This window comes from Oncorhynchus mykiss, chromosome 5 (genome assembly GCF_013265735.2).
Source record: "Oncorhynchus mykiss isolate Arlee chromosome 5, USDA_OmykA_1.1, whole genome shotgun sequence".
NCBI classification, from domain to species: Eukaryota; Metazoa; Chordata; class Actinopteri; order Salmoniformes; family Salmonidae; genus Oncorhynchus; species Oncorhynchus mykiss.
In genome coordinates this window covers 54815200-54886798 of record NC_048569.1, presented here as the reverse complement: position 1 = coordinate 54886798, position 71599 = coordinate 54815200, and the positions used below count along the sequence as shown (strand labels likewise).

The 71599-nt window shown below is 42.7% G+C and overlaps 3 protein-coding genes across 10 annotated transcripts in view; all 3 read right to left on the bottom strand.

The window, feature by feature from the left end:
- Window positions 1–9936, bottom strand: part of LOC110522972 (zinc finger FYVE domain-containing protein 9) — an 11661-nt gene extending 1725 nt beyond the window's left edge. The window contains exons 1-13 of one of the 2 annotated variants that reach the window (XM_036977858.1): window positions 9786–9936; window positions 7571–8430; window positions 7347–7446; window positions 5137–5348; window positions 4524–4656; window positions 4088–4210; window positions 3750–3905; window positions 3315–3539; window positions 3000–3082; window positions 2717–2821; window positions 2338–2488; window positions 1789–1869; window positions 1273–1435 (exon numbers count right to left, since the gene is read on the bottom strand). In XM_036977858.1, coding sequence (XP_036833753.1) covers window positions 1273–1435; window positions 1789–1869; window positions 2338–2488; window positions 2717–2821; window positions 3000–3082; window positions 3315–3539; window positions 3750–3905; window positions 4088–4210; window positions 4524–4656; window positions 5137–5348; window positions 7347–7446; window positions 7571–8430; window positions 9786–9849 — 2456 coding nt within the window. In that variant the 5' untranslated portion in view covers window positions 9850–9936. Of the gene's footprint in view, window positions 1–832; window positions 1570–1788; window positions 1870–2337; window positions 2489–2716; window positions 2822–2999; window positions 3083–3314; window positions 3540–3749; window positions 3906–4087; window positions 4211–4523; window positions 4657–5136; window positions 5349–7346; window positions 7447–7570; window positions 8431–9785 lie in introns of those variants that run through there. The other variant, XM_036977859.1, reaches the window with a different exon arrangement.
- Window positions 9937–10458: 522 nt separating this feature from the next.
- Window positions 10459–18428, bottom strand: LOC110524063 (transcription factor BTF3 homolog 4). Of its 5 annotated transcripts, XM_021603374.2 has the most exons (7): window positions 18304–18428; window positions 17932–18050; window positions 15475–15536; window positions 14358–14471; window positions 12575–12776; window positions 10940–10999; window positions 10459–10835 (listed from the first exon to the last, which is right to left on the bottom strand). In XM_021603374.2, the coding sequence occupies exons 3-7, from the start codon at window positions 15526–15528 to the stop codon at window positions 10789–10791; spliced, it is 477 nt and encodes a 158-aa protein (XP_021459049.1). In that variant the 5' UTR covers window positions 15529–15536; window positions 17932–18050; window positions 18304–18428; the 3' UTR covers window positions 10459–10788. The 5 variants fall into 5 exon arrangements, with proteins under 5 accessions (XP_021459049.1, XP_021459047.1, XP_036833752.1 ...); XM_021603372.2 differs by lacking the exons at window positions 17932–18050; window positions 18304–18428 and adding an exon at window positions 16851–17114; XM_036977857.1 differs by lacking the exons at window positions 17932–18050; window positions 18304–18428 and adding an exon at window positions 16793–16813.
- Window positions 18429–52956: 34528 nt separating this feature from the next.
- LOC110524062 (alpha-N-acetylgalactosaminide alpha-2,6-sialyltransferase 5) lies at window positions 52957–68186 on the bottom strand. Of its 3 annotated transcripts, none has more exons than XM_021603368.2 (5): window positions 67971–68186; window positions 67036–67248; window positions 58480–58892; window positions 56591–56698; window positions 52957–54345 (listed from the first exon to the last, which is right to left on the bottom strand). In XM_021603368.2, exons 1-5 carry the CDS (start codon window positions 67983–67985, stop codon window positions 54105–54107), a joined length of 990 nt encoding a protein of 329 aa, XP_021459043.2. In that variant the 5' UTR covers window positions 67986–68186; the 3' UTR covers window positions 52957–54104. The 3 variants fall into 3 exon arrangements, with proteins under 3 accessions (XP_021459043.2, XP_021459044.2, XP_021459045.2); XM_021603369.2 differs by having other exon boundaries at window positions 67974–68186; XM_021603370.2 differs by lacking the exon at window positions 56591–56698.
- Window positions 68187–71599: the final 3413 nt, after the last annotated feature.

The window sequence follows — 71599 nt, the reverse complement described above, 5'->3', positions numbered from 1 at the left end:
ATAAAGGGTATTCTACAGCGATGGACAAGAGGGTCCGATAGTCTGGGGAAGACTTGAAAGGTGGATGAAGTGACAATGGGATGGGGTTAGTGAGAGAGGTTTAAGTAAGATATAAAACGCCAACGTTCTTTACGTTACCTTGGAAATAATTGCCGGTGTCTGGAGGATATATTGGCACGTCGAGGGCGGGAAAACCGTGCCAGTACAGTGCATTCGGGAAAATATTCAGACCCCTTGACTTTTTCCACATTTTGTTACATTACAGCCTTATTCTATAATGAATTTAATAGTTTTTTTCCCCAGTCATCAATCTACACATAATACCTCATAATGAAAAAGCAAAAACAGTTTTTTCAAAATTTTTGCAAATGTATTAAAAATAAAAAACTGAAATATTACATTTATATAAGTATTCAGACTCCTTACTTAGTACTTTGTTAAAGCACCTTTGGCAGAGATTACAGCGTCGAGTCTTCTTGGGTATGACGATTGGCACACCTGCATTTGGGGAGTTTCTCCCATTTTTCTCTGCAGATCCTCTCAAGCTCTGTCAGGTTGGATGGTGAGTGTCCAGTCAAGGACATTCAGAGACTTGTCACGACGCCACTCCTGTGTGGTCTTAGCTATGTGCTTAGGGTCGTTGTCCTGTTTGAAGGTGAACCTTCGCACCAGACTGAGGTCCTGAGCGCTCTGGAACAGGTGTTCATCAAGGAGTTCAATCTTGGTTCCATCAGACCAGAGAATTGTATTTTTCATGGTCTGAGAGTCCTTCAGGTGCCTTTTGGCAAACTCCAAGTGGGCTGTCATGTGATTTTTATTGAGGAGTGGCTCCCGTCTGGCCACTCTACCATAAAGGGCTGATTGGTGGAGTGCTGCAGAGATGGTTGTCCTTCTGAAAGGTTCTCCCATCTCCACAGAGGAACTCTGGAGCTCTGTCAGAGTGACCATCAGGTTCTCGTTGGACCTGCATTTACAATGTATCCAAGTTCAGTTTGTGTGGGGCTGGTTTAGTGTTCTGTAACTTTGTAGCAAGTACGGTCTGCATGTGTAGGTGCTTATTGAGTCATGATCGCACGGAGTTCTGATATCTATTCCAACGTCCCGATATCTTTTCCCACCGGCCCGTCATCTGGTTTTAATGTCTATTCTAGAATGCCCTTCTAGCCAATCAGAAACAAGCACCCAACAACGCTGTAGAATAAATGTAGGATAACGATAGGCAAAAAACAAATCATGGGACACTGATCAGAAGTTTAATGACCTAACACTCACCCCTTATTCAAAGTGCATTCCTTATCCAGCCATTGGACCTGGACATGCTCCTGGCTGTCTGACTGGTCAATCGACCCACAGGTGATGGTGTAGTCTTTCATCTCCCGTAGCGACCGGCGAAGCTCCACCATGGTCTCCACGGTGATCTGCACCATCAGCCCATCTGGAGAGGGGGACAGCAAAAGCAAAAAAAAAACACACACGCACACGCACACACACACACACAGAGAGAAAGAGAGAGACACCAACAAGGACACACACACACTCACATGCACATACATACAGCCACACACACAACTTTGAGTGCACATGGACACACACATACAGACAAACATTGACAGACTAAATAAGGAAATCTTATTTAGGAAATCTTATTTAGGAAATCTTATTTAGGAAATCTTATTTAGGATAAGTTAGTAGTAAAGCAATCATAATATGACTTTCTGTGTTTTAGTTAAATACGACTAGTAAGGCAACTTTCCAGTTTTAAGCGAAGATACACAAGTGTGAACCTACCTTCCACGATGCTGGATTTGGCAAGATATCCCGATGCTGCTTTCAGAGCTCCACTGAACACAAAAAAGCAGGAACCGGTGACTGAAACAAAACACAGCCCCATATATAACCACCTGACTTGTAGATAGAAACATCTAAATATTACAGTTGGACTAACCAAAACTAATGACAGAGGTAAGGTAAGCTTTCTACAGCAAGTAACTTTCTCAGGTTGGTTCACCCTCTCACGTGACGCGACACTGCCCTCCAGTGGTGAAAAAAAGTGACAGCAAAGGCACGGTTATTGCAAGTGAGCATATAAAAACATGGCAAATCACGCATACGATTTCCCCCTAGGCTGCCAAAAGCTAGATTACGTGGCAGTAAATATTACCTCTCTGTACTGTAATCTCTCTCCCTCCCTCTCCCTCTTCCTGATGGTAGGTGATGTGCTGCTTGCCCTTTGTGTAGCATTCCCCCTCTACTGGTATTTCTCTTTGTTTACAGGACAGGCAGTATGCAGTCTCCCATAGTCCCCATCACCGTCTGTTGATTCCAGGGGCTTCTCACCTTTGCGAGGCTGATTGTGGATGCTGATGGCCTGAGTCTGGTACTGGCCATCGTCCCCCTGAACACAGATAAGGTGGGAGTCTGCCGCCACGTTGAAGCATGCCCCCATGGCCAGCACATGCTCATTGGACTTATTCAAAGCCCTCATCAGCTGAGAGAGAGAGAGAGAGAGAGAGAGAGAGAGAGAGAGAGAGAGAGAGAAAGAGAGAGAGAAAGAGAGAGAGAAAGAGAGGGAGAATGTATTGATGTCAACCCTTGATCTATTGATGAAAGAGTTGTTTATAAAGGAGTGTTTTTATCATTTACAAAGTATTTATAAGCATTTATAGCAGCTTCTTGGTCACAGTTAACCAAGTGTTGTTTCGTGGTTTAGCTGTACCTCCTCATAGCCATTGGTGGGGATTTTAATGCAGGTCCTCTGAGCCTCCAGATCTACAGTGAGTCCAGGCACCACTGGCAGAGTGTACCGGTAATTCCTGAAGTCCTGGGAAGCAATGAGGGAAAAAATGTGTTATTCATTAGGCACCAAATGGAAACAACTGACTGAAACAGGCAGGGACTATCTGAATTTGTCCAGTAAGAATCGTTTTGGTACGGTGTGCCCCAATGAACACAACCTTGGTGTTGATTGCTGTTATTGTCATGAGAGGCAAGCTACTTACTACTAGCAGCCTCATGATGGTGTGGCCAGTTTCCCCAAAAAGAGCCTTTCTGAAGCGCACACTGTACAGAGGACAGGGGTAAACTGGAAAGGAAGGGAGAGGAATGCCTTAATGGGGATGACACTGGGTGGATGTGGCAGTGAAACGCATACAAAGAAGAGAAAAGCCGCGTCGCCAAAGCAACACATGTAACAGATACCACAACCCGACAGCTATCCTGCCTTCATGTGGGTATTGCTTGCATGCACATGCACGCGCACACACACACTCTCTCTCTCTCTACATCTCTCTCCCGCTTCCAGAGCCCTGACTCACATCTGTACTCAGCCCCCAGTCTGAGCATGAGGCGCAGGGGGAAGGCCTTGGCCCAGGGTACTTCAGCCCGGTGGACAAGTAGGCCAAAGAGGAAGGGCTGGTTGGGCATAGGCAGGCCCTGCAGGGACTGGAGAGTGGAGCGTACCCAGAGGAACCCTGCATGCTCCTCACTGCTCAGGAAACTACTGGAGAACTGGGAGAGACCCAGGTGGCTTAGCACCTTGCCTGTTGGATGGAGGGAAAGAGATGGAAGGAGAGAGAGTGAGATGGAGGGAGGGGGGGGGGGCGGAGGGAGATAATGAGAGATATATAGAGTGAGGGACCAGCACACCATTAAACAGACTTGGAAGTCTTTTCAAGACCTGCTTCAGAGCTTTGTCCAGTGCTGGTCAACGGTAGCTAAGTTGCCAGACCACGTCAGAGAGCCAGTCTCACCTGTGAGGGCGTCCCTGTAGAGCTGTATGAAGTGGCTGAAGATGTCCTTGGGGAAGCTCTTCTCCTCAGGCAGACACTGCAGAAGCACCACCACCTCCACCTGGCCTACCGCATGCATGCCCTTGGACGTCACACACCAGCACTTCCTGTTTACATCTGGGGAGAGCCAATGAGAGGCAGTGCTTCAATGTGAGGTCACTGCTGGTGACACGGTCTGACACTCTTATAAAATATACATGTGACTTGAGTCAATGGTGAGCTAGGAATACATGTAAACAGTGTATACACACGGTCAATGACTGAAAAAAGGTTGAAGGTTGAGAGGAAAGGTCACATACAGTTGACCAGCTTGACCATGGCCAGTAGGTTGGCGTTGAGGACAAAGACCAGGGAGTTGGGCCTGCCGCTCTCCAGCTCCTGGATGAGAACCATCTCAGAGGGCCTCTCCTCGACTGTGTAGTCTGGGCGAGACAGAGGAAACTGTGAGCTAGACACCGCTAGACGCAAATACCGCCTTTAAAAACAGTCAGCCATAGTTTAACCTCTGTGTCTAAATATGACTAAATAAGATGTGTAAGCTGGCCACTAGTGTTTACATTCTATTAAATTGCCCAACACGAAGACATAACGCCTGATAACGAACCAGAGTAACACCTCTAACACTGTCTACCTAACTGTACGACAGTCCCAGTACAGTAAGCCAGGGGTTTCCCCAAACGTGGCTTTGCAGTAAGCTAGCCGTTAGCATCTCCAGTGATAGCAGCCTGGTCGTACCTCCTTTGACTCCGGTGGAGGTGAGGATGGGAGGGAGGCCCTCCAGTGGGATGAGGTTGGCAGAGCTGCTGATGTGGCTGCTGACCAAGGCTGCCGTACCCCAGCCACAGGGCCCACACGCCTCCTGCAGAGGCTGTACGGAGAAGGGAGAAGAAGGAGGAGAACACTTGATTAAGGCAGAAATTGGTCCGCTCTGACACACACACACGGCGCCAGGTGAGCAGTTTAGGGGTTAAGTGCCTTGCTCAAAGCCCTAACGGCAGGTGATAGCATCGAGGACAGTCCCAGACAGATTTTCCCACCAGACATAGGATTCCAACCAGCAACCTTCCGGTTGCTGACCTGCTTCTCTAGCCTCTCGGCTACCTACTGCCCCTAGATGGAGGGAGGAGGGGAAGGAGGACTAGGAGGGAGATGAGTGAGGCAAACCATGAGTGAGGCAGAAAGATAGTCAAAAGGAGAGAGCTTGTGGAATACTGTGGGGTTATGGATATCAAAGATATCCAACAGAAAGCATGTTACCACATCCTTAGAACTTATATTTTATTTGAATTGTATAAATTGCAGCAAATCAGTCCGGTCTGATAAGTTTTTTAATTTTTTTTTTACATACATTGAGCAGGGGCATCTCCTGTGCTATTGGGGCCCTCCTGCTGGTCTGTGGAGAGCCAGTGGCGCTTCTGATTGTAGCAGCTATACTTCTCCTCAATAACAGCGGTGAAAAGGTGGGGCCTCTGATTGGGGTACAAGGTGCAGAGTCTGATTTCTCATTGGATAGGATCTCATCAGCAAACCACACCTTCCTCCTCCCCCTTGGAGGGGTTCCTAAAGAACAACATACATGAGAGAAAGTCAATAATATAGACGGGAACAAATGTCCACATATTGCACCAACTAACTTTATAAGACATTTATTGCCTCAATCACTTTTTGACAGCATCCCTTTTGATTTAAACAAAACGTCCCATACACGTTCGCCCATGGTAGAAGTGGTCAGAAAGTGACTTTTTGGACAATGAATGCCAAAACATTCAGGAGATAACGGTGCTCAAAGTTGACCCGTCTGGCATACCCCACCATGAGACATCCATGTCTTCATCACTGGAAAAGATTAACGGTTGAGTTTGATCAATTTAAAAGCTTACAGACAGTGTTGTCAAACAACGTTTTTTTTTAATTCTCGTCATTTTTTAACCCTTAACATCCATTATAGAACAACGTGTAAACTCATGTTTGCATATGTGGTAGCTTAGAACCTATTTAACATCATTTGAGGTTTTTGTGTCGTTGAGACACAACATGCTCTTGAATACAGGGCGGGTGTCATTTCAATCATAGAAATATAACTCATAGAATGGACCTATCCCTTCAGAAGACTGTAATTTAGCTGGTACACCACAAAAATTGGTGTACCATTGATCATCCTTGAGACGTTTCTACAACTTGATTGGAGTCCACCTGTGGTAAATTCAATTGATTGGACATGATTTGGAAAGGAACACATCTGCCTATATAAAGTCCCACAGTTGACAGTGCATGTCAGAGCAAAAACCAAGCCATGGGGTCGAAGGAATTGTCCATAGAGATCCGAAACCACTCCTCAATAAAAGGCACATAACAGCCACCATCCCTACGATGAAGCATGGTGATGGCAGAATTGTGCAGTGGGGATGTTTTTCAGAGGCAGGGACTGGGAGACTAGTCAGGATCGAGGGAAAGATGAATGGAGCAAAGTACAGAGAGAACCTTGATGAAAACCTGCTCCAGAGCTCTCAGGACCTCAGACTGGGGCGAAGGTTCACCTTCCAACAGGACAATGACCCTAAGCACACAGTCAAGACAACGCAGGAGTGGCTTCTGGACAAGTCTCTGAATGTCCTTGAGTGGCCCAGCCAGATCCCGGACTTGAACCCGATCGAACACCTCTGGAGAGACCTGGAAATAGGTTTGAAGCGACACTCCCTATCCAACCTGACAGAGCTTTAGAGGAACTGCAGAGAACAATGGGAGAAACTCCACCAAATACAGGTGTGCCAAGCTTATAGCATCACACTCAAGAAGACTCAAGGCTGTAATTGTATCGCATAAAGGGTCTGAATACTAATGTAAATGTGATATTTCTGTTTTTTCAAAAATTTCTAAAAACAATTTTTGCTTTGTCATTATGGAGAAATATGTGTAGATTGATGAAGGGAAAAAAACCATTTAATCAATTTTAGAATAAGGCTGTAATGTAACAAAATGTGGAAAAATTCAAGAGGTCTGAATACTTCCAAATGCACTGTAATTTCAAACAACAGATATTCCCATTCAAGTCAACATTCTCTGGGGTTTGTGGTACCATTTGAAAGTAGAAATCTGTATTTTATTTCCATTTTAGTGCATTCATCAGTCAAAACATGACATCTACCCTGTATTCAGGAACATGTTGTGTCTCAACCGATAGCAGGAACAAGACAAAAACCTCAGACAATGTAAAATAGGGTATAAGCAACAACATATGCAAATATGAAAAAAATCTGAGTTTAGTTTTTTTTTTATATAAGTCATTTACATTAAAGGTCAAAAAGGGACATATTATTATTTATTTTTTATTCACAGAAATTATGAAATAGTTTGACAACCCTGTTTGTAAGCTTTTAAATTTATATAAATCTCATGTTTTGGCATTCGACTCCAAATCACTTTATGAGCACTTCTACAATGGGCAAACATGTATGGAAGGTTTCGTTTAAATCAAAGGGGTTCCTGTCAAAAAGTGATTGAATTTAAATGGATTTACCCTGTAGTGTCATGGTAACAGTGTTGTCATGTGATACTCACGTTTCACTAGAGTTGAGTGACAGGAGACACAGACACGCCCCTCCTTCCCATCCAGGTGTGTTAGTCGAAACTTCAGACCGGAGCACACTGAACAGAATACCTGTAGCACAGACACACGATCACAAATGGTCAGCCTAATTTCTCAGGGATAACATCCAATCCCTTCTTACTTTAAATACAACCTACACACACACACACACAAAATAGTGGTGCAAGACCCTCACCTTGCCACAGGCGCGACAGTGGTGCCTTCTCTTGGTGAAGGTGAACCTGACTTCACACATCATACAGACCAGCGCCTGGGCGTCAGGGACCCACACGGGGGCCACCTCCCCGAGGATAGTGCCTCGCTCCCTGGACAGAATGCCCGCGGGGCCGGCCTGTAGCTCATTGTCTGGATCCACTATTGGAGACATAGGGGAAGGTGTGCAGTCCCCCACAGCTCCCTCTTCACTATCTGCTTGAACTCCGTTGGCGTTGGTCTCATCATTAGCTAGTCCGTTGGCTTTGGTCTGGCTCTGAAGCCCCAGTCTAGGCCCTTGGACCAGGGCATCATGGCCGCCTCCATAGGGCTCCTCCAAAGGGGGACCAGACGGGTCGTCAATGTAAGGGCCTAGGGCATCTGAGCCACTGGGGGGGTCCTGCAGCTCAAGTCCACTCTCCTCCAGCTCCTTTTCCTCAACCACAGAGTCCTCCTTGGAGGAGGATGGCTGGGGCTTGTTCTTCACTTCCTCTTCCACCTCCACCTCTGGCCCAGCAGCTTTGGAGGGGCTGAGCATTAGGGGGGTAGAAGCCTCCCCAAAATTCCTCTCTCCCCATGTTGAAAGAGTGGTCACAGTGCAGTTTCCCTCCTCCAGCTGTCTCATCAGTCTCTGAGCGGGGGTCTCCAGTTGGGAAACAGGAGCCACCCCTGGGCTCAAGACCCCCTCTGAATGGACTTTGGGTTTTGCAGGGGAATCTGATCCGATGTGTCCACAGCCCAGCTGTCCTGGCTTTGTGACATCCCCATCTTTGAGCATCAGCAGACAGGGTCTGTGGAGCCAGTGGTGCTTAGCATCCATCAGAGACGGAGCATCCGATTCATCTGTTCATACAAAGACGCGGGAACAGATCAAAACTATGTAAAGGTATATGTGACATGAACCTGACACAGACATTTTACTTCACTAAGAGAACAAACAGGCATATATACGAAGAACGTGACATTTAGTCCACAAGAGCACCTAAGCACTCACTCACGCCCATGATCCCAGATGGAACAGTCTGTGTTCCTAGGTGGTAATGGGTCCAATAAATGGGAGGCCATTTATCTCATTGCTTTGGATAAGTTAAATCGTCCACTGAGGCCAACATATGTGCACTGTCATCCTTGAGAGAGCTAGGATACGTCCCAAATGGTAGCCTTTTCCCTATGAAGTGCACTACTTTTGGAAACCTATTCCCTATGTAGTGCACTACAGGCCCATAGTGGTCTGGTCAAAAGTAATGCTCTATATAGGAAATAGGGTGCCATTTCAGAGGGAGACAGGTCCAGAGAGCCAGGTAAAGCTGACTCATTCTCTGGGGAATAGGGCTATAGTGAAACACCAGCATTAAAAAAATACAGGCTTCAGTGGCAAAACTGGATGTTAGATTATGTACATTACTATTATTATTATAAAAGTTACATTATTAATAAAGGTGCATACAATTAGTTTGGAATTTTCGAGAATGATCAATAACACAAATAAAGATATTTATACATTTCATTCTATATATATTTTTTTATATTATACTCCGCTATCGACTGAAATAAGACAAAATGTTACGACTGTGAGGAAGAAAAATTCATAATTCAGATTTGGGGTTGCATTATGCTGTGATTGAGCCTTGGTTGGTTATTGCCTATTGCACAATTTCAGATAGGCCTACCCTTTAGCGTTGGTGAATTCTTGTCGGGGTAAAACTGCATTGCAGCTTTACCCCCCCCCCCCCCCCCAACCACCCAACCATTCATGCTGACGATCACAGATTACTGGTAAATATATCATCTTTATTACGGCGCATATAAACTACAATAGGGCTCAACCAGTACAGCTGACTGAGCGTTTGCTTCGCGGGACGGTGACGCATCCAGCACACGTGCAACAGTTTAAATCCCCTCAACCAGTGAACACGGCAATGCGACATTTGCTCCCCATCCCGATTCATTAATCGTTGCAGGTTAATATCGCAGCATTATTCCCTTTATCGCGTTATTTCCATATAATTCAAGTCGTATTTTCCCATTAATTCATATAGGCTGAAGGAATATTCTCGTGTGCTTCTGCCTTTCTATGAATGTGTCGCACGCGGCAAGACGCATGATTGCACAGATCAGCTACAATTCCAACTACGATAGCGCCAGATGATGTAGTTCTATCTGTATGATTTTATTTTGGAATAGAATTACAAACGTACCTTCTGTCAATGAACCCAATAGGCTTTCATTCTCATCGTCCCGGGCACTGAAGAACTTCAACATATTGCAACATTAGTGGCGAAGAAGACAAGAAAAGCAGTCCTGCTCACTAGCAGAGGGACGATTTCCCTCCCACTTATTCCCCTCTCTCCTTCTGCGTCCCCTGCCCCCCCCCCCCCCCTCTCTCTCTCTCTCACTGCAGGTCTTAAGTAAACTCAAGGATGTCCTTAAACGTCCTTTTCGAAAGCAGTGTACACTGTATTAGAATATATGTTTACTTAATGAGATCATTCCATTACAGAAAATGTGCTCTTATTTCTAGCCAAAAATGTGGCTAGAACTGCACATATGACATTTTCATGTCTTTATGTGGTTTAAGTGTTATGACCTGTGTACATGAAACCACAGAAAACATATGGATCTAAAAAAATACCACAAAAGTCCTTACGACCATCTTTGATATCATCCATGTCAGTCTAATATCACATTGGATGTCATCATCGCTGCAAGGCCTTATTACTTTGAGCATGAGGCTACAGCAGCTTGAAATTATATAGTGACCAAATAGTTATGCATCTTGATACAATGATGGCCAGGGTGGCAGCTGTTGTGACAAGTCTTCAAAAACTAAATATCCCCTTTCAACAGCCAGAAAGACCACAGCACCATGTAGAAAATGTTAATCACCTTTATTTTGTTTCGTAAAAACAAAATTATTTTTAAGACTAGCTTTAATTAAAATGACCACCGCAATCCTGTTCGAGACTAACAATGTGGTGAAAAGTACTGAACCGTTGACCAATGTGTTGAGAGTTTAAGTGAGCAAGCAAGTCTGATAAGGACTGCATCCTTGGGACATTTCAAAATACACAAGTCTCTGGATGACGGGATAGTGTTTGAAATGATAGGTCTTCATAGCTAGAAGTTAAAACATCAGAGAAGTCGCCTTAGTTTCTTAATTGCAGTTCCAATCCTTGTATGGGGTCTCAAGGGGAAGATCAATCAGTTTGCCTCGTTCTTTGATGCTTCGTCAAAATTCTCCACCAGGTCTGAAGAGAAGAGGAAAACAAAGGATGGTTTTACAGGTTGAAATTACATAATGTTTCCTCTGAAGTGTCTGAAATACTTCCCTTGCAAATGGAATCATCCTTACCTGGGACATCGTCGTCTTCTTCTTCAATATCTTCTGCTTTAGGGGTTTTGCTGTCAAGCACTGCAATAAAAAAATATATACAGTTGAAGTCAGAAGTTTACATACACCTTGGCCAAATACATTTAAACTTAGTTTTTCACAACTCCTGACATTTAATCTTAGAAAACATCCCCTGTCTTAGGTTAGCTACAATCACTTTATTTTAAGAATGTGAAATGTCAGAATAATAGTAGAGAATGATTTATTTCAGCTTTTATTTCTTTCATCACATTCCCAGTGGGTCAGAAGTTCACATATACTCAATTAATATTTGGTAGCATTGTCTTTAAATTGTTTATCTTGGGTCAAACGTTTCAGGTAGCCTTCCACAAGCTTCCCACAATAAGTTGTGAATTTTGGCCCATTCCTCCTGATAGAGCTGGTGTAACTGAGTCAGGTTTGTAGGCCTCCTTGCTCACACATGCATTTTCAGTTCTGCCCACAAATTCTCTATAGGATTGAGGTCAGGACTTTGTGATTGCCACTCCAAAACCTTGTCTTTGTTGTCCTTAAGCCATTTTGCCACAACTTTGGAAGCATGCTTGGGGTCATTGTCCATTTGGAAGACCCATTTGCGACCAAGCTTTAACTTCCTGACTGATGTCTTGAGATGTTGCTTCAATATATCCACATAAATTTCATTCCTCATGATACCATCTATTTTGTGAAGTGCACCAGTCCCTCCTGCAGCAAAGCACCCCCACAACATGCTGACACCCCCATGCTTCACGGTTGGGATGGTGTTCTTCGGCATGCAAGCCTCCCCCTTTTTCCTCCAAACATAATGGTCATTTTTGTTTCATCAGACCAGAGGACATTTCTCCAAAAAGTACACTCTTGGACCCCATGTGCAGTTGCAAACCGTAGTCTGGCTTTTTAATGGAGGTTTTAGAGCAGTGACTTCTTCCTTGTTGAGCAGCCTTTCTGGTTATGTCGATATAGGACTCGTTTTACTGTGGATATAGATACTTTTTCCTGAGGTCTTGGCTGATTTCTTTTGATTTTCTCATGATGTCAAGCAAAGAGGCACTGAGTTTGAAGGTAGGCCTTGAAATACATCCACGGGTACACCTCCAATCGATCCAAATTATGTCAATTAGCCTAACAGAAGCTTCTAAAGTCATGACATCATGTTCTGGAATTTTCCAAGCTGTTTAAAGGCACAGTCAACTTAGTGTATGTAAACTTCTGACCCACTGGATTTGTAACAGTGAATTATAAGTGAAATAATCTGTCTGTAAGCAGTTGTTAGAAAAATTACTTGTGTCATGCACAAAGTAGATGTCCTAACTGACTTGCCAAAACCATAGTTTGTTAACAAGAAATTTGTGGAGTGGTTGAAAAGTGATATTTAATGACTCCAACCTAAGTGTATGTAAACTTCCGACTTCAATTGTATATATAGTAAGCATCAAGACACTCCTCAGGTCTCAAAATAATCCCCAGTGCGCGCCATAACAGAATTTCCTTTTGCAACAAAAATCGAGAGCTTCTATTTGACACATTTTGCTTGGTCCCTCCCCGTTTTGTCCCGGTTGGTTCCTTGTGAATATACTCCAGCCCTAACCTAATGATTTTACATGAGGGCCAACCCACCTTGTCGAGGGAACTGCTCTGCTAGTTTGCGCAGGCTGGTGAGGCTGTCGGCGCCCAGCTGGCTGAGGATGCCCGGCAGCATCTCCGTGAGCTGCTTGGTCTCGGCATGGCCGGTGATAGCGAAAGTGTTGGCCGACAGAGATGCCTGCACTTTGGGGTTGTTGAAGTGGATCACTGAGCCGTCATCCTTGATCATGTTTACCTGGTGACAGTAAGAGGGGGGGGGGGGTTGCTCACTTCAAAATTATACTCCAAGTTTGGTCACCAAAGCCATACTAAGCTGCAGTCCAAGCAAGAGACTTCAACATCTACAGTGCCTTCAAAAAGTATTCACACCCCTTGACCTTCTCCAGATTTTGGGGTGTTATAGTTTGAATTCAAAATGGATTCAATTGAGACTGCGTCACTGGTCTACACACTATACCGCATAATGTCAAAGTGGAACTGTGTTTTTAGAAACGTTTCCAACTGTATTAAAAATTAAAAGCTGAAATGTCTTGAGTCAATAAGTATTCGACCTTCGTTATAGCAAGCCTAAATAAGTTAAGGAGTAACGATTTGCTTAAAGTCACATAAGTTGCATGGACTCACTGTGTGCAATAAAAAGGTTAAACATGATTTCTGAATGACTCATCTCTGTACCCCACACATACAATTATCTGTAAGGTCCCTCAGTCAAGCTTCAAACAGATTCAACCACAAAGACATTGAATATCCCTTTGAGCATGGTAAAGTTCTTTGTATCAATACACCCAGTCACTACAAAGATACAGGCGTCCTTCCTAACTCAGTTGACGGTAAGGAAGAAAAGCGTTCAGGGATTTCACTATGAGGCTAATGGTGACTTTAAAACAGTTACAGAGTTTAGTGGCTGTGATAGGGGAGAACTGAGGATGGATAAAAGATTGTAGTCACTCCACAGTACTAACCTAATTGATAGAGTGAAAAGAAAGCCTGTACAGAGTTTTTATATATATTCCAAAACATGCATCCTGTTTGCAACAAGGCACTAAAGTAATACTTAAAAGAATATGGCAGAGCAAGTCACTTTTTATCCTGAATATAAACTATTCCAATACATTACTGAGTACCACTCTCCATATAGTGGTGGCTGCATCATGTGATGGGTATGATCGTTCAGGACGAAAAACCCCACAAAAAAACAGAATAGAGCTAAGCACAGGCAAAATCCTAGAGGAAAACCTGGTTCAGTCTGCTTTCCACCAGACACCTTTCAACAGGACAATAACCTAAATCACAAGGCCAAATCTACACTCTAGTTGCTTACCAAGAAGACAGTGAATGTTCATGAGTGGCCAAGTTACAGTTGACTTAACTCTACATGAAAATATATGGCAAGACCTGAAAATGTTTGTCTATCAATGATCAACAACCAATTTGACAGAGCTTGAAGAATTTTGAAAATAATAGTACGCAAATGTTGCTCAATCCAGGAGTGGAAAGCTCTTAGACTTACTGCAAAAGGTGCTTCTACAAAGTATTGACTCAGAGGTGTGAATACTTATGTATAGGAAATATTATTTCTTTCATTTTCAATATATTTCCAAAAGCATGGTTTTCACTTCGTCGTTATGGGCCATTTTGTGTAGATTGGTGAGAAAACCTAATTGAATCCATATTGAATTCAGATTGTAACAAAAAAAAAGTGGAATAAGGGGTATGAATACTTTCTTTAGGCACTGTATAAGGGAGGCATGAAACTAACAAAATACAACATTTAAGAACTTAAGATGACAAAATGTATAATGGTAGCAGTGTTTACCTCCTCAATACCAGCAATGTTGTTGACAGCTAATTTCTTTAACGAACTCTGAAGTTTTTTGTCGTCGGCTGTTGCCGTCCTGTGTACGACCTTCTTCTTCCTACGTGCAGAGCCCTGAAAACAACACAGGGAGATGTAAGAATGTACACCAATAGAGGTTAAATAAAGCAGTGGTGTGCCCAGTGCTCTACCAACCTATCAGGAGTATCGGAAACCATACGGCTGATGATTAAAAATAAAACATTTGCAAATATATAACAGAAGTAGGCCTATATTTCATTATAAACATGTCACCTTAAATGACTAAAATAATGTGCCATTTTAAACAACTTTTAGTCTATATTGTCATTTGATAAAAATGTATTATATAGGTCTAACTCATCAAGATTGACTTGATTTAATACACATTTCAGAGGCACGTTCAACAGGACACAATGTTTTTGGAATGTTCAGATAGACACGTTAATGTATAACAAACATGCCTCCAACATGTAGAAAAGGGATGTCCAACTTTGATGGGGTGGGGGATGGGACAAAAAAAAACACCCCATGAGGGGCCAGAGTGGCTCACGTGTCTGTGTACCCACATCCATACCCACACATGCAGACAGAGCCGGCCCTAGCCTTTTGGGGGCCCTAAGCTAAATTGAGTGACTGACAAGAGAAAGACTGCTGATGCATAACCAAACTTTGAATTTGAAGCCAAGAGTAGTTGAGACCATGACGGAATTGTGCAGCAAACCCCATAATCACAACGTTTTTCAACTTTTCATACAAAACAGTTTCTATTGAAATAGAGTTAGCAAAATGACGTTGCACAAGCAGCACCACAGATATTGCGATGAGCATGATGCAAGACTTCACTCTCAAACAGTATCTGCGCATGTACACGGGCTCTCTTCAAACTTCTATAGGTAGGCATGGGACCAAAACAGTGGATAAGTTTAGCCTTGCGCTCCAATGCACTTAGTTGTTGCGGAAATTGACCCACTATGCTTTTTACTTAGCGCATCTACGTCATATCACTGACTACCTTTAAACATTGCACACCATTCTGTCCTGCTGAACGCACCCCATGTACTTCCTGTTGAATCTCTAAATAGGGAAATTAGCTTACCTTTCCTCCTATCCGGACCTGGGCTTGAAGTTTTGCTAATTTTTCTTGGTTCATGTTTCTACCTGGAAAAAATGACAGATGAGTAGAAGTTAAACTAAAACATGTAAACTAGCAACTGAACTGTTTTCAAGTGGAGGCATATGGGTTGTTATCTTGTCAATTATCTACACTAGTATCAGAACAATTTGCTCCAGATGACCAGTTTCATCCATAATTTGACTGGAAGTATTATGGATTGCGTCAACATACATCTGCTGCCAAGCCAACTAGCCGAGAAACGCTCAGAGAATGGAGTTCAGCATTCCTCACTTAACTAGCTGCTAGCTATGATAGCCAGCTAACAACTGTACACGCCAGGGAACCTCAATATGCGAGCTAGTTAACCACATTTGTCAAGAGGGCGTTGTTACTAGCTATCTAACTTTAACTACCCAACGGAGAACAGTGAAACAAAGAACATAACTACAATTTCAATAACGAGCCTAATCCACATGCGACATCTTTCACAAAAGGGATGCTGTCTGTTGAAGACGCAAACAAATAGCCAGATATAGCCAGGCTAACCAGACAGACTAGCACGCTAACACGAGCCAGTTAACAAAATGAAAACAGTGGATTTGCTGGGTATCCTATGAAGTGTCATTGCCTCTTTTCATCTAAGGTACATCAATCCCAGTCAAATATCAAACACACACGTAATTGTTTACCATAAAACCACTCTAAAATGGACGTAAAAACAATATACCAGACCTGATCCACAAATATCCGAGGAAACATGCGGCAACGAAAGATAGGAGGATATGACGAAGATCTTCTTCTATGGTATATTGGCGATCGCACAACGTAATGTGCATTCCGCCACCTACTGTGCGGGATGGAAACAGTATTCCCAAAAATGTAACAAAATACAAAAATACACGACCAAACTAAAATAAATAAACTGAACTAAATCACAAAACTTTTCAGCTAAAAAAATCCCTACACAGGCTCAAGGGGAACCTAGGAGGGCGAATCTTCCGGCGAAATAATCTGTTCTTAACTGACTTGCCTAGTTAAACATACTTTTTCCTTAAATCCTTAAATCCCAAAAACCAGGAGTGGTCTTCATCAAACTAAGACAACTCCTGGTCTGACAGACTCCACTTTTTCCAGCGCATACTTCACTATTTCGACACCTCAAATAGGTCTCCTATATATGCATCCCAGCAAGAAGTGATTCATTAACATTCATATTCTCCACTCCAATTTTAGTCAATTTCCTTTTTGTTCCAGTTTTCGATACTAGTGTTGTCCATTCATAACATTAATCTTCACAAACTTTGCCCGACGCGCTGCTTAATTCGAACTCATCATCCAATCCGCTGTCTTCGACTGACCCATTTCTTCTTCTTCGAGTGGTTTTCCAGCCGCCTGGACGCTTTGTTGCGTATTGCCATTGAGTTTCTAAACCCAGAAGCGCAACATTGCAAGACTTCCGGGAAACAGCTTGCGAAAATAGACCAAATATCCAAGCCGGTGTTTGAGGAGTAAATGAGAGAAGTGAACAAATATTTTTCTCGAAATCTGAAGGCACAACCTAGATTCGAGCAAACGGCCTAAGTAGTCGAACATGTTATTACTCCAACCTTGTGAAAGTGACAAATTGACACGTTTTCATTTTCGTCAAAAATAAGTACTTGCACATGTGCATTTCGGGGCGAGACGACCATTAGAGCCGATGACGTGTGGCCACGCAATAGCTTATCTAGCCAATGGCTGCATTCCAAACACTGAAAAGACACACCCTCTCCCCTCAAATTAAGTGGACACTTCCAGTGCTGCAAATTTAGCAATTTTGTTGCTAGATTTAGCAACATTTCAGACTACCCTGGCAACTTTTTTTCCCCCAAACAACACCTAGCAACAAATTGAGCTACTTTTAAAACGTTTTTGGAACTTTTAGTAACTTTTGAAAAGTGACTCAAACGCTAAAATGCACGCATTTTCCCTCTAAATGACAAAAAAAACGATTTTGTCTGTCACACACTCAGTCACAACACACGTGCCTGGCTGCAAAAGTGCATTGTGAGTGACGTCAGCAGCAGGCGCTCAGCTCGTGCACAGGCAGCAGCAGGCCAGCAGCAATTTCAGTTAATTGCAAATCATTGTTGGCCGACTGCAGCAGCAGCAGTAGTACGAGAGCCAAACCCAATGAATATAGTTGGTCATGAATGTTTGATCTTGAACAGAACTTACAACATCAATCAACATGTCTCAATCACAATTGTACAGCCAGAAGTACAGAAAAGAGTGAGAATCTGTACCTGAACAAATGCAAAATCATATTTTTTTTGGCCGAGATGGTCAGTCAATTTGAGTAACGTTATTGTGTATTCTACGTAATGACACAGTTATGTTATCACGAAATTACATTACAACGTCATTTAGCAACAAATCAACCTGCCTCTAGCAACTTACCCTGAAAATTAGTTGGCAACACTGGACACTTCTGATGATGTCTTGACGTCTGAGGAGTTTACGCTTGCAGAGCAGAAATTCCTTCATCCCGCGACGATTGTGTTTTCAGCCATCGGAAGCTTTATATGAGCTACAGTCAATTATGATTGCATGTCTACTTATATTAACTATATAATGGATTTGCGCCTACTGTATGATAGCTAGCAAATTAACTGACTAACGTTAGCCTGCCTAGCTAGAACTTCTGAAGAAAGAAAATGTTTTATTTCTACAATTTCCAAAAGATAACAAAACAAAAACATCAACACTTTTACGAGATGTGTTTGTGCATTAGTAGCACAGTTTAACTTATTTACATTCCTTTGAACTTACACTTGTATGTTGAGGTTTAAAGTTTTGGCAGACTTTCCTTTCAGGCCCGAAGTGAACGTAATTGTACACTCGCAAACTCCATTAAAAACGAGGGCTGAGGGCTTACGTTGCAAACTTCCCTTGCTTGGCTAATCATTTGAACCGACGGCTGCGGGGATTCCCCCAAGGGCTGAGGGTTTAGGGCCAAGGGCTGTCAACTTTGAGTTTGGAATGCAGCCAATGTCTCCAAGACATTGCCTACAAGTGTGATTTAGGATTTCTATTGGAAAAGCAGTTTTAGCCTATATTTATACATTTTTGGGGGGGTATTGCTGTCTTTCACAGTTTAAAAGTGCATTTCACATATGTTCCCAAAAAAAGGGGAAAAGAGAAATGGGGAAACTCATTAACCCTTCTACCGTATGGGAGTGATACACAGGGGGACCTGTCAGAAAAAAAACATTTTGAAAAGCTTTGTGTGTTAAAACACAATCAAACAGAACTATTCTAACAAGTCTCTATAAATCACTTCCTCATAGCGGCAAATTAATTTGAACTTCATTTTTATTACCTGTCAACATAGTCTAGGCCTACTTCCAAAACACTTCAAATTCACAGTTTGAACATAAAAGGCAATTTGTAGAAAAATTTATATAATTTAGTTTATACTAAAGGGATCATTGAACTTGTAGCCTATATTGTTTTTCAAGTAGGAAAGAGCAGATATATCAATACAAAGTTTCAACAATACAATGAACGGTGAAAATCGTATGGAAATTAAAACACAATACTGATCTTTGGCATGCATATTGTTGGCATGATGGTTAACACAAACACAACATCTGCACATTTTATTTTTTACTCAAGAACACATAATTCATTTGTTAATCACAAATCTCAAACCACTTGAGCCTTGGGATCGGAAAACACTTCCAGGCCATGTTTCAACACAGATGAGGCATTTACAGACAAGTTATACTGCAGTGACTTGATATATGTTACACTGCACCGATGTGACTTTCATTGGATACCTTTGCACATTCTGTTTCAGCTGTATACATAGTCTATAAATATACGTAATGTGATGTCAACACGGTTTAAGTAAACACTGTTACGTTAAATTAAATCCTTTTAAAACCACTGAAAGGATAGAGGTGATCTACTCATCATCAGATGAGCTAAACTGACTGCGCTGTAAGTGGTAAGCCGGCTGAGCACCCATGGTGAGAGAATCACTTCTAAAAATGTCTTAATACAGAAAATGTGTTGTACAAAAAGTACAACACTTTATAAAAAAATATATATACCTTTTAGTCAATTAGCAGACGCTCTTGTCCAGGCGACTTACAGTTAGTACATTCGTCTTAAGATAGCTAGGTGGGACATCCACATAACACAGGCATAGGAGGATTATTTAAGATACTGTTTGAAGTGGTAGGGTTTCAGATGTTTTCAAAAGATGGGCAGGGACTCTTCTGTCCTAGCTTCAGGAAGAAGCTGGTTCCACCATTGGGTTGCCAGGACAGAGGAAGTGTTGGACTGGGCTGAGAGGGAGCTGCCCTCCCGTAGGGGTGGGTAGGGCCAATAGACCTGAGGTATTAGAACGGAGTACTCTAAGTTAGAACAGACAGACACATGAATTTCAAATGTGTCAAAAACAAATTTTTCATCAGTCCACAGTACCGCAGCAGGTCAAAGAGAAGAGGCCAACCATCTGTAAGACACAACAGCAACCTCAACGGCCGGGCCAGCCAGAAAAGTCTCTTAAGAATTCAAAACCCATATTTTCACGTGGTAACAATGGCATAGCTGCCATATTGGGATTCCAGAAGACTGTGAAACAGAACTATTAGCTTCAACGGAGGAACACACGCTGAGTTGATGTTTCAAATTGCCTGGCACTCTCTCACTGACTGATAGCGAGCTTGAAACAGAGCTTGAAACAATCAATTGGCCTTGTCATTCTGCACAGGCTCTAAGGGCTCTGGGGACCTCGAGAGTAGCAGATGTCTTTAGTTCTGAGCACCTGCATCTATCATAATACTGCTGAAAATCACAGTGAAGACTCAAGAAAACAACATTGACAGCTAGAGCGGATTGCAGAGTTCATCCTTTCAAGGTCAGGTGGTGCTGTAGGTTAGCTAGAAACAACAGTCAATGAGGCTAACTCAGGGGTCCATATTCGTCCAGGCATTAATTGTGTGTCAATGATATGCAACATGCCTGTTGCTAGGTTCTGTGTGCCTCATGAATGCGCAATACACTGTGTGCACAATTATTAGGCAAATTGAATTCCTCAGTATTAATTTTATTGTTGAACAAACACATCACTCTAAGTCAATCCAATATGTTATTGAACCTCTAACCTGAATGTTTAACAAAATAAATCTGAGTTTTGTTTTTCTCAGGGGAATATATAAGTGGGCACAATTATTAGGTAACTATTAGTGTGCAGAATTATTAGGAAACTAAATAACAAAAATCATTTCTCCCAACACACTTGCTTATTCTCCATTTTTAGAGTAAGTGTAACAAATAATTAACAAAAAAATGACAATTAAATAACATTTTTGGCCTTTCAAAAATATTACGTAACCAATATAGCCACCCATCTTTTCAATAACTGCCATGAGCCTTCCATCCATGGAACCTGTCAGTTTCTTGATCTGTTCACTATCAACTTTCGCTGAAGCAGCAACTACAGCCTCCTAAATGCTGTTCAAAGAGTTGTGTTGTCTTCCGTCACTGTAAATCTCATGTTTGAGAAGGGCCCACAAGTTCTCAATAGGATTTAAATCAGGTGAGGAAGTGGGCCAGGTCATTGGCAATCTTTGAGGCCCTTGCTGGCTAGCCAAGCAGTGGAGTACTTGGATCCATGTGATGGAGCATTGTCCTGCATATAGATCACAGCCTTCTTGAATGCTGAGGACTTCTTCCTGTACCACTGCTTGAAAGAATATTCCAGAAACTGGCAGTAGGTTTGGGAGTTAAGTTTCAGTCCATCTTCAACCCAAAAAGGTCCAACTACCGCATCTTTAATGATAGCACCCCATACCAGTACCCCTCCTCCACCTAGCCTGACTCAAAGTGGTGCCCTGTGTCCATTACTGATCCAGCCACGGTTCCATCCATCTGGTCCTTCAAGAGTCACTCTCATTTCATCTGTCCATAAAACTTTTGAAAAATCTGTCTTCAGGTATTTCTTTGCCCAATCTTGACGCTTCAACTTGTGAATCTTATTCGGTGGTGGTGGTGTTTCAGCCTTCTTGACCTTGGCCATGTCTCTGAGCACTTGACACCTTGTACTTCTGGACACACCAGGTAGGTTGCAGTTCTGGAATATGGTCGCACTGGAGGATAATGGGTTGCTGGTAGCTTGACATTTAATTATTCTCAGTTCTGGAATATGGTGGCACTGGAGGATAATGGGTTCCTGGTAGCTTTATGTTGAATTCTTCTCAGTTCTGGAATATGGTGGCACTGGAGGATAATGGGTTCCTGGTAGCGTGACGTTTAATTCTTCTCAGTTCTGGAATATGGTGGCACTGGAGGATAATGGGTTCCTGGTAGCTTGACGTTTAATTCTTCTCAGTTCTGGAATATGGTGGCACTGGAGGATAATGGGTTCCTGGTAGCTTGACGTTTAATTCTTCTCAGTTCTGGAACATAGTGCCACTGGAGGATAATGGGTTCCTGGTAGCGTGACGTTTAATTCTTCTCAGTTCTGGAATATGGTGGCACTGGAGGATAATGGGTTCCTGGTAGCTTGACGTTTAATTCTTCTCAGTTCTGGAACATAGTGCCACTGGAGGATAATGGGTTCCTGGTAGCGTGACGTTTAATTCTTCTCAGTTCTGGAATATGGTGGCACTGGAGGATAATGGGTTCCTGGTAGCTTGACGTTTAATTCTTCTCAGTTCTGGAACATGGTGCCACTGGAGGATAATGGGATCCTGGTAGCTTGACGTTTAATTGTTCTCAAGTCTTTTGCAGTTAATTTGCGCCCTTTCTTCTCTATGCGTTTTTTTTTGCGCCCCAGTTGACTATTCGCAACAAAACATTTTATTGTCCGGTGGTCACGCCTCAATAGTTTAGCTATTTCAAGAGTATTGCATCCGTCTGAAAGGCATTTTACAATTTTTGACTTTTCGGTGTCAGTTAAACCTCTTTTTTGGCCCATTTTACTTGAGGTAATAAAGCTGCCTAATAATTATGCACACCTTGATGTAAGGTGTCATTCACTTTCGCCACACACTCCCTCATTACACAAATACATATCACCTAAAAATGATTCAATCCAATAAGTTTATATGGTTTGGAGTTGGAAAATGTGCATAGAAATAATGAGAAGATCAGAATACTCGCTTGCCTAATAATTGTGCACGCAGTGTACTTCCTATGCTCATCCAAAAACCAAACTTGTCTGGTTCCTTAGCTTTAACACCTATACATCAATGTGCTGCTGCTGCAACCTCCAAACCACCCTTCACCCAGGACCAAGGCTCTCTCTGATCAGATGCCCCATCCAGGAGTTCAGGTGATGGGCTTGATCATGGTGTTCGGTAGGCCTCCAACATCTCCACTCAGGCAGAAGCAGTCTGGCTTAATGCTGATGGAGGTGCTGCTGATCTTACCAGAGCCCTTCAGTGTGCTGCATTTCCAGTGGTGGAGGATGTGGGAGTGGGCTTTGGTGCCCCAGCAGCGGTGTCCACCCGGAAAAGCTTCTAGATGATGGCCTTCTTCAGAAGGATATAGACCCAGGGGTCCTAGGATCTGGTTCCAGGTGGCCATGCATTACTGCCAGTAGCAGGGATGCGGGTGCTCATCATGATGACAATGACCTACGGTGGTAAATATAGGACATTATGTGAGACAGAATGTAAGTCTAATAAAGTGTTTCTCAACTCCAGTCCTCAAATACCCCAACAGCACACATTGTTTTGTAGCCCCGGACAAGCACATCTGATCCAACTTGTTAACAAATCATCAAGCCCTAATTTAGTTGAACCAGGTGTTTGTCTGGGGCTACAACAAAAATGTGTGCTGTTGTGGGTAGTCGAGTACTGCAGTTGGGAAACACTCAGTGGCAACCCGTCATTCAGGGCAGGATGGACTGAGCCCCAGCTCTTTTGAGACACATTTTTAGCCAAAAAAATAATATATAAAAATGTGTGTGTGTGTGTGTGTGGGGGGGGGGGGGGGGGGGGGGCTTGCCTGTTTTGCATGCTATTTTGGCATTGATTCATGTCACATATCAGTTTGCAAACAATGTAAAAAAATATATATATTTGATTGAGTTAATAAAGCTGCATACAAACAGTCTCTTTTTTGTTTTCTTGAGTAAGGCAGCTCCAAAATGCAGGTGTTTCAGCTGAGCTCGGTGCTTTCTGTGGTGGTGGGGCTAGCCAGCAGAAAATAGGAGCATTGCGCCGTGATTGGCTCAGTGCTCTGTCACTCATGGGGACCTTACGCAATCGCCAAGCTTAAGTCCTTAGAAAGGGTGGACATCCAACATTTCAGCCCTTTGGGTCCCGCCATAGAGTTATATTACAAGTTCCTTTCCAAGAAGGCTCAAGGTCATTGGCCACAGAAATTACGTCAAATCACGTTATATGTACAGTAGCTTTGATTGGACTGATCATGTCAACATCTTACTTTCACAATTTTAGCTAGCAGTCATCTTGAATCAAGTCTACTGGCAAATCCTTTTTAATTTTTGTCATATGAAGAGAAAGACTGAGGAGAAAAAATAGAAAAACGTATTGCTGCTCATCGGCCATTGGACATAAACATTACACAACAATTTGGAGATCACAAATTCAACAATGAGTGGTTTATAAGGAATCGGTGACAGTGGCTAACTGCAAGCTTTGCAACAGGGAAGTCGGGAATAAACAGCTCAAACTGGGAAAATATGTTTTGAATGGTCATTCATTGATGACAAAATTTGGATTTTGACCAATGTGGTATTGTAAACACATCGTTCCTGGCCGGTGTGTGCTTGTTACTAACTTTTTTTGTACAGCTTTGACAGTGCTACAAATAGTATTGGTTGCGCTTGGCTTGCACGTTCAAATTCAGCACACACAACACTCTATAATAGAATTGTGATATTTTGACGTGTCAAATTAAAAGCTTATTCAACGCGTCAAATAGTGTTTTATGACATGTATATTTTTTGACACAAAAACCCAAATGGCGTTCAATGTGCCTCACCCTAATAATTTGATCTATTTTCACCTCTTAATTTCATATACTGTTCTAACTTGGTGGTGCACATCGAATAATCATCGAATATTGTAAGAGCTTTCAATGTCTGCTTATATGTCTGCTTATATGCCCCCTTTATTTATCCTATTGGTCTGACTTGGTGTACAGGGAGAACACTAAGAACTGCCCATGTTCTGAATTTTGTTGCTGTACATTTCAAAAGTGCTGAACAAATAGTTATATTGACTACATCTGTCCTAGCTCACTCATGTCTTAATCGAAATTACGGATTGTTTCTTATCCGCTGGTCGTCCCCTTATGCCATAGTTTGTACATCTCAATTGTTAGAAGAAACCACATTTGATTAAGCAGGTCAGCCATATCAGCTATGTTTTTTTAAAGGCAGTAAATGAGGCTGACAGACAAGGCTCCGCTGATAGCCAGGTGTAGCAGTGGTAAGGTGCTTTTGGGACAGCTTTATGTAGTCCCTAACAGTTTGTGGGCACGGTTTGTGACCGTTACAGTGCAATTAATGTATAGTTTAGTGTTGTGTAGTAGCTTTGCTGGCATGCATCCCCCACAGAATTCCTCTGTCCAGTGTTCTTTTATTTTTATTGGCCAGTCTGAGAGATGGCTTTTTCTTTGCAACTCTGCCTAGAAGGCAAAGCATGCCGGAGTCGCCTCTTCACTGTTGACGTTGAGTCTGGTGTTTTGCGGGGACTATTTAATGAAGCTGCCAGTTGAGGACTTGTGAGGCATTTGTTTCTCAAACTAGACACTAATGTACTTGTCCTCTTGCTCAGTTGTGCACCGGGGCCTCCCACTCCTCTTTCAATTCTGGTTAGGGCCAGTTTGCACTGTCCTGTGAAGGGAGTAGTACACAGCGTTGTACGAGATCTTCAGTTTCTTTGCAATTTTTCGGAATAGCCTTCATTTCTCAGAACAAGAATAGACTGATGAGTTTCAGAAGAAAGTTCTTTGTTTCTGGCCATTTTGAGCCTGTAATAGAACCCACAAATGCTGACGCTCCAGATACTCAACTAGTCTAAAGAAGGCCAGTATTATTGCTTCTTTAAATCAGCACAACAGTTTTCAGCTGTGCTAACATAATTGCAAAAGGGTTTTCTAATGATCAATTAGGCTTTTAAAATTATAAACTTGGATTAGCTAACACAACCTGCCATTGGAACACAGGAGTGATGGTTGCTGATAATGGGCCTCTGCACGCCTATGTAGATATTCCATTAAACATCTACCGTTTCCAGCTACAATAGTCATTTACAACATTAACAATGTCTACACTGTATTTCTGACCAATTTGATGTTATTTTAATTGACTTTTTTCTTCTTTTCTTTCAAAAACAAGGACATTTCTAAGTGACCCTAACCATTGAACGGTAGTGTATGTCCTCTTGTTTCTCTCTTCTTGACTGGTGGCACATTCATTGCTAACGTCCTGATCCTATGATGAAGACTAAGACAGTGATTGTGCAAGTCTGTTGCTACCAAGTATTCTTGACTTCAAGGTGATTATACAACATTTCCACATGGAAATGGTGTTTTTCGAAAATGTGCAAAAAAATATGTGTTTTGTCTCTCATAATTTATGGTCCGGGGCCCGGTTTCCCAAAAGCATCTTAAGGCTAAGTTCATCGTTAGAAACTTCATAGGCGTATCGTTAAATCTCAGAGCTCTTTCCCAAAACCATTGTTACACTCAAGTTGCACTCAAGTTGTAGAACAGCTAACTGGGTAGTTAGATGCTTCTTTTGCCCTTCGGCGTCACTTCATACACAAGATATTCGCTAAACATAAACATCTGGATTCTATCTGTTTCTGTGACTGCCGATAACTTCAGAACCAAGCTGATTACAATACAAAGTTGCCAATGTCTTTGCAATTGTTATAAACAAGCAAAGGGTAAAAAGATGTTTCAAATTAAAACCGAGATGACAGCTTTAAAAGACAAATACATGAAGCTACATAGGCCTACAGTGCCTTGCGAAAGTATTCGGCCCCCTTGAACTTTGCGACCTTTTGCCACATTTCAGGCTTCAAACATAAAGATATAAAACTGTATTTTTTGTGAAGAATCAACAACAAGTGCGACACAATCATGAAGTGGAACGACATTTATTGGATATTTCAAACTTTTTTAACAAATCAAAAACTGAAAAATTAGGCGTGCAAAATTATTCAGCCCCCTTAAGTTAATACTTTGTAGCGCCACCTTTTGCTGCGATTACAGCTGTAAGTCGCTTGGGGTATGTCTCTATCAGTTTTGCACATCGAGAGACTGACATTTCGATTGGATTCAGGTCTGGACTTTGACTTGGCCATTCTAACACCTGGATATGTTTATTTTTGAACCATTCCATTGTAGATTTTGCTTTATGTTTTGGATCATTGTCTTGTTGGAAGACAAATCTCCGTCCCAGTCTCAGGTCTTTTGCAGAATCCATCAGGCTTTCTTCCAGAATGGTCCTGTATTTGGCTCCATCCATCTTCCCATCAATTTTAACCATCTTCCCTGTCCCTGCTGAAGAAAAGCAGGACCAAACCATGATGCTGCCACCACCATGTTTGACAGTGGGGATGGTGTGTTCAGGGTGATGAGCTGTGTTGCTTTTACGCCAAACATAACGTTTTGCATTGTTGCCAAAAAGTTCAATTTTGGTTTCATCTGACCAGAGCACCTTCATCCACATGTTTGGTGTGTCTCCCAGGTGGCTTGTGGCAAACTTTAAACGACACTTTTTATGGATATCTTTAAGAAATGGCTTTCTTCTTGCCACTCTTCCATAAAGGCCAGATTTGTGCAATATACGACTGATTGTTGTCCTATGGACAGAGTCTCCCACCTCAGCTGTAGATCTCTGCAGTTCATCCAAAGTGATCATGGGCCTCTTGGCTGCATCTCTGATCAGTCTTCTCCTTGTATGAGCTGAACGTTTAGAGGGACGGCCAGGTCTTGGTAGATTTGCAGTGGTCTGATACTCCTTCCATTTCAATATTATCGCTTGCACAGTGCTCCTTGGGATGTTTAAAGCTTGGGAAATCTTTTTGTATCCAAATCCGGCTTTAAACTTCTTCACAACAGTATCTCGGACCTGCCTGTTGTGTTCCTTGTTCTTCATGATGCTCTCTGCGCTTTTAACGGACCTCTGAGACTATCACAGTGCAGGTGCATTTATACGGAGACTTGATTACACACAGGTGGATTGTATTTATCATCATTAGTCATTTAGGTCAACATTGGATCATTCAGAGATCCTCACTGAACTTCTGGAGAGAGTTTGCTGCACTGAAAGTAAAGGGGCTGAATAATTTTGCACGCCCAATTTTTCAGTTTTTGATTTGTTAAAAAAGTTTGAAATATCCAATAAATGTCGTTCCACTTCATGATTGTGTCCCACTTGTTGTTGATTCTTCACAAAAAATACAGTTTTATATCTTTATGTTTGAAGCCTGAAATGTGGCAAAAGGTCACAAAGTTCAAGGGGGCCGAATACTTTCGCAAGGCACTGTATATACTGTATTTAAATCATATTGAAATAAATGTCACGTTCATACGATCAAGTTCTATTTTGCTAATTGAAGGCTACTGGCAAATCTTGGCCTCAATTTCAGACCTAACAACATGTAAGCAAGGATATGCCAAATATTCAATTTGTGGCATAGCCTAAGCATTAGAATAAGCCTCCTCAATATTAGCAGCCATAGCTGTTAATTTAGTTCTAGGAGCTGATCCGTCGTCAGTATTTAATGTTAAGGTAAGATTTGAATGGAGAACGTGGATCCGAGAGTGGTGGTGGCTTTCTTTCGATCCTACTGTATCAGTATTTACACATGCAATGATTTAAAGTTCTCCCTACGTGGTGTTTTGGGAAACGCATGTGAGTCCTTTCGGCCGTTATTGAAGAGACGCATCGTTAAAACACTCATGAGCTTTAGTTCCATCGCTATCGGGAAGCGGGCCCTGGCTATTACTTCATAGACATGGTTATTTGCATTCATGCTTTACATTAAGCACATACCAGTTCCTGTAAGTGACGAATTGACAAAATGTAAAATGGTACAAATTTGAAAAAAGTATGATATGATACGAATTTGAGCTAGGTTGCTAGGTGGCTAACGTTACCCAGCTGGCTAATGTTAACTAGGCTAGGGTTAAGGGTAAGTGTAGGAATTAGTGTAACGTCGACACAGGGAGTCAGGAAGCAGGTGCAGTTAGTGAGTTTAGATGTGACAGTACTTCCCAACGCACAGAATGACGCCGGCCAGGAGGACGGCCCCGAGGGCGAGGAGTGGGCCGGTCCGGATGAAGCAGGTGGAATTTGGACCAAAAACTGGGAGGAGAGCGGGTATGAGGTGACATGCAGGGAGGAGGCAAGGGCCTAGTCAATAAAATGTCCTGCTGCCTCAGAATCCACTAGAGCTGTAGAAACAATAGATGATTGACATCCAGCTAGTGAAATTGATACTAAAAAAGGTTTGGCGGAAAGTGATGATGATGGATTACTCACGCCTAACCCAGGAGACGGATGATCACGGGGCCGTCCCTCTGCTCTCGTGGATTCCGGGATGGGACGTTCCGGACACTGTTGAAGCTGGTGCCCCTCCTGGCCACAACAGGAGCAGGGCCCAAACTGTCTCCAACAGCCTCACTCAGCTGCGGGGAGGTGTGGCCCCTACCTCCATGGGTTCAGGCTCTGACGGCCAACGAAGGAGGGAGAGAGGCGATGGGGGTGCCAACGCTCCCGAAGAAGGTTATCTAGACAGAATAGTGTGCAGAGAGCCGGCTCATTCCATCCGCTGGATGCTGCCACTGTCCGAAAGGTGAGGGTATACTCCGTCGTTGTCTGGCCATCCTGTCGTAATTGGAGTAGGTACTCACCCTGCTCTCTGCCCTCCGGTGGATGGTCGAAGACCCCCTGAACAAAGCCATGAACCCCTCACAGGAATTCAGCTCCTCCTCCTCTCTCCCAGATGGCCGTAGCCCACTCCAATGCAGGGAAATAACCGTGGCAACCTTGGACCTCTCGGCGGTGGGGGCTCACATCTGGTGAGTGAAATATAGGGAGCACTGGAGTAGGAAGCAACGTCATTTGTATGAAGACCCGTCATATTTGTCTGGGAGTGACAAACGGGCATCACTGACCTTGGCGGACTGTTGGATGGTCTGGGGTGCTGGCTCGCTGGGCTGGTCGACATGTGATAGAGAATCCTCCACCTGTTGGAGGTGGCGCCACTCCGGAAATGTCAAAACCTTGAAGAATGCGGAGGACCTCATCCATAGCTGTTCCCAGTTTTTCCAGCTGGTTATGGGGATGGCAAAGGACAAGGAAACAAAACCAATACTGCCTGAAGAGTGATGCTAGGGAGTGCTAGATAAAGGGGGAGTAATTAGGATAGCGATGGAGTCCAGGCGTACCTCATAAAGTGGCGCAGGTGTGCGTAATAAGGATTTCCAGGTGTGCATAATGATGGGTTTCCAGGACCGTTGATGTCGAGCACCGGAGAGGGGGAGCGGGTGTAGACGTGACAGTTAAGTTAAATGGTTAAGGTTAGGGTTATGTTCGGGGAAGGGTTAGCTAAAAGGTTTAAAGTTAGAGTTAGGGGGACTCCCGAGTGGCGCAGTGGTCTAAGGCATTGCATCTGGCCTTGATTGGCCTTGATTTGGCCTTCATTTCAAAGTCCACAGAGCTCTGGTCCAAACATAGACCTCTATAATTGGTTAAGATTTGGTCCAGTCTGATCTGGACCAACCTTGATTTGGCACAAACATAAACATCTAGGATTGATTCAGATTTGGTCCGATCGAGACTTGACCAAATCTGAACCAATCCTAGACATCTATGATTCACAAGTTTGAACAGCACAGTACAGTAGAGTAATGGTTCTAAAACCTCTCCATGGGGACCCCAGACCATTCCATGTAATTAATCTATTTAATAGCTAGCACACCCAATTCAACTTGTCAACTAATCCTCAAGCGCTTGAATAGCTAGATCAGATATACAGCAAAATTGTGAAACGTCACGGGGTCCCTGAGAAGAGGTTTGAGAACCACTGCAGTAGAGCACAGCAAACTGCAATACATTACAGTAAAACAAGTAGAGAAAGTCTTTTCAACATTCATTCAGAACCAAAAATGAACCAGATTTCAAAGTCCGGAAAATTTTCAACATCAGGAAAATAAATATCTTAAACTTCCTGAAAAGACGTATACACACCTTTCATTCAGAACCTAAAATGTACCTACATATTAAATGTCAGGAGTTGTGAAAAACTGAGTTTAAATGTATTTGGCTATGGTGCATGTAAACTTCCGACTTCAACTGTATATACATTATTAAAACTCATTTTTCAACCACTACACAAATTTCTTGTTAGCAAACTATAGTTTTGGCAAGTCGGTTAGGAGTTCTACTTTGTGCATGACACAAGTCATTTTTCCAACAATTGTTTACAGACAGATTATTTCACTTATACAGTGCCTTGCGAAAGTATTCGGCCCCCTTGAACTTTGCGACCTTTTACCACATTTCAGGCTTCAAACATAAAGATATAAAACTGTATTTTTTTGTGGAGAATCAACAACAAGTGGGACACAATCATGAAGTGGAACGACATTTATTGGATATTTCAAACTTTTTTAACAAATCAAAAACTGAAAAATTGTGAGTGCAAAATTATTCAGCCCCCTTAAGTTAATACTTTGTAGCGCCACCTTTTGCTGCGAACTACAGCTGTAAGTCGCTTGGGGTATGACTCTATCAGTTTTGCACATCGAGAGACTGAAATGTTTTCCCATTCCTCCTTGCAAAACAGCTCGAGCTCAGTGAGGTTGGATGGAGAGCATTTGTGAACAGCAGTTTTCAGTTCTTTCCACAGATTCTCGATTGGATTCAGGTCTGGACTTTGACTTGGCCATTCTAACACCTGGATATGTTTATTTTTGAACCATTCCATTGTAGATTTTGCTTTATGTTTTGGATCATTGTCTTGTTGGAAGACAAATCTCCGTCCCAGTCGCAAGTCTTTTGCAGACTCCATCAGGTTTTCTTCCAGAATGGTCCTGTATTTGGCTCCATCCATCTTCCCATCAATTTTAACCATATTCCCTGTCCCTGCTGAAGAAAAGCAGGCCCGAACCATGATGCTGCCACCACCATGTTTGACAGTGGGGATGGTGTGTTCAGCTGTGTTGCTTTTACGCCAAACATAACGTTTTGCATTGTTGCCAAAAAGTTCAATTTTGGTTTCATCTGACCAGAGCACCTTCTTCCACATGTTTGGTGTGTCTCCCAGGTGGCTTGTGGCAAACTTTAAACGACACTTTTTATGGATATCTTTAAGAAATGGCTTTCTTCTTGCCACTCTTCCATAAAGGCCAGATTTGTGCAATATACGACTGATTGTTGTCCTATGGACAGAGTCTCCCACCTCAGCTGTAGATCTCTGCAGTTCATCCAAAGTGATCATGGGCCTCTTGGCTGCATCTCTGATCAGTCTTCTCCTTGTATGAGCTGAAAGTTTAGAGGGACGGCCAGGTCTTGGTAGATTTGCAGTGGTCTGATACTCCTTCCATTTCAATATTATCGCTTGCACAGTGCTCCTTGGGATGTTTAAAGCTTGGGAAATCTTTTTGTATCCAAATCCGGCTTTAAACTTCTTCACAACAGTATCTCGGACCTGCCTGTTGTGTTCCTTGTTCTTCATGATGCTCTCTGCGCTTTTAACGGACCTCTGAGACTATCACAGTGCAGGTGCATTTATACGGAGACTTGATTACACACAGGTGGATTGTATTTATCATCATTAGTCATTTAGGTCAACATTGGATCATACAGAGATCCTCACTGAACTTCTGGAGAGAGTTTGCTGCACTGAAAGTAAAGGGGCTGAATAATTTTGCACGCCCAATTTTTCAGTTTTTGATTTGTTAAAAAAGTTTGAAATATCCAATAAATGTCGTTCCACTTCATGATTGTGTCCCACTTGTTGTTGATTCTTCACAAAAAAATACAGTTTTATATCTTTATGTTTGAAGCCTGAAATGTGGCAAAAGGTCGCAAAGTTCAAAGGGGCCGAATACTTTCGCAAGGCACTGTAATTCACTGTATCACAATTCCAGTGGGTCAGACGTTTGCATACACTAAGTTGACTGTGCCTTTAAACAGCTTGGAAAATTCCAGAAAATTATGTCATGGCTTCAGAAGCTTCTGTTAGGCTAATTGACATCATTTGAGTCAATATGAGTTGTACCTGTGGATGTATTTCAAGGGCTACCTACAAACTCAGTGCCTCTTTGTTTAACATCATGGGAAAATCAAAGAAAATTGTAGACCTACGCAAGTCTGGTTCATCCTTGGGAGCAATTTCCAAACACCTGAAGGTACTACGTTCATCTGTACAAACAATAGTATGCAAGTATTAACACAATGGGACCACGCAGCCGCCATACCACTCAGGAAGGAGACGCGTTCTGTCTCCTAGAGATTAACATACTTTGGTGCGAAAAGTTCAAATCAATCCCAGAACAACAGCAAAGGACCTTGTGAAGATGCTGGAGGAAACAGGAACAAAAGTATCTATATCCACAGTAAAACAAGTCCTATATCGACACAGCCTGAAAGGCCGCTCAGCAAGGAAGAAGCCACTGCTCCCAATTCGCCATAAAACAGCCAGACTATGGTTTACAACTGCACATGGGGACAAAGATCGTACTTTTCGGAGAAATGTCCTCTGGTCTGATGAAACAAAATTGAACTGCAAGCCCGAAGAACACCATCCCAACCCTGAAGCACGTGGGTGGCAGCATCATGTTGTGGGGGTGCTTTGCTGCAGGAGGGTCTGGTGCACTTCACAAAATAGATGGCATCATGAGGTAGAAAAATGATGTGGATATATTGAAGAAACATCTCAACACATCAGTCAGATATTTAAAGCTTGGTTGCAAATGGGTCTTCCAAATGGACAATGACCCCAAGCATACTTCCAAAGCATACAACCAAGTCAAGGTATTGGAGTGGCCATCACAAAGCCCTGACCTCAATCCTATAGAGAATTTGTGGGCAGAACTGAAAAAGCATGTGTGAGCAAGGAGGCCTACAAACCTGACTCAGTTTCACCAGCTCTGTTAGGAGGAATGGGCCAAAATGCTATAGTGCCCCTAACAAAGTCAACTACCCACAAAGACAGGTGGGAAAAAGGGCTGCCTAAGTCTGGTTCCCAATAAGAGACAACGATAGACAGTTGTCCCTGATTGGGAACCATACCCGGCCAAAACAAAGAAATACAAAACATAGAAAATAGAACATAGAATGCCCACCCTACATCACACCCTGACCTAACCAAATAGAGAAATAAAACGGCTCTCTAAGGTCAGGGCATGACATTCTGACCCACTGGGAATGTGATGAAGCTGAAAAAGCTTAAATAAATAATTATCTTTGCTAATTTTCTGACATTTCACATTCTTAAAATAAAGTGGTGATCCTAACTGACCTAAAACAGGGAATGTTAACTTGGATTAAATGTCAGGAATTGTGATAAACTGAGTTCAAATGTGTTTAGCTAAGGTGTATGTAAACTTCTGACTTTAATTGTAACTTCAATGTCTGGAAAAGCGTCTTTTAAAAGTAATTTTGCCTAGTGAATTATTATTTTGGCAGCACACATCGATCAGTCAGCGCTAATATGGATTAAAATGACATGAAGAAAATTGCATTTGCAGAGGAGAGAGTTCTGAATTAATGGGTCATAAGGTAAAGGCTGACCTTTTTTCTGCGTGCTCTAACAGCGACATGTCTGTCTCGTATGTTGATCTAGCTAATTAGCATGTGTACACTCACTGCAATGCACAGCTGATACACTACTTGCATGTGCATTGGCCAGCTTTAGATTCAACATGGCTAACTGTTTCTTAGCAAGACAGTTTGTTGTATAGTTTGTGTTGTGAGAGGCTAGTTTTGGTAGAGGAAATGTAGGCTAGCTAGCAGTGGTTGCGTTGAAACTGACATCTGGCTGTAGATAAGTGTCATGGAAATTCTACACAGGGACAGTCAAAGTCAATCTTAAATTAATCATTATTATCAGCGCGCTGGAGAGGTTCCAACCAACTCAATGCACCAAGTACACATGTCGATCAGGAGCTCTACCCGGGGCAAGTTATATTTTTGCATCATTTAGCTTATTCATCATTCATAATTAATTCATCATTAACGTTTTCTTCATTCATGTGACCAACCTATACTGGGTCATGCATGTGACAGACCAATACCTCATGAGGCGTCTTCTCTTTAAGCTGAGACCTTGAATCTGAGATATCCCTTTCTCAAAACAAGGCTCTTCTAAATGCCTACAGACAGCTGTCAGCGGGGCTTTCCATGGTATCGTTGCATCTTTGCTCTAGTCTTCTCACAAGACAAGTGAATAGCCTTCTCTCTATAAGACTATGGGTACCTTTTTATGCATTACTCGCCTTAATTTGAATGGTTTTATAATTTTTTTTAAATAGAATTTATAAAATTCAATTGTTTGCGGATGATTTGTCTCCTTCTGGGCAGCTCACAGTAAGGGTCTCGTAGTCTTATGGTCAGACAGAAATTTCCCACACGCTTTATAAAATGCACCACCAGTTTTCCTTGCAGACCTAGGGCTGTTACGGTGACCGTATTACGCAGCACCGGCAGTCACGAGTCATGACCGAAGTCAAATTCCACATGACCGTTGATTCACGGTAATTAGGTTACTCTATGCAATAGCCAACAGCTATCAAGTCACTAATGACCTCACACTCAGCACTCTATTGTCCTTCTCATCACTCTGACGTCAATGCAAATGCAAGCGATAATCAAACTTCATGATTGAATTTGAATAATTTGCAGAGATCGCAATAGCAAAAACAATGAAAAACCTTGATTTAACCACGACTTCCCAAATGTACAGAAAAGAGCAGAAGATCTGAGCGGTAACATCAGGTCCAGTTTGTCAATAACAGGTGGAAACTGATTCTAAAACACGGTCATGCAACTGCAGCCGTTTGAGCACATTTTGGATTCTAGTCAAATGCGAGAGGTTGACAATATATGTCAGAGCAAAAACCAAGCCACGAGATCGAAGGAAATGTCTGTAGAGCTCAGAGACAGGATTGTGTCAAGGCACAGATCTGGGGAAGGGTACCAAAACATTTCTGCAGCATTGAAGGTCACCAAGAACACAGTGGCCTCCATCATTCTTAAATAGAAGAAGTTTGGAACCACTAAGACTCTTCCTAGAGCTGGCCGCCCTGCCAAACTGAGCAATAGGAGGAGTCGGGCCTTGGTCAGGGAGTTGACCAAGAACCCGATGGTCACTCTGACAGAGCTCCAGAGTTCCTCTGTGGAGATGGGAGAACCTCCAGAAGGACAACCATCTCTGCAGCACTCCACCAATTAGGCCTTCATGGTAGAGCTGCTGATGGAAGCCACTCCTCAGTAAAAGGCACATGACAGCCCGCTTGGAGTTTGCCAAAAGGTACCTAAAGGACTCTCAGACCATGAGGAACAAGATTCTCTGGGTTGATGAAACCAAGATTGAATTCTTTGGCCTGAATGCCAAGCGTCACGTCTGGAGGAAAGCCGGCACCATCCCTACGGTGAAGCATGGTGTTGGCAGCATCATGCTGTGGGGATATTTTTCAGTGGCAGGGACTTGGAGACGAGACAGGATCGAGGGAAAGATGAACGGAGCAAAGTACAGAGAGATCCTTGATGAAAACCTGCTCCAGAGCGGTCAGGACCTTAGACTGGGGTGAAGGTTCACCTTCCAACAGGACACCAACCCTAAGCACACAGCCAAGACAACACAGGAGTGACTTTGGCAAGTCTCTGAATGTCCTTGAGTGGCCCAGCCAGAGACCGGACTTGAAACCGATCAAACATCTCTGGAGAGACAGGAGAGACAGGTGATTTTGGTGCCCTTTTGACTATGGATTATTTTTGACCTGATTTGGTGCCTTTTAGATTCATGGATTATCTTTGACCTTTTCTGATCACTTGAAAATCAGATCTCAGCAATGGTGAGTCCTCTCCTCGTGAAGTAAGGTGTTATATGTTCCTGAGAAGCTGCTCTATAACATGGAATACAAAGTATAACATCAGAACCAACGTTTCATTTTGACCCTTAACACCGTACTCATAGTGCACTGACCTCTGCTCCACTGATGTCTGTAGTTGGAAGGGAAGTGTGACAATAGGGGGTAGCTATCTCATTCTGGTGTCTGGCAATAGGGGGTAGCTATCTCATTCTGGTGTCTGGCAATAGGGGGTAGCTGTCACGTTCTGACCTTTATTTCCGTTGTTTTGTATTTATTTAGTATGGTCAGGGCGTGAGTTGGGTGGGCAGTCTATGTTTGTTTTTCTATGTTTTGGGGCATTTCTATGTTTTCGGCCTAGTATGATTCTCAATCAGAGGCAGGTGTCATTAGTTGTCTCTGATTGAGAATCATACTTAGGTAGCCTGGGTTGCACTGTTTGTTTGTGGGTGATTGTCTATGTTGATGGCTTGTTTCAGCACAGGTCTCATTTTGTAGCTTCACGGTCGAATTTGGTTTATTGTTTTGGTTACTCGTTTGTATAGTGTTCAGTCTTTCTTGATTAAAGATTTGCCATGGACACTTACCACGCCGCGTATTGGTCCTCAGATCCATCTCGTCTCTCCTCTTCAGATGAAGAGGAGGACGGCCGTACAGAATCACCCACCAACCAAGGACCAAGCGGCGTGGTAGAAAACAGCGACGACAGCAGCAGCAGCAGCAGCAGCAACAACAGCGGCCGGTATCACAGGACTCCTGGACATGGGAGGAGATACTGAACGGAGAGGGACCCTGGGCACAGGCTGGGGAATATCGCCGCCCCAAAGCAGAGCTGGAGGCAGCGAAAGCTGAGCGGCGGCGATATGAGGAGGCAGCACGGCAGTGCGACAGGTACGAGAGACAGCCCCAAATAAATTTTGGGGGGGGGCACACGAGGGGTGGAGCTAAGCCAGGTAGCAGACCTGCGCTCACTCCTCGTGCTTATTATAAGCAGCGAGATACTGGGCAGGCACCGTGTTATGCGGTTAAGCGCACGGTGTCGCCAGTACGTGCCCATAGCCTGGTGCGCTATGGGACAGCCCCCCGAGAGTGTCATGCGAGTGCGGGCATCGAGCCAGGGCGTATGGTGCCTGCTCAGCGGGTCTGGTCGCCGGTACGCAGTTTTGGCCCAGGGTATCCTGCGCCGGCTCTGCGTGCTGTGTCTCCGGGGCGCTGGGAGGGTGCAGTGCGTCCTCTGCCCGCGCTCCGCTCGTGCCGGGCGAATGTGGGAATGGAGCCGAAGGGAGAGGTGCGTGTAGTAAGCACTAGATCTCCCGTGCTTACCCACAGCCCGGTTCAACCTGTGCCTGCACTCTGGACGGTCCGGGTTAGAGTGGTTATCCAGCCTGGGGAAGTGGTGCCAAGGTTGCGCACAGGAGCTCCAGTGCTCCCCCACAGCCCGGTCTTTCAGGTGCCTCCTCTTAACCCCAAGCCTCCTGAAGGTCTTCCCAGCCTGGTGGTTCCTGTGGCAGCCCCACGCACCAGGCTGTCTCTCTGTCTCCTCCCTGCAGGTGGTCCTGTCTGTCCGGCGCCGCTGCCGGAGTCTCCCGCCTGTCCGGCGCCTCTGCCGGAGTCTCCCGCCTGTCCGGCGCCTCTGCCGGAGTCTCCCGCCTGTCCGGCGCCTCTGCCGGAGCCTCCCGCCTGTCCGGCGCCTCTGCCGGAGCCTCCCGCCTGTCCGGCGCCTCTGCCGGAGCCTCCCGCCTGTCCGGCGCCTCTGCCGGAGCCTCCCGCCTGTCCGGCGCCTCTGCCGGAGCCTCCCGCCTGTCCGGCGCCTCTGCCGGAGCCTCCCGCCTGTCCGGCGCCTCTGCCGGAGCCTCCCGCCTGTCCGGCGCCTCGGCCGGAGCCTCCCGCCTGTCCGGCGCCGCTGCCGGAGCCTCCCGCCTGTCCGGCGCAGCTGCCGGAGCCTCTCGCCTGCCCGGCGCCGCTGCCGGAGCCCCCCGCCTGCCCGGCGCCGCTGCCGGAGCCCCCCGCCTGCCCGGCGCCGCTGCCGGAGCCCCCCGCCTGTCCGGCGCCGCTGCCGGAGCCCCTCTGCCCAGAGCAGCTGCCCCTCTGTCCCGAGCAGCTGCCTCTCTGTCCCGAGCAGCTGCCTCTCTGTCCCGAGCAGCTGTCTCTCTGTCCCGAGCAGCTGTCTCTCTGTCCCGAGCAGCTGTCTCTCTGTCCCGAGCAGCTGTCTCTCTGTCCCGAGCAGCTGTCCCTCTGTCCCGAGCTGTCCCTCTGTCCAGTGGGGTCATTGAGAGGGGTGGTCATGCTGAGAAAGCTACGGAGGCGGACAATAAGGCGGACTAAGACAATGATGAGGTGGGGTCCGCGTCCCGCGCCAGAGCCACCACCGCGGACAGACGCCCACCCAGACCCTCCCCTATAGGTCAAGGTTTTGCGGACGGAGTCCGCACCTTTGGGGGGGGGTACTGTCACGTTCTGACCTTTATTTCCGTTGTTTTGTATTTATTTAGTATGGTCAGGGCGTGAGTTGGGTGGGCAGTCTATGTTTGTTTTTCTATGTTTTGGGGCATTTCTATGTTTTCGGCCTAGTATGGTTCTCAATCAGAGGCAGGTGTCATTAGTTGTCTCTGATTGAGAATCATACTTAGGTAGCCTGGGTTGCACTGTTTGTTTGTGGGTGATTGTCTATGTTGATGGCTTGTTTCAGCACAGGTCTCATTTTGTAGCTTCACGGTCGAATTTGGTTTATTGTTTTGGTTACTCGTTTGTATAGTGTTCAGTCTTTCTTGATTAAAGATTTGCCATGGACACTTACCACGCCGCGTATTGGTCCTCAGATCCATCTCGTCTCTCCTCTTCAGATGAAGAGGAGGACGGCCGTGACAGTAGCTATCTAATTCTAGCAATCTATTTTCTGTGGTAATAGGCTACAATTTGAACATGACTGATGCTTTGAGAGATGAAGAAACGCTGAAATCAGTAGAGCAACATGGTCTCTACTTTGGACTTATTTTCCCCCAGTGATCACAGCATCCAGTTAGACATAACTGTGAGGGAAAATGTTATTGTCTGAAGAGATGGCCTTGAATTGTACACAGCATCTCCTCTCACTCTATCTTGGTTCGTGCAGGGGACTGTGACCTCCTCCTCAGACCAATTGGCAGTACACCCAGGACATTGAGAGAGGAGAAATTTCGATTGAGTTTGAGTCCTTAGTGGTGAATTTTCACAACATAACCATGGCCTCTTTGGGCTGGGTCTCATTTAGGCTGACAACACAACCAACAAAACACCTCAGTAGACTGGAAACAAATGTAATTATTAATCATGATCAATATATTTGCACTGATGAATTACTGCTTTAGAACTTCCACCCATATTCCCTATTACAACTGTAAAATAAATTATTAGCTCAGTGTAATGACTGCAATTTGATTCAGCACAGTGTAAATCAGTGGAGGCTCCTCAGAGGAGGAAGGGGAGAATATTTCTCCTCAGTGAATTTCAGAAAAATACAAATAGTAAAACATTGAAAAAGTTATCCTTTTTAGATAAAACTTTACTAAATATATTCACATCACCAAATAATTGATTAAAAACACTGTTTTGCAGTGAAGGTCTACAGCAGCCTCAAAAGCACTCTGTGGGGTAGCTCCATGGTGTAGCCGGAGGACAGATAGCTTCCGTCATCCTCTTGGTACATTGACTTCAATACAAAACCTAGAAGGCTCTTGGTTCTCACCCCCTTCCATAGACTTATACAGTAATTATGACAACTTCCGGAGGACCTTCTCCAACCTATCAGAGCTCTTGCAGCATGAACTGACATGTTGTCCATCCAATCAAATGATCAGAGAATTAATCTAGTACTGAAAGCATAAGCTACAGCTAGCTAGCACTGCAGTGCATAAAATGTGGTGAGTAGTTGACTCAAAGAGAGAGAAAGACAATAGTTGAACAGTTTTCAACAAATTAATTTACTCAAAAAAGAAAGAGAAGCGAGAGAAAAAGATTGAAAAAAAGACAGTTTCACTTACTTAGCTAGAAAATGCAGCTGGCTAGTTTAGTTACTCAAACACCCGTCACAAACAGAGAGATGCTATGTTAGTTACCTGGCTATGACTATCCAACACAACACTGGAATTCTTCCAAGTCAAGGTAAGCTTTTGGATGTATTAATTTCTTGCCGCCGGTGTAACTGCATGATTGTAGTGGGTTTACTAACGCATTAGTTATTTTAGCTATGTTGACTATGACGTTACTTTAGCTAATATGGAGACAACGATGTAGGCTGTGTGTAGTGGTTGACATGGTTTGGCTAGGAACGTTTTTTTCACCTGGTCACATACAGCTGTGTTCATTGAAGTCCACAAAGGAAAGGGTGAGAGGAGGAGAGTGCATAGAGGCAAGAATGAATACAACGTGACTGCTATGAAAGTGAATTGTGAAACAAGGATAAAAATACCTGAATTTTTCCCATATAAACTCTCGTTTGCAACTGTTGGACTAATGATTGCACCCTAGATAAGCCAGATGCAGGCAAGAGTGTGCCATGCAGTATTGAATGTGTCACTCTGTCATCTCACATTTTTATCTCGACATGTGTGCACCTAAGTTGTAAACTTTCATTCATAGGCTAGGTTGTAGGCTAGGGAAAATTTGAGTATCATGCAGTAGCCTAAACCTATCGATATTACATTGAACTGGCTGAATGGAATATGAATGACAGTCATCCAACATGCTGTAGTAGAATAAGGCCATGCTCATTAAAAAAAATGTGTCCTCCTTTATCATAAACGGCACTGATCGCCACTGGTGTAAATTGCGATAACAGCTTGTCTTTTACGAAGTTCACGTTCAAGTTTGTACATTCACTCACATGTCAGAGAAGGAGTCTTGTGATTTACATTACAAAATAGAGTAAACAAGTTTCAATTCAAAATGCAAGATTAAAGTTGAAAGTGAACAGACAAGGTTCAACATTCACTTGCTATGAAAGTAACTCAAGTGCTCTGATCAGGGTACAGGAAACGGAGCTGGGAAGAGGCAGCTCGAAGCAACTGTTCACCTGCAACAAGGTGCAAGAGACACAATATAAGATTATACAAAGGGTTCATACGACTCCCATTATATGTAGTAAAATGAAAGCATAATTCTCAGATACCTGTTGTAAGTGTAAGAAGGAAAAAGGCACTCATGGCCATCTATTTTGGACTTGCCCATTAAGTACAATCTTCTTGGAGAATGTCAAAACGGAGCTGGAGGGAAGTTGGATGTCTTATAAGAATGGACCCATGGCTATTTGTATTGGGTGTTGTCGGGAATAGGCCCTCACTTACCTTAGCACAGCTCAATCTACATTGTAGTATTGTTGTATGTGTCACACCCTGATCTGTTTCACCTGTCTTTGTGCTTGTCTCCACCCCCCCTCCAGGTGTCGCCCACCTTCCCTATTATCCCCTGTGCATTTATACCTGTGTTCTCTGTTTGTCTGTTGCCAGTTCGTCTTGTCTTGTCAAGCCTACCAGCGTGTTTTTCGTACTCCTTTGAGCACCTGTTTTCTAGTTATCCTGGTTTTGATCATTCTGCAAGCCCTGACCCTGAACCTGCCTGCCGTTCTGTACCTTTTGCCACTGCCCTGGATTACTGACCTCTGCCTGCCCTTGACCTGTCCTTTGTCTGCCCCCTGTTTATATAATAAATGTCCGTTATTCGAACTGTCTGCATCTGGGTCTATTTTCTGAGCCGTGATACTGTGGTGGCATTATACATTTTGTATTGTATATATGTAGTGGTGTAATAATGTTGTAATGTATGATGTATTGTTTTATCTTCTGTTTTATATGTGATGTAAGTGCCTTAATGTGGTTGAACCCCAGGAAGAGTAGCTGCTGCCTTGGCAGCAGGCAATGGTAATCCCTAATAAATGCAAATACAAATCTTCTGAAAAAATTCTTAACCACATTGTTGGTTAAGGGCTTGTAAGTAAGCATTTCACTGTCAGGTCTACTACACTGGTTGTATTTGTTGCATGTGACAAATATCATTTGATTTGATTTGGATAAAAGACTAGCCACCAACAATAAATCAGTGGTATTGTGAGATGTTTAAAGTCTTACCACTGGAGAAAATAATAGCAAGAAAGGAGATTTCTATAAAATATGGGACCCTTTTTTCTTCTTCTCTCTCTTCCCCCTAATCTTGCAGATAATCTAAGAAGTGTCCATGTAAGAATTCAATGAATCTATGGGTCAGCTGGACCCTGTTCGCTTTCTTGTATAAAATAATAATTTTGTCGTATAGACCTCTATACTCTGTTAAATGTATTTTACACACTACAGCCACACAAATGAAGAGCAGAGAACTGAAAGGGAATGTATAATTCATATTGTTTTTGTTTTGGTGTTTGTTGGTTATGCTATGTTTTATGTTACCTTGTGGAATTCAAATATATGTACATACTGTATGTACAATTTGCTTATGATGTTGACCTGAAACAAGGAAAATGCTATAATAATAATCAAAAATGATATATCTAAAAAACGTTCACATGTTAAAAAAACAAGCCTTTATCGAAGGTGTTGTGATGGAAGGCTTTAGAAGGTGAGCCACGTAAGGTAAATTACAGAATATTAAATCTCATCTCCTCATAATTTTCTGACAGATCGTTAAAGTAATCATTTTCACGATTGATGTGATCTCCCATGTTAGCAAAATCATGATAGACTCTGATATCAACATATTCAAGATTGATTGGATCCATGACGCCCGTGTAATCGTGGCCCTAGCATAGATTTATGGGCTGCGTCCCAAATGGGAGCCTATTCCCTATACTATACATATGTAGTATCTTAATTTGACCATGGTGTGGCAGGAGAACTTTACTCCAATGCAGGACTTTTAAAAAAAACTTGTGGTGTATTTGAGGTTTAAAAAGGCTTCTGAAGTTCGGCATTTCCACTTTGAGATTTCAGACTTGATTTCCCCTTTTGAAAAATGTACCAACCCCAACAAAAATGTCCATTCATTATAATTAAGACCTGTATAGTGTATAATGATAATGAAAAGGTTTGGTGCCTTTACTATTTCTTGAACTTCTTCATCCTTACAAGATCAGTTGCTGTGAGCATCACTAAATGACCTCATAGTCCCTTTCATGTGGTAGGGCCAAAGTTCATGATGCCAGGGACCATGTCTGCATCCCAAATGGCACCCTATTCTGTACATAGTGTACTACTTTTGGCATCATGTACTCCTGAAAAGGAGTATGAGGTCATTTAGTGATGCTCACAGCCAATGGTAAAAAAATTCAAGAAATAGTATAGCCACCAAGCCTTTTCATTACACATTTTTGATGACAAATTGCTTAAAGGTACATTTATGGACAGAAATAATACACTATAACATTGTTCCTGTTTTGCTATTACATATTCCAGCAAAGTTTGTAGACTATATCTAAATAATCTCTATAGCAATTGAGGCATTGACATCATTACACAAACATACAGATAATATGTACCCAATAGCTATAATTAATTTACATTTTTTAAATGTATCCTTTATTTAACTGGGCAAGTCAGTTAAGAACAAATTCATATTTACAATGACGGCCTACCAAAAGGGCGAAGGCCTCCTGTGCGGACAGGGGCTGGGATAAAACATTTATAAAATATAGGACAAAACACACATCACGACAAGAGAGACACCACAACACTACATAAAGAGAGACCTATAAGACAACAACACAGCATGGCAGCAACACATGAAAACAAAGCAACGGTAGCAACACAACATGACAACAACATGGTAGAAACACAACACAGCAGCAGCACAACAGTAGCAGCACAAAATATGGAACAATATGGTATTGGGCATACACAACAGCACAAAGGGAAAGAAGGCAGAGACAACAATACATCCCGCGAAGCAGCCACTACGGTCAGTGAGAGTGTCCATGATTGAGTCTTTGAATGAAGCATCACCTGCCTGAAGTAGTTTCTGAAAGCAAGACTGTTCAAATCAAACAACACTTCATTTATAGTGCTCATGTCTTACAGGGGATGCATTTCAAAGCCTTTGACAGATCAAATAATAAAAGGTGAGAGAATGAGACAAGTTGAAATAGTAAAACAATAATAAAATAACAATGGACACAAGAGACTAATGTATAAAATAAATACAAAATGAATAAGACATATAGGATGGGATAAAATACATGAAATACGTAGTACGACTAAAAGCACCATATGTAAAAGCTTGGCTAAAAAGACGTGTTAAGATGTTTCATAAACATTTCTACAGTTTCTGAGGCCCTCAGATCCTCCAGCAGGCTGTTCCAAAGACCAGGACCATAGTGGCTGACCAAACGTTTTGGTTCTGACCTTTGGATCAACTAATAGGCCAGTGCCAAAGGATCTGAAGGGACCAACCAGGCACATATCCTAAAAGCATATCAGACATGTATTCGGTTGCAAGGCCACATAGTGCTTTAAAAATCAATAAAGCAATTATAAAATCAATTGTAAAACCATCAGGCAACCATTGCAGGGACTTTAAAAATAGGGCTAATGTGTGCTCTCCTTCTGGTCTTCGTTAGCACACGTGCTGCCGCATTCGGGAATTATTTGGAGTTGGCTAATGTTTTTTTGGGAAAGGACCAGACAGGAGAGCATTGCAATAATCAAGCCTATTAGTAATAAAAGCATGCATTAGTGTCAGTGTTGGCCTGGCAGAGAAATGGACACTCTTTGGCAATATTTCTTAGGTGATAAAAAGCCAATTTAGTCACATTGGTTTGGAGAGGTCTCTCCTCTCTATCTGCAATCATCCCTCCATCCCCACCTCCAACACACTCCGTTTCGAACTATGTGTTCTCTCACCATGCTCTCACAGACACTCAGGCCACCTGTTGGCTAGCAGAGGCTATCGCTGTCCCACAGGGAACTCCGAATTCCCCACCTGTTCTCCCATACTATTTCTACATGGACTCTCTCCATGGACCCTTCTATTTAATAAGAAATGTTGCACTGACTCTATCCACACTCACACTGACACTCCAACACACCCTCACACACACATAACGCGCAGATTCACACTGACTCTATCCACACTCCCACACTCACACTGACACTCCAACACACCCTCACACACACATACCGTGCAGATTCACACTGACTCTACACACACGCACACACACTCAATCATCATATACGCTGCCGCTGCTCTGTTAATCACATGTCCTGATGCCTAGTCTCCTTACCCCTGTACACATATAACATTCCCACTCCAGTATCCCTGCACATTGTAAATATGGTATTGGAACTGACCCTGTATATAGCTTACTTACTTTTTTTGTATTTATAAAAAGTTATAGTACAACTGATATTGATCAGCGCATTGTTGGGAAAGAAAGGCATTTCACTGTACTTGTGCACGTGACAATAAAAACGTAACATTTTTAACTTGAAAATACTACCACTACTCTGAAAGAGGCAATCTGCAGGCAGAGAGAGGCATATATTAACATCACAGGCTGCACTTAGCTAGGTCAATGAGACTAGCAGATGGGATGGGGCTATGTCAACCCATCACAGTGCATTATCAGACTGAGAAAGAGCAGGCAAAGGACTGTTTGGTAAATGAGATATGAGATTGGTGTATTCATTTACATATGGATACAGAGAATAAATATAGAGTGAAAAGTAGTCAAAAAGTTGCTTGAAATACACTATGTCTGTTTCGACAGTAACTATTCCAATCTGACTACTCAAACCTTTGGTGAAAGTTTAAGTTATACATTTAAAGTACACTCGTAATGAAGAGATCCCAGAAGAAAACGCTATGGCTGCTAATAAAAACATTGAAAAAAGCACTCAAGTACACAATGGTTCCACCTCTGTGTGAAGAGGGTGCATGCATTAACCTGTCAGGACAGTCAGGCATTTCTAAAATGTTAACAAGGGACAGACTGAACCTTACAGAGAAGCAAACACGCTGATCTGAACCTTCTGCTCAGGGGACACGGCTATAATTAACAAGAACTGGAAGGCCAAGAAGATCATCAAAAGACCTCAGCCACCCGAGCCACTGGCCTGTTCACCCCGCTACCATCTAGAAAGGCGGAGAGAGTACAGGTGCATCAAAGCGGGGACCGAGAGACTGATAAACAGCTTCTATCTCCAGGCCATCAGACTATTAAAACCTTGACAGGATCGGTGTCCCTAAATGTTCTTTAGAACCCAATTCATACAGTCCCATTTTTACCACATTCTTGCCTGGATAAGACTGTTACATCTACTTTGCACATGCCGGCGAGTTTAAGAGGACCTCGACCGAGGTGGGTGGATATGTACAGTATATGAATAAATCCATTGAATATACACCATCACAAAGAAATCCATTATTACTTTGTTTTAGGCAGGTCCTAAGAAACACTAATGAAATATATTTTCAAAAAGAGTAGAATGGCATATGTTGATTTGAATTATGTTATGGGTCTGTGTAGCCTTGGCCGCACTATCCAAATCAAATCAATCGTTATTTTGTTAATTAAACAGACAAGACACACCTCGCAGGCAACACCCACATATTTTATAGTAAGAATATAATGGAAAAGAACAAAATAAAGAACAAAAAGCAATTATCCACTCAACTTGCGTCACAAAAAAATAAAAAGGGATATTTTAAAACAGAGCAAAAATAATCAACTTGTTAAACTAGGCCTAGCCTACATAACATACAGGCAAAAAGTTCTAAAACAGAGCAAAATAATCAACTTGTTAAACTAGGCCTAGCCTACATAACATACAGGCAAAATGTTCTAAAACACAGCAAAATAATCAACTTGTTAAACTAGGCCTAGCCTATGTTGTAATAAATGAGCCAACTGGAAAAGATGACCATGAGCAGCACTCATCTCAACAAGCACATGTTGTAATAAATGAGCCAACTGGAAAACATGACCACGAGCAGCACTCAACTCAACTTAACTAACATTTCCACACCCTAATTGTACCCTAACCGATATCTAAACGCAGATTCAGTGAAAATAAAAATCTGACATTGATTGATTGATCAAGTCCCCAAATTAACTTCCTTGAGACCAGCCACCTTGGCAGCTGATGAAACTGTGGGTTTGCACAACCAAATAATTTCTGGACAAGCTGTCAGAAACTGGTTCAGGGAAGCTCATTTGTAGTTCGTCGTCCTCACCAGGGTCTTGACCTAATTAAAGTTCTGCGTTGTAACCTACTAAGGTGGGCAAATGCTCACATTCGATGGCCTCTGGCACGCTGGAGAAGTGGACTCTTCACGAATGAATACCGGTTTCAACTGTACCGAGCAGATGGCTTCGTGTGAGCGAGCGGTTTGCTGATGTCAACGTTGTGAACAGAGTGCCCCATGCTGGCAGTGGGGTTATGGCATGAGCAAGCATAAGCTACGGACAATGAACACAATTGCATTTTACCGATGGCAATTTGAATGCACAGAGATATCGTGACGAGATCCCGAGGCCCATTGTCGTGACGTTCATCCGCCGCCATCACCTCATGTTTCAGCATGATAATGCATGGATCAATGTCGCAAGGATCGGAAACAAAATTCCTGGAAGCTGAAAACGTCCTAGTTCTTCCATGGACTACGTACTCACCAGACATATCACCCATTGAGCCTGTTTGGGAGGCTCTGGATCGACATATACGACAGCATGTTCCAGTTCCTGACAATATCCAGCAACTTCGCACAGCCGTTGAAGAGGAGTGGTACAACCTTCCACAGGCCGCAATCAACAACCCGACCAACTCAATGCGCATGAGATGTGTCGGGATGCATGAGTCAAAAGGTGGTCACACCAGATACTGACTGGTTTTCTGATCCACACCCCATTTTTTAAAGGTATCTGTGACCAACAGATGCATATCTGTATTCCCAGTCATGTGAAACACATAGATTAGGGCCTAATTCATTTATTTCAATTGACTGATTTCCTTCTATGATCTGTAACTCAGTAAAATCTTAGAAATTGTTGCATGTTGTGTTTATATTTTTGTGTGTATTTTATGTCATTTATGTAATTCAGGGCTCATCTGTAAAGTAAATCTTGGTCTCAGTATGACTCCCCGATCAAATAAAGGGTAAATAACACACCATTATACATTATATACACCTTCCTAACATTGACCCCCCCCCCCCAATTAATCAGGGCATGGACTCAATTCGGGACGATTGCTGATACACAAGGGAAACTGTTGAGCATGAAAAACCTAGCAGCATTGCAGAGGGTGAATGGGGTACACAGACATATTACGGACTCTTACATTGCTCGTTCTGATATTTCTTTGTTACTTTTTGGATTATGTGTGCATTGTTTTGTATTGCTAGGCATTACTGCACTGTGGGGGCTAGAAAAACAGCATTTTGCTGCACCTGCGATGACATCTGCAAATCTGTGCACACAACCAATACACTTTTATTTGATGTAGAAACATTAACAGGGACATTCGAGAAACATTACAGGGACATTGCAGTAACATTACAGGGACATTGCAGTAACATTACAGGGACATTGCAGTAACATTACAGGGACATTGCAGAAACTTTACACACAGGAATATTGCCTATTTTTTGTTGAAGAACACAACATCACAGGTCAACGGCAGGAATAGCATATTTTAGCACGCCACCGACAATTTAGTCTATAATTGCGAAAAACAAATACAATCTACTACTAGCACAAGTGACTTATGCCTGTGAGGCACTGCTCCCTCAGACTTATGTTTGCCTCACAGGCTGATGTTTACACACTGCTGCCTCACAGGCTGATGTTTACACACTGCTGCCTCACAGGCTGATGTTTAAGCAACTACGCCAATTCAAATTAAAACATGTAAAGGGGGAGAGCGAGAATAACCATTTTGAAATATTTAATCTAGCTGGCTGATCCAAAAACACTGAAATGGCTGGACTGTTTTGAAATTATACTGGCTAACATATAAAACACTGAAATAGCTGGACTGTTTTGAAATTATACTGGCTAACATATAAAACACTGAAATAGCTGGACTGTTTTGAAATTATACTGGCTAACATATAAAACACTGAAATAGCTGGACTGTTTTGAAATTATACTGGCTAACATATAAAACACTGAAATAGCAAGACTACTTAGACATTATACAGGCTGATATATATATAATCTAAGCTATTTAGCTGGTTGGTTATCTTTTTAAAGGAGCTTGCAGCTAAATTGACTATTTTGCTGATGTTTTTAATCTGACAAGATAATGCAGCAATTAGAGCTACCAATGCCAGTGGTGGAAAAAGTACCCAATTGTCACGCTTCAGCAAAAGTAAAGATGCATTAATAGAAAATGACTCAAGTGAAAGTGAAAATCACCCAGTAAAATACTACTTGAGTAAAAGTCTAAAAGTATTTGATTTTAGATATACTTAAGTATCAAAAGTAAACATATAAATCATTTCAAATTCCCTATATTAAGCAAACCAGACTACACCATTTTTTAATATTTTTTTTACATTTACGGATAGCTGGTGGCACACCTCAACACATTTGTGTTTATGGAGTCCGCCAGATCAGGTAGTAGGGATGGCCAGGGACGTTTTCTTGATAAGTGTGTGAATTGGACCATTTTCCTGTCCTGCTAAGCATTCAAAATGTATCAAGTACTTTTGGGTGTCAGGGAAAATGTATGGAGTAAAAAGTACATTATTTTCTTTAGGAATGTAGTGAAGTAAAAGTAAAAGTGGTTAAAAAAGTAAAGTACAAATACCCCCAAAAACGACTTAAGTAGTACTTTAAAGTATTTTTACACAAGTACTACACCACTGCTAACTTCTTAGCTAGCTATTTTCTCTTGAGCAATGAGCTAATATAGCAAGCTGTATCTTAGCTGGCTGGTTAAATAGCGCTATCTATTCATACAACTAATACAATACATGCTCTTCTGAGGCTGATCTGAGTAAATAGGGGCCTTACAGGCTAATCGATAATATAGTTTCCTCTCAGGCGGGTCAGAGTAAATATGGGCCTAACAGGCTGGTCTAATGGTCTTTAATAAAGGCTCCTCGGAGGCTGATCAGAGCAAATAGTGGCCTTACAGGCTGGTCTATCATGGTAAAGGTTCATTTCAGGCTTGCCAGTTTAAATAAGGGCCTCGCAGATGGATCTATAATAAAGGTTCCTCACAGACTGTAAGGCCCATATTTAGAATATTTTGTCAACAATGAACTATCCACTGAAGACAAAGGGTGGGTCTATATTCTACTGGTGAAAAACACATAAAGGCGGAAAACGTGGCAATTGCAATTTTCCTCGGGTGATTGGAACAATTGTTGTCCATATAGACCACCCACACACTGCAAAGTTCCCCCGCTACGCCCACAATCCACGTTAAAACAGTAATAGACGACAAGACATTCATTCTCCCGCACCCACAGACCAGTCCATACAGATGGAGGACACAAATAGCCCACTAGGTGTCAGGGCAAACATGAGTAATATCTCCTGAAACGCCTCATAACCTTCACATTTCAAATTTGCCAAGAATTTCCACTAGCTTTTGACACTTAGAGAAATGACCGTCTGTTTTAAGCCTACCTTCTGGTCCTCTAAAAGTTATTAACGGCCGATGAAAAAGACAAGTTATAATACCTCATAAATCACCAGACTCTGTACACTGCCTTCTGTTTTTACCTTTTGCTGATCATGTCACTTGATCTCCAGCACCTGCTCCGTATTGGACGTGCGTAGGCTATGCAATCTTTTCCTACACTTATCTTATACTTCATCTCAACTATGTGCAGGAAACAGTTTGGTCCCACTGGATAATGATGCCACTTTTGACTGATAAAACCATTCAAGAATCACCACCAAAACCATCTCCCCCACTACCAGGGGCTATCAAACATTTGTAATTTCAGCAATTTAGCGCCAGTGCTTATCTATGTCAGGAATGGGGATATGTGTCATGATGGAAATTGCTGCTCAGAAGATGAAATGATCCGACCATGATATGGAACGTTGAATGTTCATCCTCCGGCTCAATGAGGTGTCAAATCCTGACACATACTGTAATGTACTCTACGCCCTGCATCCGCAAATGGTATGCACCCAAACGGTATGATGTCAATGGTGATAAAGTTGAACACTGTTGAAAGAGGAAGGGGGGATAGCTCATGATTTGTTTTTAACCTTTGTTAACGCCCGTTTTGTCAGGTTGGTTTTGGAAACAGGATCCCAAATGAAGTCCGGACAAGATTGCTTATTATTTGTGTATACCGAGTACACCACCTTGGCACTTTGGTCCTGTAAAAACTAAGGACTAACCTTTTCCAAAAATACGAAAGAGGAATAGTTTGTCAGCACGAAAACCTACTTGTAAATTTACACCGCATTTCTAAACCTTTGTTTTCATTTTTATTTTACCAGGTAAGGTCAAACGTTATTACCATGTCGCCCCGAGAGTGTGATTATAGGGACTGGACTAATTAAAAAACAAGCTTGTTTTAAACCCTGCTTGTCCTTTGAAGCCCTTAAATCCAACCAGGTCCACCTCCGGGATGCTCATCATGATCCAGGTCTCAGGTGGACGCTGTGTAGATGACATCCCATCATTCCGAAGGGTTGCCGCTGTGGCCCCATCCTGTTCGGGAGGGTAGCTACTGGCATTAGGATTCCAAAGTAACACGTTAAAGTACTCAGATAACTTTTTTTTGTGGTGACAACTAACCTACCGCATTAGTTTTCAATTGAAGTAATTTGTTACTTAGTTACTTTTTTTGTGGTGACAACTAACCTATCGCATTAGTTTTCAATTGAAGTAATCTGTTACTTAGTTACTTTTTTTGGGGGGGGGGGGGGGGGCAAGGTGATCTAGGTGATCAAGTCAGGCTCAGTTGATAAGAATTTATATTTTTCCAGCTCTGTTTTCTCCATAAACATAAAGGAAAGGTACTACGATGACACAATGCGATCATGTAGTTTCACATAGAATCTCTCTTCCCAGTTTGTATCAGTGTGGAAAAACAGATTGGTAGACTGTTGTCCTTGGATTTGAGCTCTCCTTTTATTGTGCCCAGTTGGTTTTATATAGGCCCTATGTAGTTACTTACAGAATGTGTAAATAATTCAACAAAATCATTTATTTTAAGTATTGTGAAGGAGATATTGCGTCTGCCAACATTATTTGAGTTGGTATATCCCAGAGTTATAAATGAGCCTAATTGCTGAAATAGGTCAATCAAATCAATAATGAGAGAAAAGTCTGATTAAATGATGATTGACACAGACATGGTGGTGTAGTATGAAGATCTGAATTCCACAAACCAAGAGGTTGTGAGTTCAAATCCCAGGTGAGGACATGTTGAATAACAATCAATGTATAAATTAAAAAGCACAATTTAATCATGTGTGTTAAAAGCACAGTTTGTGTGTGTAACCAGTTGCACAGCCTTTTTTTAGTTAAGATGCCCAAATAATATTTTATAGTAGAATGAACACAAGTTGAGCAAACACATCAAGTTTTTTCAAGTTCGAGCTAAGTTTGTGCCAACTATTTTGAGGAGCAGCTACCCACTTCTGCTTCTCCAGCAACTGCAGCTTGCGGGTCATTCCACAAAAAGAGTGCCTTTTGAGTCCCTTTGATATTTTAAGTAAGAATTGTGCACCAATATTTTTTAAAAGCCTGTTATATTAATCTAAAATATATTTAATATAGACCATATGGATAATTCAATAAATCAGATTTTTTATGACACTTGCTAAAGTGCCAAAATTCAGCATTTTGACATTTCCCTCCTTCAGCCCTGTGTCACTTCTAAGAAGATGTTCACCCACTTAATCCCAACATTTCTCAAAGTATCACCATCATTGTGAAGCCTTTGTCAAAGCAACAAAATAACTAAGTCATTTCTGAAGATGATTATTTATTTCATGTGATTAGTGATTAATTTACATCTGTCCATCATTTGAAGGTCAAGACGTTACGTGAACAGAAGTCTCATTTAATAGTCAAATCCTAGTGTAAAAGCAGGTGAGCTGGTTCCACTCTTTTTTGCCACGTTCTGGTGTTTTGTGGTGGAAATCTGAGCGGGTCGAGCATAACATGTCAACCCTGTTACCCATAGATACAATTTTTATCATATTTTTGTGAAGCTTACATTCAATTGCCACCCTCTGTTGCACACAGCGAGCTTCCATTCCCCCTGTCACAAGGGGATTTATGGCTGATTTAAGATTTTTTTTTTTATTTAACCTGCTGAGATGAAGTTGAACATGTGTTCTTTATGTCAGAATGTTAAAATTAGGTTAAATCCAACATATATGTATTTTTTTTAACCAAATTACACTTCTCAAAGGGCACTGAATTGGTGGAATGACCCTTGTACTTTTCCACTCCTCCCACACACTCCCATAAGGGACACTCCCATAAGGGAGCCAAGGAGAGGATGAGGAAAATCAGCATGTTGGAGTCCAAACACACAGTCACATCTTCCCCAGGTCCTGGGGACCTTTCTGTCTATGTCTGGTATCAAGAGCCATCTGAAGCAGGTGTGAGTGAGCTGTTTCCATTGAGAGTAGAGGACGGGGTCCAGTCTGGCTGGTAGAAGTGGATGTCGAACATCCGAGCCCAGTTGGCGAACACTGTCTTCTCTGTGATGAAGCGATGGTGGCTTCCACGCCGGTTCCGCTCGTGGGAGAGATACATGGCGCACTCGTCAGGCCCCGAAGGCTCGTAGTAATGATACGGCACCGAGAGATGGGAAGGAGCCCTGGAGAAAGGAGGAAATGAGGGGGAGAGAAGTTTGAGGAGGGAAATGGAAGAGGGGGGAGAGAGAGCGAGAATGGAGAGGAGAGAGATCAACAGAAAAAGAGAGAGAGTGTGTGTGCATGCATGCGAGAGACAGATAGAGAATGGGGAGGGGAGGGAGAGAGAGAGGGATTGAAAAATACGGAGAGATGGTGGAGATGCAGTACAGTGCATTCGGAAAGTATTCAGACCCATTGACTTTTTCCACATTTTGTTAAATTACAGCCTTGTTCTAAAATCATTTCAATATTTTATTTCCCCCATCAATCTACACACAATACCCCCATAATGACAAAGCGATTAGAAATTGTTGCAAATTTATAAAACATAAAAAACGGCAATATCTTATTTACATAAGTATTCAGACCCTTTGCTATGAGACTCGAAATTGAGCTCAGGTGCATCCTGTTTCCATTGATCATCTTTGAGATGTTTCTACAATTTGATTGTAGAGTCCACCTGTGGTAAATTCAATTGATTGGACATTATTTGGAAAGGCACACACCTGTCTATATAAGGTCCAACAGTTGACAGTGCATGTCAGAGCAAAAACCAAACCATGAGGTCGAAGGAATTGTCCGTAGAGCTCCGAGATAGGATTGTGTCGAGACACAGATCTGGGGAAGGGTACCAAAATATTTCTGCAGTATTGAAGGTCCCCAAGGAAACAGTGGACTCCTTCATTCTTAAATGGAAGAAGTTTGGAACCACCAAGACTCTTCCTAGAGCTGGCCGCTCTGCCAAACTGAGCAATTGGGGGAGAAGGGCCTTGGTAAGGGATGTGACCAAGAACCCGATGGTCACTCTTACATGGCTACAGAGTTCCTCTGTGGAGATGGGAGAACCTTCCAGAAGGACAACTATCTCTGCAGCACTCCACCAATCAGACCTTCATGGTAGAATGGCCAGACAGAAGCCACTCCTCAGTAAAAGGCACATGTCAGCCCACTTGGAGTTTGCCAAAAGGCCCTTAAAGACTCTCAGACCATGAGAAACAAGATTCTCTGGTCTGATTAAACCAAGATTGAACTCTTTGGCCTGAATGCCAAGCGTCACATCTGGAGGAAACCTGACACCATCCCTACGGTGATGCATGGTGGTGGCAGCATCATTCTGTGGGGATGTTTTTCAGTGGCAGAGACTGGGAGACTAGTCAGGATCGAGGGAAAGATGAGCGGCGCAAAGTACAGAGAGATCCTTGATGAAAACCTTCTCCAGAGCGCTCAGTACCTCAGATTGGGGCGAAGGTTCACCTTCCAACAGGACAACAACCCTAAGCACACAGCCAAGACAACGCAGGAGTGGTTTCAAGTCTCTGAATGTCCTTGAGTGGTCCAGCCAGAGCATAGACTTGAACCCGATCAAACATCTCTGGAGAGACCTGAAAATAGCTGTGCAGCGACGCTTCCCATCCAACCTGACAGAGCTTGAGGATCAGCAGAGAAGAATGGGAGAAACTCCACAAATACAGGTGTGCCAAGCGTGTAGCGTCATACCCAAGAAGACGTGAGGCTGTAATCACTGCCAAAGGTGCTTCAGTAAAGGATCTGAACACTTATGTAAATGAGTGATATTGTATTTTTTTTAAATATATATATACATTTGCAAAAATGTCTAAAAAACGTTTTGCTTTGTCATTATGGGGTATTGTGTTTGGACTGATGAGGGAAAAAAACAATTTTCTTAATTTTAGAATATGGCTGTAACGTAACAAAACAAGGAACAAGTCAAGGGCTCTGAATACTTTCCGATTGCCCTGCATATCATATTTCTTAGCCCCGAGGTGTGCTTATCAAAGCTACTTCTTTCCCTGTGATAATTCTTCAGTCCTAGACTCAGTACACTCTGGCCCCAGAGGAGAGTTTGAGCCAGCATGAATAATTCACACAACACAGACATTTGATCTGGTCCCATGGACCTGCCTGTGGATATCAGCTCGATATCTGGAGCACCTGTTGTCCTCCATCTAGCTATCTTTTGTTTTATTAGACCTTCCCCTCTCATGTATTTAAGATGCATAGTCAATATATTTAGAACACAAGCAGGTATATTGTATTTGCCAGAACAGAAATAATAATATTAATAATATTAATAATAAAAGTGATAAGTTGCCGATTAGTAATCATTGGGGTAATAATCCCTTGTGGCATACGTCATTGAAACTCTTGGGTCCGACACTACTGTGCCCTGTGCTGAACCCAACCCACCTGCAAAAGTCAGGAGCCACCATGCCATAGACATTGATCGTATCACAGAGTTCCAGGGCAATGACCATGGTGAACCAGCCAGTGCTCAGCCATGAGTTAGAGGTCTTCCTGGATGACAAGGTGAGGGGAAACAAGACACAATATATACTATATGTTCAATGAAATGTGTTGCATGATTCAAGAGATTTAAATGAGAGAAATTGTGAGAGAGAAAAAAACTGTCCCTATGTGGTGCTTGCAGTGATATCCATTCTGCCCAAGGCCTTCAATTTATTGCTTAATTTTTAATACCTTAAGATTTCACACTGCCATATTCCTAATTTACAGGATTTGACATGAAATCGCAATGTCAGTGCTGTTAAACAGCCATCAAAGCAGTGCCCCCTGTAAAATGGAGCCCTTTCATCTACTGAACCGTCAAGGCTAGTTTGTCGAGGTGGACCTGCCAGCCATACCAGCCCCTCACTGGGGGATATCCCAGCTGGCAGCGGTGCCACTTCTGTCTGGGCTCATTCTGTTTACTGTTGGCAGCCTCTGCCAGGGGGGCACAGGGAGAGTACCAGGGAGAGTGCCAGTAGGACCTGCAATCGGTTTCTGCTCCTAGCTTTGCCTCAGTGACATTATCTTGTGAGGCTGTGTAGCGCTTTTGTCACTTCCTGTCAACAGTTAATGAAGACACCAATTATCTCGTATTATCGTAGCATATGTAACTGTCATGTACAGATGTGCTATCTTAATTCGATCGCTCTGTTGTCAAATAGATTTTCCTGCGCAGAAACACAGAAACACTTGGTCAATGTGTCAGCTTGTCGCAACATTGCCTGCAATGCCGTGTGATGGGTTTTGGATTTCTGAGCTTTAACTATTATTAATTAGTAGTTATATTATTAATCATTAGTTATAAAAGAGACACGAGGGGTGACTGTAGGGAGAACAGTCACATGTGACAGTGCTGATAAGGAACCATTTAAGGCCCATATCACATTGATTTAAGCAGGCAAGTCAGTTAAGAACAAATTCTTATTTACAATGGTGGCTTCGGAATAGTGGGTTAACTGCCTTTTTCAGGGGAAGAACAGCAGATTTTTACCTTAACAGCTCGGGGATTTGATCTAGCAACCTTCCGGTTACTGGCCCAATGCTCTAACCACTAGGCTACCTGACCGGCAACAATGATGTAATGTTTAGCGATAAGGAGGAGACACCACCCAGAGTGGGGTATTTATACTACCTCGGCTGAAACCATGTGTTTGTCTAATGCAGCTGTACTGGCCCTCTGGGAAGAATAAACTTGGTTTGAGCTTTCACAGTGTCCGTAGAGTTTTTACTCTGAGAATTAGAACCTAACACTTGGTAATGTAAAATTGGTAGTTGGCATCGGTTGTCTCAACGTTATTACACAACTTCTTGTTTCTCCTTCTTCTACCACTTCCATTCACAACATGATCCAGCATTTTGTTTGGGACAGAGTTTCTGTACTTACAGATTGTTAAAATCCCTCTCCAGCTGCATTGTCCCATTCAATGAGATTCTCATACCCCACCGTCTACAACTAATCCTCTTAATTCCTAACATATATTCAGAGTGCTTTGAACTAAATCCCATTAATGATAGTGTGAGTGGTTGGTTGGTTGTTGGGATTTCTTTCTTATTCTTTTGTTAAAAATGCTCAAAAGCAGCTTTTGAATTAGAATGTGTATGCCCAAGAGCACTGACTACAATGCATTCGACTTCCCTGGCAAATTCTGCTTCAAGTGGCTCAAGTCCTCAAACACACTGACTGTATTTTTCGGAAATCATTCTTGACCAGAATTGGACAGACGGACAGACTCACAAAGCCAAAACCCAATGGCATCATTGACCCAAGGGTCAAAATGTCAAAACCCTACCTGTCTCTCCCTGTCTCCTTCTTGAAGAGCTCATCGAACTGCGGCATCTTGAGCTGGGAGATGACGTAGACCTTCAGTTTGGGCAGCAGGTGGTTGACCATACGCAGGTTGTTGAAGACCAGGCCTTTGCCGTCGCGTCGCATACAGCTGCTGGGTCCCCAGAAGAGGAAGACTGAGTCCTGGCTGGCGTTGAGCAGCTCCTGCCGGCTCCGCAGTACCCTCTGCATGCTGGAGTGGGCGATGACGCGCAGGCTGGTACGCTGGCCCACGTCCCGCTGGAAACTACCCCCAGTCGGGGCGTCATTCATGCGGATGACGCACTCAGTGCTGTCGATTTCGGCCCCACGGTTGCTGCCGGTAAGGTGGCCAGAGCTGGTCACCAGGGCACAGCAGTTACAGTGCATCCTCAGAGGCTCGGGGGGAAAGTCAAGAGGTCAAAGACGGTATAGTAAAGTGAGGTCAGAGGCTACAGGAGTTCAGCTGTGGCCATTAAACAACATAAAAAAATGCATGCTTCCTTATTTTCTTGCACTGAAATTATGTACAGGTAACTGCCAAAATAAAGGAAACACTTTAAATGAGAGTTTTGGCGGCTGTTATGGTGTGGGGTGCATTTTCCTGGCATGGTTTAGGTCCTCTCAACCCCTTAGATGGCAAGGCAGATACCAACAAATACACAGCCATTCCGAGTGATTACCTTCAACCTATGGGAATCATTTCTATTCTGGTGGGAGTGGTCTGTGGTAGAGGTCTTCACAGATCCACCTATCCGGATCCATAAGTCAAAATAATGTCACAGGTCTGGTCGGATCTGATATTATTGTCTCGGGTATGTGTCATTTTAACAGACTTTTCTGGAAGGATCCATGCAGATCCGAATGTGACTGTTGCAGTAGAAAGAGAGAGAAAATGTGCAATTTATACGGCTGCTCTTTGCTTTCCACGAGAGTGGCGCATGTAGCTTGTTGTTCTTGTTGTTGGCCAATCATAAGTCATCAAAACAGCAATAGGCTACAATCATAGAGCCTCTGTTGCAAAAGGTGCAAAAGTTAGGAGATATCTAATCAATGGAAAATTTTGAATAAAAATTATGGAATTAAAGTTAACAAGGAGAAGGATAGGTTACAATGGCCAAGAGCCAATAGGAAGGCTACTACTTTATATTCTGAATGGAATTGTTGTTTGTAACTGTGTAGGATGAGAATGCGCATGCAGCCTTTATTAGCCCAGCTAGCTAGCTATCTTAACACGCTCCTCACGGTTTGATGCAGTCAGGACAGGTTACCTATATCATATTGGATGATAAATAACCCAGCTATGGCAGCTATTAGTCTACTATAGCACTTGTCGGCTTAGTTGGTTGCTGTCTCTCATCTCTTCTGCCCACCTCCCTGTTCCGTGTCACTTGCTCACTCACAGTAGTCTACACACACAGCATGGCCTATGCTAGAGCATTACCTCTCTCTACTTCATCTCCCTCGCACTTTATCAGTTCCAGATAATAAAGTAGCTTAAAAATGTACTTCTCTGCTGCTTCCCCCACTCTGATCGGATTGGGTCTGGATCCGACCAGCTCTATACGGTATTGGTCTAGTTGTTCTCGGGTACGTTTGAAACGGATCTCTATATTTAAAAAATGGATTTATGCATATTGGATCCGGATGGGAAAGCCCCAGGTCCATTGCGGAACGGGTCCAACTTTTTGAACCTGTGACGGCCTCTAGTCTGTGGTCTTTTCCAGGATGGCAATGCCCCCATCCACAGTGCACGAATGGTCACTAAATGGTTTCATGAGAAGGAAAACGATGTAAACCATATGCCATAGCCGTCTCAGTCACCAGATCTCAACCCAATGGATTACTTATAGGAGTGATGCCTGAGACAGCGTTTTACACCATCATCAACAAAATACCAAATGATGGAATGTCCTGTGGAAGAATGGTGTCGCATCCCTCCAATAAAGTTTCAGACACTTGTAGAATCTATGCCAAGGTACATTGAAGCTGTTCTGGCGGCTTGTGGTGGCCCAACACAAATATGAATAACATTCTACCCATGAGGCCAAAGAGGGTGCTTTTGGTCATTGACTGCAAGGGATGTGACACTTTAGGTTGGTTATTCCTTTATTTTGGCAGTTACCTGTAGCTAACAGCATTGGACAAGTGAAACCACGGTACCCACCACATTGCTCAAGCCTATCGGAAGGCATGTTTGAAGTTTTCAAACAGAGTCTGCGCTCTCTGGGGCTGACTGAAGCCCAAAGGGTCTTCTACAGGAATCACACAACCCATTTTCGTTCAATCAAATATGAGACATATTCACATATTCATTTTGGAGTATGTAACGATGCCTGTAGCCCTTTCCTGCAGTCAAATGACCTAGTGGCCTCGTGGGTGGAATGTTATTCATATTTTTCATAATTTCATCATTAATAAACATTACGTCAAAAACACGCTGAGAATCCGGTTTCTATGTCAAACGGTTTTGCTATGTTTCAGTCTTCTGTGAGTTATATAAAGTGTAATACTAGGATGCACACTCAAAATTGAACACATTTCAACTCTATATCTGACATGGTACAGGTGTTTTATTTTGTTTAAACCCATAACCATGTGTGTCAGGTGTATACTTTTTGTTTCAAAGTCGATGTGTTTAAGACTACCAAGAATGTGTGACCCTGACTTAGCCCGCTAAGTAAAAGGTTAACAAAACAAGTAAAAACATTAAAAACAAATGTAATCCTCCCTCTCTCTCATCGATGTCAATGGGCACACGGAGAGTTGAGATCCATGGCACCAGATTCAGATCTCCCTGCCAAGAGGAAAACTGTGTTCCCCAAAATTCAACAGCACAATCAATACCTGCTACAGCATAAAGTAGAAGGCCAGGCAAAAGGGCATCTATATCTAATAATGAAAATCCTGAGACCCTCTCATGAATTATTCCAAGGCTTAATGCAGAGGCCCATTGGCATTCAGAGCTGTACTCTTAGCTTCATGCTTGACTGTGGCCCGTGTGGCCTGTGCACAAATACATACTGTGCATACGGGTGAGATTACCGACTTCACTGCCTCATGATCCCGCTCTACTGTTCACATGTGTCTTCCTGTAATCTCTGTAATTACACACAGATGAATTAACAAGGGAAGCTGCCAGGAAACGGAGAAGGGAATGGGCACGGTGTGGGAAGTGTGTGTGATGAGTGATCCGGGTTCTTCTGTCATGGTAGCAGGTTGTGAATTTTGAATTTCCCGACTTCAAACTACCGCATCTTTCATCGACATAGTGTGGATATATCAATTGCTCGCGCTAGCCAGACATCCTACAAGTAGACGAGGAAAAAATGACACGCCACGTCACACGATTATACACAATCCCCTGCCAGGCTACGAAAAATAACTAGGGAGGACATAAATTGTATTTATTTTTCGTATTCTTTACGTTTATGCAGATATGGAACACGTACTCCCCATGGCAATACGAACCGCTCTTCTTACTACTTCCTACTTAATGCAGTTCGATACAAGAAAAGAAAACCATGCCGGTTTTGTTTCTGCATTTTCTCTATTGGCTAGTCTTCATGCCTGCAGGTGTTTTATTCCAGGAAGATTGCTCTTTCCTTTTCATCTCTGCTGCTTTCTTACCTGTCACGGACTATGTTTGTCTGGGAACATTTTCTCGGCACATTCGTTTCTCCTTTAACGAGTCAAGAGATAAGATTGATATTTGGAATTGAAAAAACGCTCAGGAATATGAGTGCAGCAAAACGCGGACCTAGAACCCAAGCAATAACTTTCAACTTTATTATTGGATCCTCCTTGTGGCCTAGAGCACCAGGGAAATTTTCCCAGTACCAGTAATAAGTGTTTTTGACAGGAAGACTAAATTGTCTTTGACAGAGCCCAGAGCTTCTGTCAGCTCAATGCTTCTTTCTAGGCAGAAATAGCAATGACTTATCGACCTTCATTTTGAGGAAAAGGTTGAAACCGAGTCTTTTAGGGGAGAAACCTTGTCAAAAAGGATTCTCAAATAACACATAATTGAATCACATGTTATTACATATTCCATCATTATGGAAGCTACCTGCTTGAAAGCAATAATAACTGTGAGGATCCTTATTAGGCCTATGCATTTGGGAGTAGTCTGTGGTAGAGGTCTTCATGGATCCACCTGTACCCAAATCGTTTGATAGTTTTATATTATTATGAACTCATTTCAATATGAGCACACCTACCTATGCAGTAGGAACTTGACTAATACGACTCACCGTATCATAAATCATTCATAAACCGAAAATATACATATTCCACTCAAACTGTGCATCCCAAATGGCACCCTACTCCCTATACATTGCACCACTATTGACCAGGGCCCAAAGGGCTCTATGTAGTGAATGCCATTTGGGACGGTGCCATTTGGTACGTAGTCCCAGAGTTAGTATAGTAATGGGGCGTTGGCAGGTTCAGACTTCATTGACCTCTAATGTGAAGTAGATTAGATTAGCTGAGCCATGATAAACAGACCACAGAGCTCACAGCACAACACACAGTTATGAGTAGTGCCTCAACCCAGTCAATTACCATCCACACAGCATCTCCAGACGCATCACTATCATCCTGCTTAGACTCCTCCCCAGAGGAAAGCAGGATCATAATTGCTTTTGAGAACAGCCGCGTCCATTCAGCTTCTCTCTAGCTACCTCCCAGAATACTCACAGCACCCAAGGCGGACAGTAGCCTCGATTTCATGTCTCGCAGTTCTGGTAAATGTAATATTTCAAAAACAACGGTTTGACAGTGAGACCAGGCGCACAGAGCCCTTCCTTTATGATGACTAGAGACAGTAGGCCAACATATCAGAGGAAATGTCAGAATTGAGGGTGTTGAGGCATTTGAGGGACAAGGGGGAATTGTATTGAGGGGGGGGGGGTTGCTGTATTAACAGATGCGGTCAAATATATTGGCAGCGTTGCACTTTTCACAATTTCTTCTCAAATAAGTAGAAATTGAAATCATCTTTGGTGTTCACACGTGTATTTGTTTGATTTACAACTGCTTTTTAATGATGAGGGCACCAGCATTCTTCTCACAGCTCTGCGATATTTTCTGTATATATCGCTGCCATTTTGTTCTTTAAAAAATGTCAAAGTTCGTCTTTAACAGTGAAATCTAAAGACCGTCAATTCCCACATAGATCCAAGATGGAGTCAACAGCTGCCTCTTACAAAATGATGATATTCATTGCTTCCTGTCAGCTTTCCTCAAGGCTCTGATTAGCCATGTCTATCTATCCGTTTATGAGGGAGTAGGTCCTCTTGGATTAATGAGGACTTGGATCCTTTTGAAGAAGTTCTCTCAGTGAGGAGGAAGTGCGGTGGGTGCACAGCTAATGGGCTACTTATGTTAATGACATCCAGAGGATGATGTCCAATAAGGTTAGCCGTGGTTCGGTTAAGCGTTGATCTTCTAGTCTTTGTCTAGGCCTATACTGGTAAAGATATTAGATGTTCGGGAGGCACTAATTCTCGTCTTAGGTAGTCGTTTTTTTAAAGGGATTTCTGGATCCTTTGTATGGTGTTCTATACAACTGGGATTTGTAAAGGGCATCATTAAGAGGGAGTCTCACAAATAACTAATTTCTGCACTTGTGACTTTCTCCGGTTATCTACATTTTCATTTCTAGTTCCATCAGAGATTACATCAAAAAGCAAGGCTTTAAAAGCAAAGTGGTGGATTTCAGCACTGGTGCGAAAAACACACATATTTAGTGAGGAGATTTACAGAAAATACATGATTTGTGATTACCATGCGTAAAGGCCAGTGCATATTGATGCTGTTGGCCATGTGTTAAAGGTCAACATCTCTTTAATAGGAATCGGTAAAGCATCAGAGGAGGGGGGATTGTCACTAACTGTACCTAGTCCACCAGGCGTGTGTGTGTGTGCGTGTGTGCGTGTGTGTGTGTGCGTGCGTGCGTGCGTGTGCGTGTGACTGCAGCTGTAATCAGATTGTCAAAAGTGAGAAAGCCATAGAGGAGGGACATTCTCAGAAAAGAAACCACCGTGACGGACAGTGGAGAAAGTAACACAAAGGGGGAGACACACGGATTAATTCTAAATTCTATGATTACGTCTAAGATACACCTATTTCCTTTTTTATATATTTCCTTTTATGCTACATGTATCAGCAGCGTTTCAGCTATCATAAATGATTTGTATCTTATGTCTCATCCCAATTCACAAATGCTGAGATGAAACTAGAAAGAGATACATGTGTAAAGGTATCGAAGTAGAAAGGGTTTGCTTTGGGTAGCTTGTGAGCAAACAAATAACCTTCTATGGCACGTAGGTGGAGGCAGACCTTTCCTGTGTATTCTCCATGATTAATGTGTGGCCTTTCTCAGCCCCCAGTATGAGCCATAAAGCAGCTAGAGGAGTAGTAGTGGTACTCACAGGTCCAACACCCAGCTCAGTGGAATCATGGCCCATGAAAGAGAAAGTTATGCACATAAGTTAATGGGGGGCATAACCAGAATCCTTCAGGTGCAGTAAATACTGTAAATACGGTGGTGTGTGTGTGTGTGTGTGTGTGTGTGTGCATGGGGGGGCGTGCATGCATGAATGCTTTGTGTATGTTAAGTGATCAGAGTCAAGAGGCCCCGCAGCTAAAGCCGATACCAACTGACTGGGATGTACTGTGAATTCAGATAGTCCAGATCGTGATTTTCAGGGTGTAATGGCAGCTACACTACAGCGGTACTTTAGTGTCCCTACAGTGGAGAGCAGACCTGAGATGGGGCAGTTTGCGGATTAATGAAGTAATACGATGGCAGGGAACGTCTGGAGAGAAGATTCATATCAGGGGACGGGGGGAGAACGGAAATATAATCCAGATGTGTTCATTGTGCTGCCTTTTCTTGGACTGGGACCAAATAGGACACAAAGAAAGACCTCTTTGTGTCCTGTTTGGTCCGAGTTACTAAGTTCTTTCATCACCATATTCTAGCTGTTGGCTGGAAGGGGACTTCAAATTGCTGCTGAATCTATTGAAAAGTTTGGGCTGGGCAAGAACAAACAACTTCGTTGTGCTGGGCATGTACAGTACAATGGCTACAAATCACACAACTCTCTGACGCTTTTAATAGTCGTTAAACAGTGAGCAGTGAACAGAACCGCTCCAGACACAGACCCCCATATAATCCTGTTCTCAACTCCTCTCCGTTGTGGCCTCTCTTGTCCGGTGCCACCTGAGAGACGCAGTGTCCTTCCACGCTGCTGCTCTCTACTCCCGTATCTCTCCCACTCTGGAGCCATGCTGCTAAAGTCAGCCCATACAGAAGCCAGCACGCAGTGTGTATCTCTTATTTAGGAATAACAACCAACAAAAACCCAAAGGTACCAAAACAACTGCTCTCTCTGCTACCGCACGGCAAGCGGTACCGGAGCGCCATGTCTAGGTCCAAGAGGATTCTAATCAGCTTCTACCCCCCAAGTCATAAGACTCCTGGACATCTAATCAAATGGCAACCCAGTCTAATTGCATTGCCCCCCCCCCCCTTCCCTTACGCTGCTGCTACTCTCTGTTATTATCTATGCATATCTATGTCACTTTAATAACTAGACCTACATGTACATATTACCTCAATTACCTCAACTAACCGATGCCCCAGCACATTGACTTCATACCGTTACCCCCTGTTATTTTACTGCTGCTCTTTCATTATTTGTTACTTTAAAATACATTTAAAAAAATGTTATTTTTCTTAAAACTACATTGTTGGTTAAGGGCTTGCAAGTAAGCATTTCACTGTAAGGTCTACTACACCTGTTGTATTCGGAGCTTGTGACAAATAAAATGTGATTTGATTTCAACTACCTATCTCTCTTTCCATCAACTTGCCTGGGGACCTCACTGGCTGCAGTCTTTGGAACAGGGACTCAAACGTACTGCAAACGGTTGCCAATTTCAAAGTCCCACCCACTCGTGTGGTTTCAAGAAGAAATCTCCCGAGCTTTATCAATAAGCCACTTCGAGTGTAGCCTACCTGGGATATTTGTCTGGGAGCTGGCCGGTCAGCTTTACCTGAATAACAGCTGGATACAGATCAGGAGGTGCAGCTGGTGTTATTCATGCACAACATCACTAGAGCAGTCAATGTGCCTCTCAGGTGCTTAATGTCCAACATATTGGCTGTGGCCACTGATTACAATTACACTCACAAGACACTGAATCGATTAACCCTCATCTTAGTTCTAAACGATTGAACCTTAAGCGACAGACTGAAGATATGTGGCAACAAAGGCATTTGGGTAATTGAAAAGTCTAGTGATAGTGCTGTTGATGGTACTTTGGAATATACTGTAGACTTTTGCCGAATACCTACTTACAATTTCAAAATATCTGCAAAGCCTTTGGAATAAATATCTACAAAGCCTTTTGAATAAATGACACAGGAAACAACCACTGTTGGTTGACAGCATTGGTTGTCCATACATGTTTTAAATGTCTTGACACATTTCTACAGATGTTGCGTTCTTATAGTCAGTATACTGCTTACCTTTTGATCGATGACTCCAGTGTAGCCCTGTAGGGTCAATGACAGGGCTCTTCCTGGTTTAGGCTGCGCTTTCCTGGGCTTATCCATTTGCGGCCCAGTAACAGCAGCATCCGTGGGATACGCTGTCCCTGACGTGTCCGTGAAGCTGTTGTTGTACACAACCATGAGACTGGTACCCATGGTAATAACTATAATGACGATAACCCCATGGCGCTATAATAAGGAGAAAATTGGTAAAATATCATGAGATATTCAACCGGTTTTATAAAATATGCAACAAAAACTAAATTAGCCTATATCTGCAGTATGCTATAATAAGTTATTTATAGCATTTCTATTCTAGAATATAATGACAAATTAGAACTTTAAAACTCTGTTAGCAGCTTATGATAATGGTTGTGAGATGACAAATAATATCACATCTCTTCTTTCTGTAATCACAATTAAATGCTCTAATCCACCACTCAAATCAACCCACTGTGAACAGATGTCAGTTCAGTCTAGTTTTGATTTACATTTGGTTGAGTTGTCAATTAACGTGAATTCAACGTAAAATCACCCAAAAATTTGATTTAGGTTAAAAGTTGGGAATTTCTTGAGGGAAATTCTATAATGCCGATGACTCAGTTTTCCACGTTGATTCAACTTCATCACATATGATCTTTGTTGTTGAAATTACGTGGTAACAACATTGACTCAACCAATTTTTGCCCTGTGGGAACAGATGCGCTCTTAGATTTAAAAAGACTGACAGCTGTGCACTCTTCACATTATAATCTTTAAATCCATCATCCAACCCATTGTCATAAAGATAGAGCCGAAACTATTTAAACAGTAGAGTAGAATAGACTAGGAGCATGATACAGTAGCAGTAGGCGAGATGTCTATTTTCTCCCATAACTTCCATCTTTCCAAAAGAGTTTCAAAAAGCCTACCACCTGAGCCTTCATTTTGTGGATGTCCTCCGTAAAATTGTTCCCTTTACATAACGATTTAGAAGCCGGAGCATTCACGTTGCTGAAATCGTCGCAGCCGTGTCTGTTTACGCCAAATAACAACTGACTGACTTTTTGATAAAGAGCGCATCCCTAATGTAGCAGATTAGCACTCGCACTGATACATACATCAACGATCCACTTCCCTCTCGCAGAATCCAGAGCGCCCAGTATGATAACTCCGCATGGTCATAATGAACGCCTGTTCAAGGATGGAAGAATTTCGTACAATTCAAATTATTGATTGGGGATCTCTTTACTGAGGAATGTAGCCTAACTCTTTCTGTTGAATGTGTTTGAAATACTGTATACATTTGTATTATGTTGTATTTGTAAATTGCAGTGCTTCCTTGTAAAATAAACCTTTGTAAAAATGTCGGTGTTAAGCAAAGAGTTTATAGGCTGTTAATTATTATTAATAAGTAGTTAATATCAGTGGTGGAAAAAGTACCCAATTGTCATACTTGAGTAAAAGTGTAGATACCTTAATAGAAAGTTACTCAAGTAAAAGTGAAAGTCAGCCAGTACAATACTACTTGAGTAAAAGTCTAGAAGTGTTTGGTTTAAAATATACTTAAGTATCAAAAGTAGACGTAATTGGTTAAATATACTTAAATATCAAAAGTAAAATTATAAATAATTTCAAATTCCTGCAAAGCAGACAGCACCATTTTCTTGTTTTTAAAATGTACGGATAGCCGTACCAACACATTCCAACACTCAGACATTATTTACAGAAGACGCATTTGTGTTTAGTCAGTCCGCCAGGCCAGACGCAGTAGGGATGACCACGTGTTCTCTTTATAAGTGCATGAATTTAACAATTTTCCTGTCCTTCTAAGCATTCGAAAACGCTGGTTGTCAGGGAAAATGTATGGAGTAAAAAGTACAATGTTTTCTTTAGGAATGTAGTGAAGTAAAAGTAGTCAGAAGTATAAAGTTAATATGTAATATATAGTTATGTAAAGTACAGATACTCAAAAAAACTACTTAAATAGTACTTTAAAGTATTTTTACGTAAGTACTTTACACAACTTGTTCATATAAGCTGAATAATGAAATGCAATAGACGTAGTTTATGTAATGGTATAGGCTTTGCAAACATGTGGAATAACGTTTATTTAAGTCCTTTTTTATCTTATATCATAGCCTAATAACCAGATTGTGGGATAATATTTCATAAAAGGTAGGCTACAAAGTAATTTAGACAAGGTATTCTTATTCTTATTTATCAAATTATGTAAACATAATAAGGTAGTGGAAAAGCACCTGGGGCAGGGCTAGAACCATCAACTCTGCGGGACCACCTGTGTGTGCACTACCACCCATGCCTTAGAGTTCTTGACCTCTAGGCTGTGATCACAAGTGCTGCGTAGCCTCAACAGTAGTACCAAACACATGCCAACAACAGACACTGGTAACCCCGATGTGAAGTGAGAGCATATCCTCATCTAAAAATGGCAACCAGAGCAGAGCACCAGCGCTCCTCACGGGAGAGCAGAATTGCTAGAAGCTGTAATCTAGACTGGAGCTGCTGGGAAATGGGAATCAGGCTTTTTTTAGTCGCCCTCTGAGTTGTTGACTCCCCGACTTTTATCTCTTATTGACATCGCTGTAAAATGGTTCTCACCAAGAAGTTAGAAGATATGGCGTGCGGCAGCTTGAGGGAGGTGGTCAACAAAGTCCTTTTAAATCTCAATAAAAAACAATACATTCAGTCAGCCTATGATACTTGAAGTAATAGAGGGTAATATCCAGGTCGTTTCACTCTGGCCTAGATGAACATTTAATGATACCATTGACCTAATTAGTGAAATTGGCATGGTTTAAGGGTAATTAATAATAATCAAAGCCTTATATTCAGATGCTTATGTTAATCATTTTTCTATATTATCTTTTGATATATCTTAGGACATTTGGGCTGGGAGGGATATGGCTCCAGTATGTTGTACCCGTAGCTAATTCAAACAAGTTTAACACTGCAATAATTCTGTGATGAAAGGGAGTATGAGGACACATGAAAATGACCTGAAAAATAACCTGACAAATAGGACCTGAGAGAGACTGGTAGAGGTTACTAGAGGAGATGTCATAGCAGGAAGTGAATAATACTGTTCATTCTTCCTGTGAAAAAGCTGTGGTCATGGCTAACCATTGGCCAGCCAAAGGGTCACATCAGAAATCAATGCAAAAACACAACTATTTGAATAGCGGGAATTTACAACTCTTTGAAACTGGTAGAGAGATATTCAATTGGGTGGGAAGAAATTATACCACATTGATTTCAAGGTCCGACAAGGCCACATACACGTGCTTCACGTGAGGAAAGCAACAAGAGGAATCGATGCTTTGGGCTCATTGATCTCTAATGGGTTCCATTCATAGTTCTATTCCACTAGGCTTTCTATCTACATTTCCCTGATGGGGTCATGTGGCAAGCGTAGTGTACTGTATATACTATGGAGTAGAATCTAAAATGCTCTTTCTCTTTATCTCAGCCTCTCCCTCTCTCTCTCATTGTCTCTCTCTCTCTCTCTCTCACACACACACACACACACACACACACACACACACACACACACACACACACACACACACACACACACACACACACACACACACACACACACACACACACACACACACACAGTTCTGGTCAAATATATCAATCTTGTCTCAGAGCGTTTCGTATTGTTCAAATCAAATCAGAGCGTGTTTGTCACATGGAACAATGGAATAATGGACAGCTGAATGTATATTTTTTTCTCTTGCTTTGTTTGCTCTTTTTAGTATTATGTACTGTAAATCTCTGAAAAGCTACCCAAGAAAGGGCTGAATATAGCCCATATTAATATATGAAGCCTTAGAAATAAGGTTAATGAAACCGATAACTTGTTAACATCAGATAACATTCATATAGTAGCCATTTCTGAGACTCACTTAGATCATTTATTTGATGAGACAGCAGTAGCAATACAAGGACATAACATCTATAGAAGAGACATAAATGCTTATGGGGGAGTTGTTGCTGTATATATATACAGAGTCATATCCCTGTAATGCTTAGAGAAAATCTTATGTCAAGTGTTATTGATATCAGAACCAAGGTAAGACCCAGATGCAGACTGTCGAAGTAGCATTGTTTCATGTAACAACAGGGACAGGTCAAGTCAACAGGTCAAGGCAGACAGGGATTATAGTCCAGAGAGGGGCAGAGGTACAAATCAGCAGGCAGGCTCAGGGTCAGGGACAGGCAGGTGGGCTCAGGGTCAGGGTCAGGGACAGGCAGAGTGGTCAGGCAGGCAGGCTCAGGGTCAGGGACAGGCAGAGTGGTCAGACAGGTGGGCTCAGAGTCAGGACAGGAAAGGATCAAAACCGGGAGGACAAGAAAAGGGAGACTGGGAAAAAGTAGTAGCCGAAAACACAAAACTGCTGGTTGACTCGAACAAACAAGACGAACTGGCACAGACAGACAGAAAACACAGGTATACATCCACGTTCATAGCCAATGGGGACGATGGGCGAGACCTGGAGGGGGGTTGAGACAAGCACAAGGACATGGGGAACAG

Coding starts and splice junctions, on each gene's coding strand:
- LOC110524063 (XM_021603371.2), bottom strand. CDS start 16,251: ATGTTTCCTCGGATATTTGTGGATCAGGTCTGGTATATTGTTTTTACG. Junction 12,777..14,357: donor ACATTGCTGGTATTGAGGAG/GTAAACACTGCT, acceptor TACTGTCACCAG/GTAAACATGATCAAGGATGA. Junction 10,836..10,939: donor AGAAGACGACGATGTCCCAG/GTAAGGATGATT, acceptor TCTTCTCTTCAG/ACCTGGTGGAGAATTTTGAC.
- LOC110524062 (XM_021603368.2), bottom strand. Junction 56,699..58,479: donor AAGGAGACAGGGAGAGACAG/GTAGGGTTTTGA, acceptor CTTGTCATCCAG/GAAGACCTCTAACTCATGGC. Junction 54,346..56,590: donor GTGGCTCCTGACTTTTGCAG/GTGGGTTGGGTT, acceptor TCCTTTCTCCAG/GGCTCCTTCCCATCTCTCGG.